At 46.1% G+C, this 72,089-nt stretch overlaps 2 protein-coding genes, 1 long non-coding RNA gene and 1 pseudogene across 9 annotated transcripts in view; all 4 read left to right on the top strand.

Moving 5' to 3' along the window:
* The first annotated feature begins 28,388 nt into the window (after positions 1-28,388).
* On the top strand, positions 28,389-29,530 carry LOC310781341. The gene is made up of 3 exons (XR_014552966.1): positions 28,389-28,623; positions 29,116-29,165; positions 29,400-29,530. It is a non-coding gene; the product is annotated as an uncharacterized lncRNA (long non-coding RNA).
* Positions 29,531-30,327: 797 nt separating this feature from the next.
* Positions 30,328-61,474, top strand: sec31a (SEC31 homolog A, COPII coat complex component). Of its 4 annotated transcripts, none has more exons than XM_083641935.1 (28): positions 30,328-30,471; positions 31,355-31,434; positions 31,878-32,001; positions 32,167-32,365; positions 32,449-32,544; positions 33,465-33,605; positions 33,750-33,892; positions 34,007-34,106; positions 34,215-34,376; positions 35,852-36,007; positions 36,114-36,341; positions 36,591-36,665; positions 36,795-36,836; positions 39,460-40,047; positions 41,661-41,934; positions 43,130-43,308; positions 43,774-43,900; positions 44,457-44,602; positions 44,730-44,903; positions 45,405-45,722; positions 46,301-46,402; positions 47,535-47,637; positions 48,554-49,054; positions 51,216-51,271; positions 57,157-57,402; positions 57,547-57,666; positions 59,377-59,448; positions 59,626-61,474. In XM_083641935.1, exons 2-28 carry the CDS (start codon positions 31,356-31,358, stop codon positions 59,803-59,805), a joined length of 4,731 nt encoding a protein of 1,576 aa, XP_083498061.1. In that variant the 5' UTR covers positions 30,328-30,471; position 31,355; the 3' UTR covers positions 59,806-61,474. The 4 variants fall into 4 exon arrangements, with proteins under 4 accessions (XP_083498061.1, XP_083498060.1, XP_083498062.1 ...); XM_083641934.1 differs by having other exon boundaries at positions 57,154-57,402; XM_083641936.1 differs by lacking the exon at positions 46,301-46,402 and having other exon boundaries at positions 57,154-57,402.
* A 2,206-nt stretch (positions 61,475-63,680) lies between these two features.
* LOC310780576 (ATP-dependent 6-phosphofructokinase, platelet type pseudogene) lies at positions 63,681-66,047 on the top strand (annotated as a pseudogene). Its single transcript has one exon. The product of its transcript is annotated as an ATP-dependent 6-phosphofructokinase, platelet type pseudogene (transcript).
* A 2,640-nt stretch (positions 66,048-68,687) lies between these two features.
* mzt2b (mitotic spindle organizing protein 2B) overlaps positions 68,688-72,089 on the top strand; it is a 10,632-nt gene continuing 7,230 nt past the window's right edge. For 2 of the 3 annotated variants that reach the window (XM_083641950.1, XM_083641948.1), the window contains exons 1-3: positions 68,688-68,799; positions 69,061-69,263; positions 71,947-72,089. The exon at positions 71,947-72,089 is cut by the window's right edge and continues 15 nt beyond it. In XM_083641950.1, the coding sequence (XP_083498076.1) occupies positions 69,079-69,263; positions 71,947-72,089 (328 nt within the window). In that variant the 5' untranslated portion in view covers positions 68,688-68,799; positions 69,061-69,078. The remainder of the gene's footprint in view (positions 68,800-69,060; positions 69,264-71,946) is intronic. The other variant, XM_083641949.1, reaches the window with a different exon arrangement.

Here is a 72,089-nt window from a genome sequence, read left to right as displayed (position 1 = left end):
TGTGTTGGGTCACTACCTGTACTGGAGCTGTAGTGTCCAGAGTTGGTGAAGACGTTCTTGTAGATCAGCGTTGTGTCTTCGCTGTAGGGTCCCGTTGTTAATGGTCCACGCAGAGAGGCAGAGAACGCCACCTGCTGTCTGGTTCTCTATATAATATAATGTATCATATCGTTAATTTCAAGCTCAATTCTTACCCAGAGAAAAGGTACAGCACTGAAAATGTAACAAGCAATAGTTTTTTAAACATCTTGATTTTAAAAGATGAAAAACCCCAGGTGCTTTAGTCCCAAGCTTCAATGCTCCTGGCCAATCCCGGCGCCACAGGGCGTGGTTTGCTTATCCTATGTGGGGTTAGAAATCACGCCCCACATAGAATAAGCAATAAAGCAATAACGCCTCAGAGGGAAAACCAAAACCGCCTCATAGCCTATTAGCTATTTGACTGATGATACCATGTCACTATCAACGCTGTTGTGATCGACACATTATGGACTGTACTGTATCATGAGAAATATGAATGAACATATTATGATTTAACATGTTGTCCCCTCTAGCTAAGAAACCTCTATTCAGAGGAGACAAATGGCTTTTGTGGTTACCCCCAGGACGTTTAACACCTCTCAGAGCCTCAAAGGATTCCGGCCATTGTTTTATCTCTGAGGGCAATCAAGCCATAAAACCCCCTTTTCCCTTGCCTCACGTTACAGAATGGGCACAGTCCAGCTCACAGAGCGCTATCATTGGCCAGAGCCTTCACCAAAAGACACATGACAAGCCAATGAGAACCCTTTGTGACTTCCCCATACAGTGAGACAAAACTGTTGGGAAAGCAGTTTTAACTGGCAGTCTACAGTATGAGTCTCAACTAAGCTTTCGTGCGCAGCGGAAGGGTCTGGAGGAGCCAGGAAGCCAGCTCCCCTCCCCCGCTCGCTGCACCCCCTGCGCTGCAACAAAGGCCTGACCAGGGCCTCAGAAGGAACCAGGCCTCACTCAGAAAACGCCTACCAAAGGCCAGCCGTAAGTCCCACGAGACATAGCATGCTTACACTGAGATAGTTATACTTAATCTCAGTTTAATTTAAGTCGGTTTAGCGTTATAAGTCGCAGGGAAAAACCTCCTTACGCTTCCAGACTTGCCACAGCCTGGCACAACGCCAGCTGTAGATCAAGCTTCCAGACGTGCCACAGCCTGGCATAACGCCAGCTGTTGACCAAGCTTCCAGGCAAGAACGCCTGACTGACGACCCTCCCCGCGCACCGCACGTGCAGGAGAAGAAGAAGAACGCCACACCGCAGCAGGGCAAACCAACGGCTGCAGAAAGACACACCGTGGCCCCAGTCGCAGAACCCACAGCCGACGAAGGACGCAGAAGACCCACCGTGGTGCCAGCCACAGAGAGCAGCCACCCACTCCTTCGACTCAACGAGCAGAGAGACTGCACGTTAACCCCCAGGCACGTCAACCCCCAGGCACGTCAACCCCCATCAGACGTCCGCTGCACGCTTCCCCAGGCCAGGGTGAACCGCGCTGCAGGCCATCGCCATCCGCTCCACGGCAACCCCAGAGGCGCAGAGCAACTCTCCCTACTCGCTCTCCCTCTCGGAGCGAGACCCACGTGAGAGTTTATGGTTTAATGGTTCTGGGCAGAGTTAGGGGTTAAAATGCATTATCATGTGTGTTGATTACAGTATCCTGTATGTGACTGTGAGCGATCTGTGAGAATTGAGGCCACCAGCGTGTTCTCTCTCTCCCCTGCTCTCCCTCTCTCTCTCTCCCTGTCGATTCCCCTCTCTCTCCTTCCACAACTTTGACAAAACCGCCATTTTGAAAAGGAGGCGGTCTTCACACGACCAGACCGCCCCTCAGCCAATCCTGGGGTGACATAAGACACTCCACCTTCTCCGCCCTCCTTCCCTCTCACACATACACACACACACACACACACAAATGCTAAGTAACACCCACATACGCACACACACATTCAAGCCTGCTTCCGCCAGGCAGACTTAAATCACTGCACACACACACACACACAGGCACACACACACTCAATTGATATAATGCTTATTCATATTAGTTATTAGCTATAGATGTGGTAGACTATTAGTTGTAAAGTAAATGTGATGAACTGATATTTTAATCATTGTGTTAATGTCAATTGATATTGTGATTTATTAAATCTTTTTATTACATAATGCTATGAATCTTGGTTATTATTCATGAGGTATTTTATCTGTGGAAATCTGTGACAGAAGCTTACGAACTTTGACCCTTCAATCAACTGTACAATGTACATTATATCACTATGAGACTGATATGACAATTTGGTTTGGTGTCTAATCTAGTCATAACTGACTTTTAGACAGGTCTGTAGCCTTAACTACAGTGGTGCCCCGAATCTTACAGAGAATACAATATTTTCTGTCAAATCTAATAAATTTATGAATATTAATAATTCATAATTATTAATAATCATATTTCATAACCAAACCAGCTCCTGCGAGCACAACATAAATGGTGCCCCGTGTGAGGCTTCTAATATCAGTATTTCCACAGATATGATATGCATGAATAATAAAAATTCATAAATTTTTGAAAAATCGAAAATTTTCAAATTTTTCCAAAATCAGGTTTTCTATAGCGCTTTGCCAAGCAAATCACATGCGTCAGAAGACACTAAAGGAACTCTAATCATAAAATATGGAATCTTCCCATAATCTTAACACAAGTTAGGATTTGTATTGAAAATTTCTAAGCAAAACCGTCCCAAAGACAACAGCTCAGTTTAAAATCCTTGATTCCATTTTTTATGTTAGAAACCACAGTTAACAAACTGTTTTCCACTGTGCCTTCAACCTAAAATTATGAGAGATAGCAATGTTCCATCTATCAGAGAGTGATCTTTAACAGAAACAAACAGTGCTGCGCATTTTAAAGTGGAACCTTTGATGCTAATTTGAAAGCCACACCGGCAAAGGGGGGAGGAAGTCAGGCTGCCCCCCCTCACATTAGCATTCAAAAACATTCACCCTGGCTCTCAACAGCCAGAGACAAAGTGTAAACAAAGCCCTGTGACCACCAGTCACAGTGAATTTGCATGCGAAAGACAGGCAGACACCTGCACCTGATGACACTGACAGCAGACACCAGCCGAGTGACAGCTGACAGATGTCAAACTAACTGCATGCAATTGGCAGCTAACTCACAGAGAGACTGTCACATTTGGGCCATTCTTTAATTAGGATTAGTAACTGTGGGCATTGACGGCATTTGATGCCATAGCAACAAAGTGAGTGCACACACCTTTTGCTTAAAATTGACAGCAGTAAAACAGCTGCTTGACTCATCGCAATGAGTCTGCGCTGCCACAAGATGGTCAGCGCTGAAACTTTCTTTAAGATGGCCGCCACCGACTTGCAAGCGGTAGCCGCCTCTCTCATCTGCCCGCCCACAGGAGGAGCAGATGAATTTAGCATTGTAATGCTAACACTAGCGGTCCTAATAATTCCATTGGGAATTATTTTCTTTCTGCAAAATCGCAGATTCCAGGTGCAGGACGCTGCGCATCAGCGGCAGACCACTGTCTACCAGACGCAGATAGGCAGACTGCGCAACAGCTGTCAAGCTACGCTGCAGGCCAACCTGGGCCTGCATCGACAAGCCCAGGTCTGCCAAACAGAATTAGCCCGACTGCGAACAGAAGTTTCCCGGCTGCAACAGAGCCAAAGAGGCATGCAGACCGGACCCCCGGCTTCAACCCCAGAACCGGGAGGCCAGGAAACACTGGCAGATCAGGTGGGTCCAACGACCTACATCCCTCTTGAGCCACCCATGGTGTCGGCGACCACCCGAGCAGTAATAGCACGGCAAACAGCCAAGGCTTCCAAGCAGCGAGAGCACCAGAAGGCCGTAGCCCCGCCAGAACCGGAGGCTGACACGCCCCCTAGGGCTAGACCAACCCCCGACTCGAATCAGACCCCCGCACACCACTTAGCGCCCGCGCTGGCAAGCAGCCGCGCTGCTAGACATCGCGACACCACACCGCGAAAGGGGGGAGACCGCTCTCACAACGAGCAAACTGATTCAGGCTATTCAGCCCAACAGTCGTCGTCCGATTCAGAGCTCGACTTTCATGCTTATGACATACCAGTCAGTCATTCATCCGAGCAACCCACGTGTAGAATCAGACGTTATTCACGCTTTCATCCAGCTCTGACTTCCACCTCAGAGCACAAACTGCTGACAGTCAAACGACTTGACAGCGCCACTTCCGGTTATGACAAAACGATCCACACTGCAACCCCCTGCAGGGAGGAACGTGTGTCTTACCGGCTTTCCATTTATCACGCCCGGGGCGAGTCGATCGACTACCGCCCTGTGCGTTATAAACCGTCATTTGCTCAGGCCACCAGCGGGTGCGCTGATGAGTCAGATCCAGTCACTAAGTTCCGGCAGATCCACTCCGCTTCCCAAACAGAGAGCGTGACTATGATGAGCAGGGGAAACAAACAGCATTCACAGCTGGACACAGACCAACTGCCCAGTTATGCTAACCTGTCATTCAGAGAGGATCCTGCTAGGTCTTTCTCACAAGAGGCTATCCAGCCTCACTCATTTTCTAGCTCCTGTCCACCAAGGAAACAGGAAGTCAGCTCTTCCACCCCTCCCCCCGAAAGGGGGGACCCCGGGCATGATGACATTAGTCGCTCTTTGGTGCCCAATCGGGCAAACGGCCACTCCTTCTTGCAGCCTCTACTGCCAAAACAGAGTGATTCAGGACTCTCTCTCCGAGAAGCAGAGTCACGCTGTCACTTACTGAAGTCAATCGCAAACGACAGTGACTTGTTCGATCCCGCCAGTCACGAGGTACACTTGACAGATTATCTCAACGAAGTCGAACGTGGTTCGCAGGCTCTGCCACACGCCTCGCCGCGAGAGAAAGCTCAACTGATATGGAGAACGAGCTCAAAGCACGTGCGTGCGTTTATCCAAACGCAACCTTCCCATATCAGAGATGACTTTGACAAGCTTCGCGAAGCCTTGGGCGAAGAGTACATCCTTACCCAGTCGCCAGCGGCAGGGAGGAACGCGGCCTTACACGTCAAACAGAATTACCAGGAACATCCTAGGGATTACTTTAGACGCTTGAAGAAGATATATAGTCAAGGTAGAAATGGCCCGGATCAATCAGACGTGCCACGTCTCAAGGAACTCTTCCTAGACGGTCTGCATGACTCGGTGCGCCCATCCGTAGCCCTAGACGCACGTTGGTATGACCGAAGCATGCGCACGGTCCTCAAAACCGCCTCAATAGCGTGGGAGGTGGAAACCGAAGCAAAAAGCAGAAATGGCCAGTTTCAACCCACCAACCGCGTGTGTGTGGACCCAGAGACGGTACCACACACACGCTCACCACGCAGGCCAGACCACCTGGTTCTGCCGGACAGAGCCAAGGGGGGTAGCTGCTGCCCAAAGAGACATCACAGTCACGCCACAGGGCGCGAACGGCGTGAGTCTCCTCAGCACACTAGGCCCTCCACCCAATTAGACATCCGAACGGGAGCCAGACGCCTGACGGGCAGGGTGGGCATTCAAGCCACCAGAGGCCCTCCCAGGAGATGACATCAAACTCGGTGAAGGGCGGGTGACTGGACGCAGCCACCCTGTCACCCCTGACAGTCACCTGTCACTCGGCTCTCACCCTTATCTCTATGCAGGCTAGATGCATTGTCAACGCGGTGCTGTGAAACATAACACCTTTACGGCAGGCAGACCACATCAAAATAGGACAAAGCTTGGCACATAGCTACACATAGACACATAGCACAACACTGCTGGAATGCAGCACACATTCAAAATCACACCCTGTCACCCTCTCTCTCCTTCTCTCCTCCTGCCCTTCCCTGTTTACCATGTTGATTTTGAAATGATGTTGTGTATGTGACCTTAAGGTTGTATTATCTACATGGTAATGAGTCTAGGTATGGTTAGGAGTCTGCCCAGAACCAAGCCTGAACCGATGATGAACTATGAACTGCCTAGACAGAATATGACACTTTGATCCCACAGAACAGATGACATGGTGACCAAAAGTTACCACAAAACTGACTGTACAGCCCTTCATCCTCGCCCGCGGACCGCAGGTCGACCGCAGTCCACAGACGAGGAGGGGGGATGTTGTGATCGACACATTATGGACTGTACTGTATCATGAGAAATATGAATGAACATATTATGATTTAACATGTTGTCCCCTCTAGCTAAGAAACCTCTATTCAGAGGAGACAAATGGCTTTTGTGGTTACCCCCAGGACGTTTAACACCTCTCAGAGCCTCAAAGGATTCCGGCCATTGTTTTATCTCTGAGGGCAATCAAGCCATAAAACCCCCTTTTCCCTTGCCTCACGTTACAGAATGGGCACAGTCCAGCTCACAGAGCGCTATCATTGGCCAGAGCCTTCACCAAAAGACACATGACAAGCCAATGAGAACCCTTTGTGACTTCCCCATACAGTGAGACAAAACTGTTGGGAAAGCAGTTTTAACTGGCAGTCTACAGTATGAGTCTCAACTAAGCTTTCGTGCGCAGCGGAAGGGTCTGGAGGAGCCAGGAAGCCAGCTCCCCTCCCCCGCTCGCTGCACCCCCTGCGCTGCAACAAAGGCCTGACCAGGGCCTCAGAAGGAACCAGGCCTCACTCAGAAAACGCCTACCAAAGGCCAGCCGTAAGTCCCACGAGACATAGCATGCTTACACTGAGATAGTTATACTTAATCTCAGTTTAATTTAAGTCGGTTTAGCGTTATAAGTCGCAGGGAAAAACCTCCTTACGCTTCCAGACTTGCCACAGCCTGGCACAACGCCAGCTGTAGATCAAGCTTCCAGACGTGCCACAGCCTGGCATAACGCCAGCTGTTGACCAAGCTTCCAGGCAAGAACGCCTGACTGACGACCCTCCCCGCGCACCGCACGTGCAGGAGAAGAAGAAGAACGCCACACCGCAGCAGGGCAAACCAACGGCTGCAGAAAGACACACCGTGGCCCCAGTCGCAGAACCCACAGCCGACGAAGGACGCAGAAGACCCACCGTGGTGCCAGCCACAGAGAGCAGCCACCCACTCCTTCGACTCAACGAGCAGAGAGACTGCACGTTAACCCCCAGGCACGTCAACCCCCAGGCACGTCAACCCCCATCAGACGTCCGCTGCACGCTTCCCCAGGCCAGGGTGAACCGCGCTGCAGGCCATCGCCATCCGCTCCACGGCAACCCCAGAGGCGCAGAGCAACTCTCCCTACTCGCTCTCCCTCTCGGAGCGAGACCCACGTGAGAGTTTATGGTTTAATGGTTCTGGGCAGAGTTAGGGGTTAAAATGCATTATCATGTGTGTTGATTACAGTATCCTGTATGTGACTGTGAGCGATCTGTGAGAATTGAGGCCACCAGCGTGTTCTCTCTCTCCCCTGCTCTCCCTCTCTCTCTCTCCCTGTCGATTCCCCTCTCTCTCCTTCCACAACTTTGACAAAACCGCCATTTTGAAAAGGAGGCGGTCTTCACACGACCAGACCGCCCCTCAGCCAATCCTGGGGTGACATAAGACACTCCACCTTCTCCGCCCTCCTTCCCTCTCACACATACACACACACACACACACACAAATGCTAAGTAACACCCACATACGCACACACACATTCAAGCCTGCTTCCGCCAGGCAGACTTAAATCACTGCACACACACACACACACAGGCACACACACACTCAATTGATATAATGCTTATTCATATTAGTTATTAGCTATAGATGTGGTAGACTATTAGTTGTAAAGTAAATGTGATGAACTGATATTTTAATCATTGTGTTAATGTCAATTGATATTGTGATTTATTAAATCTTTTTATTACATAATGCTATGAATCTTGGTTATTATTCATGAGGTATTTTATCTGTGGAAATCTGTGACAGAAGCTTACGAACTTTGACCCTTCAATCAACTGTACAATGTACATTATATCACTATGAGACTGATATGACAATTTGGTTTGGTGTCTAATCTAGTCATAACTGACTTTTAGACAGGTCTGTAGCCTTAACTACAGTGGTGCCCCGAATCTTACAGAGAATACAATATTTTCTGTCAAATCTAATAAATTTATGAATATTAATAATTCATAATTATTAATAATCATATTTCATAACCAAACCAGCTCCTGCGAGCACAACAACGCTGAAAAAAAGAAAAGTTGATGCCGAAAATCGTCAGTTTAACAAAGAATGGACCGATAAATATGTGTACATTGAAACTGCTGAGGGCAAGCCAATGTGTTTGGTCTGCAATGAGTGCAATGCTGTCGCAAAGGAATACAACCTGCGGAGGCACTTCAAAACAACACACCCAAACTTTGATGCAACTTATCCGCCAGGTTCAGATTTTCGCCAGCAAAAGATCAAAACTCTCGCAGCCATCTACGAGCGTACACGCGTTGCCTTCAGTCGATCTTGTTCTATCCAGGAGAAGGCAACGGCAGCGTCTCTCCGGGTGGCATGGATCCTTGGTAAAAAGGAAAGGCCATTTACTGACGCCGAGACGATAAAAGCATGCATACTTGCCGTTGTCGATGAGGTGGTAGCAGACGATAAGGTGAGAGAGCAAGTGATTTCGTCTATCAAGTCAATACCCATGTCGGATACAACAACTGCAAGAAGGATGGATCTTTTAGCCACAGACGTCTTTGAAACTCTTTTGGATCATTTGAGGAAAGCTGATGTTATGTCACTGGCTGTGGACGAATCCACAGATAACTCTGACACAGCTCAACTGTGTTTATTTGTGCGTTTTTTCGATGGTGACTGTTTCAGAGAGGACATCCTGGGCCTAATACCACTGGAGGGACATACAACTGGTGAAATTATTTTCCAGAAGATTGTTGGTTTTTTCAATGCCAACAGGCTTAATTTGGAGCATGTTAACATGCTAGTTACAGATGGTGCTCTATGGCAGGGAGAGTTAAATGCCTGTCTGCGCGACTGTCTGCCATCGCACCGAGGATGAAATCACTCCACTGCCTGATCCACCAGAGCGTGCTGTGCGCTCGACTCAGTGGTGAGTTGAAAAATACTATGGACTCAGTTATGTCTATCATTAACTTTATCAGATCAACATCCAGTCTTCAACACCGACTGTTTCGTCAACTACTTGACGATATGTCAGCTGATCATTGTGACCTAATTTTACATAATGATGTCCGGTGGCTAAGCAAGGGCAAAGCCCTGAAGAGAGTGTGTGACCTGAGGGAGGAAATTGTAACTTTTCTCCGTGATAGCAAGCACAAGAAAGCCCACACGTTTCTGTTGCAAATGCTGGACGATGGATTTGTGTCACAGATGTGCTTTTTAAGTGACATCTTTCATCATTTGAATGGGCTTAATCTGCAACTACAAGGGAAAAATAAAACAGTGGTTGATGTTGTTGAAAAACTGACTGCGTTTCAAAAGAAAATAGTTATTTTCTCATCTGATCTCACTGACAGAATGCTCCACTTTCCCACACTTCGTGACTTTATCCAGTCATCAGCAAGTGCCCCAGTCACTCAATTAATGTCAGATTTTTTGGATAAATTGAGGCAGAACTGTGCAGCAAGATTTGATGACTTTGACATGCCCGAAGAATTGCTGCATTTTGTGAGAGACCCATTCGCCAACGCATCCGATATTTCCCCCAAAGGGCAAGAGTTCCTCACGTCACATGACATTGATGAAGGTTCCCTGCAACTGGAAATAATTGACATGCAAGCATCATCTGCTCTGAAGGATGCACTTGAGAAAGAGGGATTCACACAGTTTTGGGTGAAGTGTATAAATGTGGAGAAATTCCCAAACAAAAAAAGACTGGCCATATCTGTGTTAACAATGTTCGCATCAACATATACCTGCGAGTCCAGCTTCTCTCACATGAACGCCATAAAAATGAGCGACCGTGTCTCCTTGACAAAGGAACGTTTGCATCACTGTTTGCGGGTAGCCCTCACTTCATATGAACCCTCCTTCTCTGCCATAGAGAGCCGCAGTAACGAGTCCGGAAATCATCAATGCTAACAGCCCTGGTTCAACACAGTTTTCGCCTATGGGAGTTTTGAATGGGTTTTTGGCGCGATGCTTCTAATAATCTCTCTGGGCAACGCTGGCTTAATCAAACGCGAACCAGATGGTAGTAACATCATCTTCACACATGAAGACCACTTTTATGAGTTTTGAAGCTTTTATGTGCCGTTAAAAGGGTGGCTAGCTAGCAAACGGCTAAATGAGACTACACTTTTGAGTCGATGGGGATATATACGTCAATAACGTCACCACTTCAAAGGGCGAACACGGAAATTCTCTTTCCCTCACCTGGTTCAGTCCCGTTCAGCCCGGGGTAATCAGTGCACACATCAACAACAGTCCAGGTTGAGTGCTGACGTGACGTGGCTCGAGCATTTTACTTCTAGGGCTCGCATTTACGCTACAAAACTCATGAAAGTGGTCCTCATGTGTGAAGATTATCCGACGGAACTCTGGTTCGCGTTTGATTAATCTTGCGTTGCCCAGAGACCTTATTTGAAGCATCACGGCAAAAACCCATTCAAAAATCCCATAGACAGAAACAGTGTTGAACCAGGAAGTTCGGGACTTCCGCATTCAGCCTACAAAAATACGTCATCCCTGCGGCTCTCTATTGCCCAGTCAAAGAAGTGCAATCTCTCTCATTAGTAGTAGCCTAGGCTAGGCTTATCTGTTTTTTCCCCTGATTTGTGAAAGAAAGAGTTAGCTATGTTCTAAACAAGAAATGTGGTTAAAATGTTTACAGTAGTTTTACCTTCTTATATTTCAAATGGCTGACATGTTGTTGAATACTTAGATTTGTTTCAAGTATGTGTTTTGGGACTTTAATAGCTTTTGTTGGACAGCAATTAAGCACTTTTAAATGACAATTAAGCTACTTTCGCAAAATAAAAGTTTTGAAAATGTGGTGGCGTGTTGTGTCAACTAGTGTACATATAATGGGATTAATAGCTCGGGGAACGGTCAGGTCCTCGGCCCATTAGGTTTCTGCCAATGCGGCCCTCCGAACAATTTAGTTGAATAGCCCTGCAGTAGGCTATCCTCTCTCTCTCTCTCTCTCATCCTCCTCTCATACAGTAGGCTATCCTCTCTCTCTCTCTCTCTCTCTCATCCTCCTCTCATACAGTAGGCTATCCTCTCTCTCTCTCTCTCTCTCTCATCCTCCTCTCATACAGTAGGCTGTCCTCTCTCTCTCTCTCTCATCCTCCTCTCATACAGTAGGCTATCCTCTCTCTCTCTCTCTCTCTCTCTCATCCTCCTCTCATACAGTAGGCTGTCCTCTCTCTCTCTCTCTCTCTCTCATCCTCCTCTCATACAGTAGGCTGTCCTCTCTCTCTCTCTCTCTCTCATCCTCCTCTCATACAGTAGGCTATCCTCTCGCTCTCTCTCTCTCTCATCCTCCTCTCATACAGTAGGCTGTCCTCTCTCTCTCTCTCTCATCCTCCTCTCATACAGTAGGCTATCCTCTCTCTCTCTCTCTCTCTCATCCTCCTCTCATACAGTAGGCTGTCCTCTTTCTCGCTCTCTCATCCTCCTCTCATACAGTAGGCTATCCTTAGGGGTGGGCTATATGACGATCTTAGATCGTTAACGATTAGAATGGGTCCACAATATGTCTTTCCAGACAGATCATTAGAATCGCGCTACATGCAGTGCACATTCTATCAGTTACATTTCTATGTCTGAAAGACGCTTCCAAAGTTGTCGTACCCTCCCCCTTTTCACTTCACAAAGTGCAGCAGCAGAGCAGCATGGAGGACAACAACACTGAGGGGGGATTAGTTTGACACACACATACACACTTAACCAGGGCTCGACAGGACCTCCCGTCATCCCGGGGGCGTTAAAAATAGCGTCAGGGACGATGGAAATTAATTTGGGGACGGAGCCGGGACGATAGTTGAAAAAATAAAAATAGCCTAAACACACTAGTTAAAATGAACAGCGATGAAAATGACCCGAACGCAAATGCAACCTCTTTACAACACACACACACACTAAACAAACATGTGGGTAGAGAGACAGGCAGATAGAGTGGAACTCGTGGCGCAAATTATTTTAAATGTGAGGAGGCATTGCTCTTAATCTGCTGTCATCCTGCCTCGTATTCACAGATGAGCTCCGTTTCCCCCTCTCTCACTTATAGTCCAGGGCAGCATTTTACGCAAATATGTGGGTCAACCTCACACTAATTGCAACAAAACCAAACTCAACTGATTTTGTATCCTCAATATGTCCTCAATGAAGGAAAAAAAGTGTTAAGGAAATGTATGAAGGGAAAGTTTTGAAATTTTAATGTGCCATAAATCTCATCACTTATATCCTGTATGTGTTTTTTGCTTCAAGGAGGGAAAAAAAAAAAAAAAAAAAAAAAAAAAAAAAAAAAATGTTAAAAAATAAATAAAAAAACGTTTTTGGTAGCATCATATAGGTCATTTTCAAAAATTTCCCTTCATACATTTCCTTAACACTTTTTTTCCTTCATTGAGGACATATTGAGGATACAAAATCAGTTGAGTTTGGTTTTGTTGCAATTAGTGTGAGGTCAAGTGACATTTTTACTGGACTATTAACGCTGTGGTGTGTGTGTGTGTGTGTGTGTGTGTGTGTGTATGCCGAGCCGCATGCAGACAGAGCTGAGAGCTCTCTCTCTCCGTCTGTCTGTTTCTCTCTCTCACTAGCTAATTAAAATGACAACAATCACGTGAAAGATCACCCAACAAAAGCAACAGAAGGTGCACTCAAATCGCAGATAGCCCATATATATTCATTCCATCGACCAACCCTACTGTAGCCGAAATAATAGTGAACCAATACATATAGACAGGGCTGGTCACTTAGCATTTTCAGAAGGAGCACGTGTGCCCCTAAGTTGAAACTTGAACGACCGCAACGCGGACTTATGCCTCCGCCATTAGTTAATTATTGAGTCCAAATCACCATTTGAGGCAAATTGGAAGAAATTCCGTCAAGGTGCTCCTCAGATGTTGCGTTACAGAGCTTGGAAATTGGGTGTGTGAGGTCACATGACCTTGAACTTTGACCACCAAAATGTAATCAGTTCATCCTTGAGTCCAAGTGGACGTTTGAGCCAAATCAGAAGAAATTCTATCAAGCCGTTCTTGAGATATTGCGTTAACCAACTTGGGAATGGCGTTCGTGAGGTCACAGTGACCTTGAGGTTTGACCACCAAAATGTAATCAGTTCATCCTTGAGGCCAAGTTAATGTTTGAGGCAAATTTGATGAAATTCCGTCAAGGCATTCCTGAGATATGGCGTTAACAATCTTGAAAATGGCGTTGGAGAGGTCACAGTGACCTTGACCTTTGATCACCAAAATGTAATCTTTTCATCCTTGCGCCCAAGTCGACGTTTGAGCCAAATTGGCAGAAATTCCATCAAGCCGTTCTTGAGATATCGCTTTAACGAACTTGGGAATGGCATTCGTGAGGTCACAGTGACCTTGACCTTTGACCAGGAAAATCGAATCAGTTCATCCTTGAGTCCAAGTCGATGTTTGAGGCAAATTTGATGAAACGCCGTCAAGGCATTTCTGAGATGTTGCGCTAACAAGCTTGAAAATGGCGATCGAGAGGTCACAGTGACCTTGACCTTTGACCTTTGACCACCAAAATCAAATCAGTTCATCCTTGAGTCCAAGTCGATGTTTGAGGCAAATTTGATGAAATTCCGTCAAGGCGTTCCTCAGATATCGCGTTAACAAACATCGTACGGACGGCCATACGGACGGACGGACGGACGGACAACCCGGATCCATAATGCCTCCGGCCTGGCTATCAGCGGTGGAGGCATAAAAACTAGGAGCAGACAAAGAATTTTAGGGGCATGATAAAAAATGTATTAAATAATGCGTTTCTCCTAAAGGGAAATTACGAGACATTTTTAAACAAAATAACATGTATTTGAATATGAAACCTACACTACGTTTTAAAGTGAATTAATGTGCAACTGAGGTATATTTTCAAAACGGCAAGTTACATTCCTCAAATTAAATTCACAAACCTGTAGAACAAGAGTGCAGAGAGAATACAAATAAAATAAATCAAATGAAATAATCAATCCTAGACGTGTGCGGGCTGCAGAGAGAGTGCAGAGAGCGTAATCTAGAGCAGTGGTTCTCAAATGGGGGTCCGGGGACCGCCAGGGGTCCGTGGCACTTTGCCAGGGGGTCCACGAAAACTTTTCAGGAAAATACAAATAAAACTCCCCCAAACACCCCCCCCCCCCCCCCCCCCAAAGCGTCATAGTTCAATGAAAATATTTTATGCTTTAAATCTAAAATGGTTCATGGATTACATTCTTCTAATCTAACAAACCTATCAATTAAAAAGTCAAGCACGTAAAAAAAAAAAAGTCCCACACTTTGGACGTATGAGGACGGCTAGAATCTTTTTCTGTGGAGCACTGGGAGCAAGCTGCAAGCTGCTTGTTTTTCTGCTGACGAGAGATCAGACGAGAGATGCTTTTTTTCACCAGTCACCATTGGTTCAAGGCAACGCTGTGTTGCCTTCAAGTGAACTGGGACACAGGCTCTCAACTTTAATGCCTTTCTGATTTTTTAACGCTCTGAAAAAATAAATATATATATTGAAGGTCGAATTCTGTACTCGCACACGTGCCCCAAAAGGCATTTTACAATTCTCACGGTTCTATTTTTAGTCGCATATGCGAGTAAAACGGGCGCAGTGACCAGCCCTGCATATAGAGATAGAGAGATAGAGCGATAGAGCGATAGATAACGCTAGATAGATAGATAGAGCATGTGCATGCTTGTGAACATTATTTCTTAGCATATGAATTATTGTAAACTCAGGGTAAATGAACAACATGAAAATCTTTATGAAACAAATTGTATTTTAAATTTCCAGGTTTCTCATGACCATACGAACCCTGAAATTAGTTTGTACTTGTACTGTTCAGTAACTTGCAAAATAGTCTTAAAAACCAATATGAAAAAGAATCGTGATAAGATCGTGGATCGTGATCCTGCCTGAAAAAATCGTGATATGATATTTTTGCCATATCGCCTTAGCTAGGGGTGGGCGATATGGCAAAAATAGAGAGAGAGAGGATAGCTAGGCTAGCTATCCTCTCTCCTAGGATAGGAGAGAGGATAATTTGATCCAGACCGAGACTACTCCTTTTCCTCGGACCAATGTTCGGCTGTTTAGTCTGGACTGTGGTCCGAGGGAGGTTTCACACCTGTTGTTTTGGTTCGGGTCAAACTGGAAAGTCCGGACCAAACAAGGTAGGTGTGAAAGTGCCCTCAGTGTGAAGGGCTGTGTGAAGTGTCTGTGTGCCTTTTATTGTGAAGGGTTGTGTGAAGTGTCTGTTGGATTTTTATTGTGAAGGGCTGTTTGTGAAGTGTCTGTTGGATTTTTATTCAGAATAATACAATGATTACCATGGTGCAAAACCGTGTTCTGATTGGTCAAATTGCACAAAATTTGGGCACTGCACCACGTCAGGTCCTGAGCAGCACCGAGGTATATTAGCAGTATATTCTAGGCTAGGCCAGACTATACCTGACCCGAGTATAGTTTGGTGGGGGGTTAATCCTGGTACACCTGTATTATAGGACGAATCAGTGTGACGTCACTTGCCACCCAGAAATGCGGAACCCCGCGGGGGAGTTAACTAGTATGAGTTGTGCCAAACAAACGTTAATATCTCAAAAACTATACATCGCTTATATTTTGACATTCTGAGTAAGAGCTAGCTCAAGAGTTTGATGTATAATATACATGTCGTGTTAAAGTTGTGTGAACTGTTGCAGTTTTTAAAATGTTAATAGAGTCAGCCAGCTAGTCAGACACTCAAACCTCCCAAAGCTCACGCTCCATAGGGTTCCATTGCCGTTGCCACCCAGTGACGCGATTTGTTTACTAAAATGCTGCTCAGCTGATCCCTCGTATAGAGAGATGGCCACTGAAATTGCGCTAACAGAACTAAAGTAAACTTCACTGAACTTTACTGATCTGAATGAAAAAACAAAAAAACAAAGTGAAACAGAACTAAGTTGAAACTGCCTGGCCAATATGAAATCTGTTCAGTGAAACGGTAAAGAGTCAATCAGACCTGGTTCTGCAGCGTGGCCACCGTGCTCTCCAGCATCTCCACCTTGCTCTTCAGGTTGGAAACTGGGACAGAGACAAATTGCAAAAGAGTCAAGTTCTCAGTTAAATTTTATAAACTAGTATAAATATGAATTTTAACACTATATCGGTACAAGATATAGAATATTAATGTATTAATTTGAGTCTTGTTTCCCTACTCTGAATTATTGGAACCAAATAATTCGGGATGAGCGAGTACACCATTATCTGTATCTGTTTAATCAACTAAATTAACTGTATTCGTATCTGTACTCCGAGGGGGCTTGGTTAACCCAAAAGTGGGCGTGATTTAAAATGGAAGTGGGTGTGGCTTAAGTTTTGTTTGGTTGTGGTTCTTGATCTCCACTTCTTCTGGGATCGTGATGAATCTCATCCAAACTCGCCATGGCACCAGCTCTCAAGCTCTGACACAGTTCAGCTCGGTCCATTTCAACACTGCTTGTATATTAGCTTTATACTTTTTTCCAATATTTTATTTGACAATTTTTCAGAACATAAAAAACAAAAACAGGCTCACCTTCCTTCAGCGTTCTCTGCAGTTCTGCAACGCCCTCTGAATAGACCTGAAGCATAGCTGAAGGCATACAAAAAATTGATATTGAGCCATGGATTTTGAAAAAGAGAGGTTTAGGTTTAGGTTAAGTTTATATGATATGAACATCACAGAGCATTGGAGATGTAACATACATGTATGCACAGTAACCAGATACACGGTATTACGTGTATATAGCGGAACGCTAATTTTCAACACCTGCCCACAGGCGATTCCTACACCAAAACACAACCCAAAAGGACACGACATGAATTTGGTGCCAATAGTCCTGATGGTGGCGCTACAGCAACTGTCTAAAGTTTAAAACTTTGAAAATTCATAACAAATCAGCCCTACGTGCTATGGCTTTGCAACTTTGACCGAAATGTGGGCCCAAGTGAGGGGAAACCTTTGTACACTGCAACCTTTGGGCAATTATGACGTCTAAAGACTGCAAAACTGCAAAAACTGTCAAAGTAATTAAACCCTACTCCTCCTAAATTCAGACAGATTTTTGATTGATCCAAAATTGAGCCCACAGTGCAGCATCAACATGTTTTACTGTCAACGGTACTGTAAACGGCTACTGCAAATTCGCTAAATAAAGCTCAAAACTTCACGGAAAAAAATAACGGTTTTCACCAGAGCGCAACCCCACAGCACTTCCTTTTTCTCAGCATTCGGCAAACTGCAGAAATATTCACTCGACATCGTTACTTTTGTTTTCGCTGCTCAGCTGTATAGACGGTTTTCACGGAATGGTCAGTCCTGCACTTGAATGTTTTTTTTTCTTTTATGTCCATAGCAAACACTGCAACAGGAAGTGAGCGGGGGTTCACTTTAGAATGTTTTTGTTGTCAAGTTAAAACCGTCTATAGCCTAGAGCACAGATGCCTTCACCATCCTGAGAAAATACACAGACTTAGGGCCTGTGTCCACCTAGCTTCTTTTTCCGACGTTAAAAGCTGGGAGTGCGCTGGGGAGCGCTGATCCCAGCGCACAATATACAAGGAAGCAGTCTGCAAGTAACGTTAGTTCAGCTTGATAGCTGACAGCTAGCAAGCTAACAACACAGGTAGGCTACGCTATTAAAAGCAGTAAGCACAACACTCACCAGAAATATTAAGTGTCTAGCCGATCTGCTCCCACAATTGAGCCGTTCTGTCTCTGTTGCGATAGTTTTTCCATATGATTAGTTACCAGAAAAGGAGCAGCCGACACCAGCGTCTTTCTGAAAAGTTAAAATATTTTCAGCTGGAAGCGCTGGGAGTCGGCGCACAAAAACGCCGAAAAAAGACGCTGGGCGCTCTGCACTTTCTCTACACGTCCGTGTGCGCTCGCATACGCTCTCCTCCCATTGGAAACAATTGAAAATAGACGCTGGACCTGAGGAAAAGACGCCAGGTGGACACAGGCCCTTATGATGATGTCATGGCTGATGTCATCAGTGATGTCACTTGAGCAATTGTGCATTGTGACATCACTGATGACATCATCAGTGTTGTGACATCACTGATGATGTCATCAGTGATGTCATCAGTGTTGTCACACATGATGCTGTATGCTAATAGATAGATAAATAGTAGGCCTACATGCTTTGAATCCCATAGTTTTAGCTATGCAGTGTTCTAAGCAGACTGGATGGCATGCAGCATAGAATGCTCATTCATGAGACTTGAGACTTGACTTGGACTTGTGACCAAAGACGTGAGACTTGACTTGGACTATAGCTAACAGACTTGAGACTTGACTTGGACTCTAGCTCAAAGACTTGAGACTTGCCCGGCCACGACCCATTGCTGCGCAGCAGCTATAATTTCCCCTTGATTTTATTAATGACAGACTTGACACATGAATAATTATGTCCTCTAGGGTTGGCCCGATGGACGATGGCATCGAACATCGTGATTGGCCGACCCCCCCATCGACCTCTGAGCCGTCTACGTCGGATCATCGGAACCAATTAGGGGTCCAGGCGCTAGTCCGACCTCCCGCTGGTTCGACCTCTCTCTATTCCGACCTCTCTCTATTCCGACCTCTCACTAGTCCGACCTACGCTGCCATAAATTCGGCTCTGTCAACCAAGCTTTAATCACATGTAAATCAATGCCATGGGAAGCGCACACAAACAGCCGCAATAGGCGCTGTTTCGCACAACACCCACAGCATGCACACACCTGTGTACACACACACACACACACGCGCACACACGCACGCGCGCGCGCGCACACACACACACAACTCAGCCCAACTCAACTCAGCCAGCTGACATGTACCTTTTGAGTGAACTCTGTCCCGAAAAATAAAAAACAATAAAAGAAAGCCACCCCCATGTTCTATTATTATTATTATTATTATTATTATTATTATTATTATTATTATTATTATTATTATTATTATATTTATATTGTTATTATGATTCTTATTATTGTTTATTATGTCGCGGGTCCACGTGTGTGTGTGTGTGTGTGTGTGTGTGTGTGTGTGTGTGTGTGTGTGTGTGTGTGTGTGTGGTTAATAACAATCTGTATGTACATTGCTCGCCATGACCGTGACATTGTGTTGGATGCAATAGCCTACAACAGATTTGACCATCTAGTGGAGCAATATATAATCATCCAAGAATGTTAGAATGGTCCAATTATACTTGCAATGCCTTTGCCTGCATCCCGAAACCCGATGTTGTTTGTTGACAACCGTCACTAGACAGCACCCTGCGAACTCATACACAGCGCAAGTGTGTATGCACCTCTCCATGGCACGGAGATCTTATTACGCACACGTTCGGTTTACATCAATCATGGCAGCAAATCCAGACAAGAAGAAAATAAAAGCATTGTAAAAGGAAGATGAATGAATAGACAATACATAACACTGCAGGCTATAAAGTTTGACTGACTGCACGTCTCATCTCTGGCTTGTTGCAGGTAGGCAACTTCTTCATTTAGATTATCTTTCAAGTTATTTAATTTCACGTTCTTGGAGGCAAAGAGACATTTAATGTAGGCCCGCCAGTGTCTTTCTTTAGGCATTAAACGGGAATATATGACAAACTCAGTTCTCAAAGTTTGTGGGGAGTTCATTCACTATAATAAAATATGTTTGTTGGACGATAATAGCTTTTGTTTTTTGTGTTTTATTGTTTAATCTTAATGGGTCTGCAAACCCGAACTGAATTAATTAATTAAAGAAGGAGCAGTGTGCCTGCAGCTCGCTCCCTTTAGACCGCAGTGAATAGTTAGAAAATTATTTGGAAATCAAAAAATGATTTAAAATTAAAATTTTGTTTGCTAAAAAATTATACAATAATATGTTATGTATTTAAGAAATGATTAATCTATCTTTTTTCAATAGGCTACATTTTGACTGGGCCGATAAATATTCTATAAAGCCAGAATTCTGGAATGTCGCCAGCTCAATTGGCCGGCCAGAAAAAATGCTAGCGGAATCCCTGCTCGGGGGTATGTGTGCAGGATGAGGCAGTCTTTCAGTCCTGTACATAGTTCTCTCTCTAGCTCTTCTACATTTACCGTGAATTCTCAACGAACCTGTTCATGTCACCATTAGCGGCTATCGGTGCTTGGATGCACGCAGCCGAAAATGATTGATCTACATTTCAGCACTCCTGCTGATGGACAGCGACAGCTGGGAAAGGATGTTCTCGAGTGGAGGAGAGATGCGGCCTGTCTGTGGAACATTGGGTGGTCGAGGGTATAGGTCGGAATAGAGAGAGGTCGGAATAGAGAGAGGTCGAACCAGCGGGAGGTCGGAACAGCGACATGGAACCGAAGTGAGTGCCACTGTGAGAGCCACTGCTTCATTCAGTCACCTGGCTCTGTGCTGTTAGCACAGAGGCTAATAGTAGTCTATCGAAGCCCGCTGGTCTCCGTGAAGAGCTCAGCTGTCCAGTTGTAATGAACGCAGTGCAATGAATGGCATTACCATTCATTGCTCAGGGCTCCATTCATACCATTCAGGGCTCCCAGCTGAAAATATTTTAACTTTTCAGAAAGACGCTGGTGTCGGCTGCTCCTTTTCTGGTAACTAATCATATGGAAAAACTATCGCAACAGAGACAGAACGGCTCAATTGTGGGAGCAGATCGGCTAGACACTTAATATTTCTGGTGAGTGTTGTGCTTACTGCTTTTAATAGCGTAGCCTACCTGTGTTGTTAGCTTGCTAGCTGTCAGCTATCAAGCTGAACTAACGTTACTTGCAGACTGCTTCCTTGTATATTGTGCGCTGGGATCAGCATTCCCCAGCGCATTCCCAGCGTTTAACGTCGGAAAAAAACGCTAGGTGGACACAGGCCCTAGGGCCTAAGGCCTAACGGCGTTTTTTTTTCTCAGCGGTGCTCTTTCAAACGGCCTTACCCTATAACAACAATAATCCACATACACTCTCTCAGGCAACTCTCCATCAAAGGTCAAACACACAGACAAACTCTCCTCCCTTTCCCCCTCATGATATCGTGTCAATCTCTTTGCCTCCAGCACACCCTCCACACATTCAAACAACTCACCCCCCATTGTCAGTCAGCTATCTTCTTGTGAATGAGTCTTCTTCTTCTTCTGTTGAGACAACTGCTCCAGTGATGATGTCAAAAATGTGAATAATGATGTCGCAAGGGCTCTTATATACCACCACCACCGCTTAGGTGATTGGCTCAGCAGATCAGGAGAGACAGATGTCCTTAGCTGATTGGATATTGGGAAATGGAGAAGGGGCAGTTGTGATGTCACTAGTGATGTCACTCGAGCAATTGTGATGTCACCAGTGATGTCACTCGAGCAATTGTGATGTCATCAGTGATGTCACTCAAGCATTTGTGATGTCATCAGTGATGTCACTAAGGAGTTACACACCCTGAATGTACGCATGGGGTGCTCTCTAAACTATGCTGTAGAGGTTAGTCTTCCCTGATTGAAATTCAGTCAAAGACCACACTTCAATCATGAGAGACTTGTAGGAAGTTTTAACAAGCTTTATTGAACAAATAACCAGTTTAAGTGTGGCGTATGGCTCCATGATATGACGACGCTCCTCTTGAGATGAGAGAGGGGGGGCATCAGTGACGTATAAGATAGATAATCCCCCCGAGAGACTGGTGAGTCACCGGGTCACCGAGATATGACATCATCACACACACACACACACACACACCCCCCAGAAACACTATAAATATTATTAAGGATGACTTGACTTGTAGATAAACCATGCAAAAAATTTGATTTTTTTGTGTCAACATTTGTCAATGAGAGGAAAGTTGCAGGGTTAGGTGAATTTAAAATCGTCACAGGTGTTATTGCTCGGTGCAGCGTTTCTAGACTTTACAGTAGGCCTGTAGTTCATTGTAAATAATCACATGTGATGCTACTCAGCCAATCAGGGCCGCTGCTTAGGTGCTGGCTAAACAGTAATGGCGTCCCGAAAATGCAATGAGGGGTAATAATGCTGACGACGTTAGTAGAGTAAACTGCAGTTCTTGCAAAAATATACTCAATAACAACAAAGGTTAAAGGTCCCATTCTGTGCAAAAGCTGTTGTGTTTTTACTTGTAAATGCATATATACTGCTGTCATCCCTCCCTGTATTGAGTGGTCACAAGCTCAGAACTGCCAGAGTTGGATTTGTCCCTATCCAGCTTCCCCCTGCAGTCTCCTTCAAGCCACGCCCCTTACACTCTGTTCCCCCAGACGGGTTAATGTGATGTCACTCGGGTCCTCAAGCATACTGCGCGCGGTCTCTCTCACACAAGCTACCTGCACCATTTTGTCTATAGCCACAAAATTAACACTTCTAGCTGGAGCGACACCAACTGTACATGATCCAGCAACTGCGGAGGTGCATTCGGTAAATCTAGGCATTTTGAGATGTCCTCTTTAGCGTAGCAACCATTAAGTTAGCGATAGCTCGTTGCTAACGTTAGTTGTGGACACAACCTAGCGTGCTGGTCCACGGACGCTAATCTGATTGGCCGCTGGGAGCCTGGGGCGGGCTCTCCCTCAGCGGCCAATGGGAACTGTTAGTTCTGAATATATTATAGAAACAGACCATTCTTGGGAAGCGACGAGATGAGGAAGTGACAACTCCGTCAGAACGAACGGGGTTGCTATATTTTCGACAAATTAATCCAGAATCATGTTTTATGGACCAGAGACACACGTTTTTAAGAGGTTACAGCTGCACGAATTGGGACCTTTAAACATGAACAAGATGCACCAGCGGAGTTTCTCGGTGGAAAATATGTTTTCATTGTTCTCCTGAGATGGATGGACTGCATGTGGCGACATGTTGGCTGAAGGAGTTGTCTGTCTCCGAGTATCAGTGTGGGCAGGAGTCTAAGCAATTTTGAAATTGGCAACCCCCCCCCCCCCCCCCCCACACACACACACACACACACACACCCACACACGTTACCGGAAGTAACGTGACTATAAGTAGGTGGCGGTAATGCAACATATGGATGGGGCCTAGGCCTGGAGGAAGATGGCGTCATATTCAGCCGACAAGGAAGAGGAAATGGATTCGGAGGATGAAGCGGGAGATAGTGGAGATTTAAATGGAAAGAAAATAAAACAATGGATGTTAAGTTCAGATAATGAGTACCCAGCAAGCACGGACGGACCTGGACGAATCGAGAGAGCCCAATCGGGGCCAGCTCAAGTCATATCATGACGAGTCAGATCTGGCCCAGATTATCACTGTATCACTATCCAACTCATTTAACTCACCAGTCACCACTGAAATATTCATGAGGATAACTAAATAGTTGCAATCAATCACGTATTTCTCAGCCTGGGCTATTTATTTATCCAAAATCCATGTGATCAGCATGTGGACAATCTGCGCTGATTAACAAACTGTTTATTCGTGGAGGTGGGACTGAGATGAATTGCGGGGAATCCTGCAATTATCTGCAATGTGTTTCGGGGTTTTTCTTACACAGATTGTAGATGGTTACACTGTGATGTCCGATCCAAGACTTGACGCCAACGTTTTTGAGGGAATTCCTCAATGATTCTTCGAGATTAAGGTTTGAATTAAATTAGCTTTAATTTTTATTAAAACTGTCCCGACTCCATGGATGTATACATCGATGTATACCAGTATAAAAAGAACAAGGGATCCATGTTTTGAAACGGTAGGCTATATTACTCCAACATATAGCAGATAATTTCAGCGAGCAGTTAGTGTAGTGGTAGAATAGTGGTTCCACACGGGGTGGTATTATATATTTTTTAAATGTAGCATAAATTGTTAATCTGGACATAATTATAGCTTTATGTATAAAATTGCTGAATATACACTGTGTACATAGCAGAATAACTGAACATGCCCATTCATGGTAACGGTCATATTTCGACGTCAGCTTGACGTTCCCGCGTAGACGTCTAAATCATCCCCAAATCACCATGTGATCTGGCCTAGTCCTGAACGTCACTGAAACACGTCATCACAACGTTATCATGACGCAATTTTGCTTGCTGGGTACAGTCGAGCAGTGAGGAAGAAGCAGGAGTTTATAGTAGGGATGAGGGCGGTATCGCAAGTAGATGGTCTATTTAGTGATCAACATAAAGTAGGGAAGTTTGTGGAGAAGGTACTTGGGCAGGTAAGGTCAGTTAGAATAGCAAGAAGTGGACTAGTTATAATCGAGTGTGTGTCAAAAGAGCAGAGAGACAAAGCTGTAGAGGGAATAAAGTGGCGTAGAAGTAGTGAAGGTGATCGATCGTGCTAGTGTAACATGTTTTGTACTTGGATCTGAGGCAAGGAAGAAGGGTGTGGTGAGTGGTGTGCCTCTGTCAGTAGAGGCTGAGTTGTTTGAATGTGTGGAGGGTGTGCTGGATGCGATATTGTGAGGGGGAAAGGGAGGAGAGTTTGTCTGTGTGTTTGACCTTTGATGGAGAGTTGCCTGAGAGACTGTATGTTGATTATTGTTGTTATAGGGTAAGGCCGTTTGAAAGAGCACCGCTGAGATGTTATTGCTGTCAAGAGTATGGTCATGTTGCTGCTGTGTGTAGAGGGGTCAGGAGATGTGGGAGATGTGGGGGAAAGGAGTGTGAGAGAGACACGTGTTTAGAGGAAGACAAGGCAAAGTGCCTACACTGTGATGGTGATCATCATGCGGGTTCAAAGCAGTGCCCAAGGAGAGTAAATGAGGTGAAAGTGAATCGGATTAGGGTAAAAGAGAAGGGTATGTCATATGCTGAAGCTGTTAAAAGAGTGGAGAATGAGAGCGATACAATGGAAGAAATTGAAAAGGAACCAGAGAAGAAACAGAAGGGAGTTGAACAAAACATTTGTGTGGACAAAAAAGGATTTTTGACATTTATGGCCATGGTGATTAATTGTACAGAGCAGATCAAGGGAAAAAAGGAAAAGATTAAGATGATGATGGATGCAGCTAGAAGGTTCTTGAATGTTGTTGACATTTCTGGAGAGGAGATCGAGAAGGCGCTGAGGGAGGGGTCCACGCGTTAGTACGACACCCCATAGGTCAGACTACACATAACTCCGACCACCCGCTAATCCGACCATTGATGTCTACTCTACGGCGAGTTTTATCATTGTAGTCTCATAATGTCGACCCTCCATTAATCCGACCATTTTAACGCCATTATTCCGACTGTCGGATTTCATACCCAGTAGTTCGACCTCGCGTAAATCCACCTATATACAGCACTTCCAACAGAAGCAGTCTGTGCATTTCTCTGTGCGCTCTGACTCGGTTAGGGTTAGCAACTTTGGTCGGTGCTTTTTGGCTGGTGTGAAACCGAACCAAACAAGTTGGAATTTCTGGAAAACAAAACAAACTATAATTTTTGTGTCTGGTCTTACGAGGCCTCTCTCTCTCTCTCTCTCTGGAGTCCCACGCAACTGTCTAATTTACTGCGGTCGGATTTTTGGGAGGTCGGATTTATGAGATTAAAATAATAGGGCGGATCTTTGGGTAGTCTAACTCATGAGTGGTCAAACTATTGAGAGGTCGGACGGAAGACTATGACCCGCTGAGGGATGAGTTCCCGCCGACTGAGTCGTAGAATGGACATATATATCGTGAATGGGAGCACTATGGGTGGATACATGATGAACACTGTAAATAGATTCCACTATAAAGAAGACATCAAACTCCAGTAGGTGGCGGTAATGCACAAAAAGTTGTTTGCCAACCGCCATAAAACAATAGTAGAAGAAGAAGAACATATGGATGGCAACATCCATAAAACCCCAAAGAAGAGAGGCAGAAATATTAAACACACAACTGAGAGAATGCAGGAAGCACTGAATAAAATAGTTGATTGGGGAAGCAGGTGGGGATTTAAGATATCAGTGGAAAAAACAAAGTATGTTGTATTTGGTAATAAGAAAACTGAGTGTCAGGGTTTGTTTATGTATGGGCAGGCAATTGAGAGGGTAAAAGAATTCTAATTTTTGTGGGTGCACCTTGATGAAAGGTTAACATGGAAAAAGCATATAGAAAGCATAGTCACAAAGTGTGAAAAGGTAGTCTATGTAATGCGGTCCCTCTCAGGAAGTACATGGGGTGCAGGTCAGGACACAATTAATGATTTACAGAGCAATGATAAGATCAAGAATAGACTATGGATGTTTATGTTATGGAACAGCAGCCAAATCATCTCTCAAGAAGTTGGAGGTAGTGCAGGCAAAGGCACTGAGAGTTTGCTGTGGGGCCTTCCGTACCTCTCCAATTCCAGCTTTACTTGTAGAAATGGAGGAAACTCCATTGGGAATACGAAGAACAAAACTAGCAATGCAATATATAAGTAAACTAAGGGGACACCAAGGGGAAAACCCAGTAAAATTAGTTTTGGAAGATGCATGGGAATGGGGCAGAGTAGGAGCGAAGGAGTGTTTCATATTCAAAGTTAATAAAGAGATGGAAGAGCTGGAGTTGGGACAGGTAGGGGTGGCCCCTATAATTCACTGGCCAGTTGTACCACCATGGCTTTTGCCTACACCAGAAATAGATTTCACTGTGTTAGAAACAATAAGAGAACATGAGAATACGGATTATAGTAAAGTAGTGGGGGGAAGGCTAAAAAACAACTGGGAACATCATCTCCAAATTTATACAGATGGGGCCCAAGATCCCAAAACTGGAAAATCTGGATTTGCATTTTACGTTCCAGATTTGGAAATTGTGAAATCTAGACGACTGTCTGAGGGGGTTTCAGTGTATACAACAGAACTAATTGCTATAATATGGGCATTGCAGTGGGTGGAGGAGGTGAGGCCGAGCCAGGCAGTCATATGCTCGGATTCGGCCTCAGTTCTGATGACTTTGAGGGGAGGAAGCCTGGGAGCCCGCTCAGATCCTTGTAGTGGAGCTGTTGGTTCTGTTGTATAGGATTGAGCATGCTGGAGGTTCAGTGGGGTTTCTGTGGGTGCCAGCCCATGTGGGAGTGGAAGGGAATGAGGTAGCTGACATGGCAGCTAAAAAGTCCCTGAAGAGAGCTGTCAATCTGAGAGTGCCCATTGGGACGTATGAGTGTAGATCCATTATCAAAAGAAGAATAACAGCTGTGTGGCAGAAAGAGTGGGAAAATGAAAAGAAGGGGCGGCACTACTTCGATATACAAAATAGTGTAAGAAAAGAGCAGTGTTATTTAGGGAGTGAGAGAAGACACACAGTTGTGATGACTAGATTGAGACTGGGGCACTGTGGACTGGCATGGGACTTGGCAAAGATGGGAAAACATGAAGATGGATTGTGTGCGACATGTAAAAAACAACAAACTGTGAAACATGTACTCATGGAATGTAACTGTTACACACAAGAAAGAGAAAGGATGTATGCTGCTGTATTAAGCCTGGGCACAAAGACTGTATCAATGAAGAGCCTGCTGAATCCCACTGAGAATCAGGCAAGGACTGTGAAAGCAGTCCTTGAATTCATCGCCGCCACAGGAGTACTCCTGTGGAATTAGAAACACCATAAACAGTAATATTTCTGACCAGTGAGAGGCATCTAGTCTGCCGGAAAGCTATCAGAAGAAGAAGAAGAAGAAACCCCCAAAGAAGAAGAAGGAACAAGCAAAGAGCGTGGAAGGAAAGAGACGACACTCCGGCCATTTTTGGAAACAGAATGCGCCTCGCAGTGGTCAGCTGCGGTAGCACTGGCCCCTAGTAACTCAACGGGAGTTGAACCTCGGGTCCTTTTCATTAGCTATTTATCTTGAAAAAACTAAACAAAGAAAACGAAAAATGTTGCTTAGTTTCCACAATATGGTTGTTGTTTTACATCCCTGCACTACACCACTTCAATCAAGATTTGCAGTACGCCCGGAAAAGATGTGAATCCCCAAAGTTTAGAGTGTTCTCCCGTTGAGTTACTGTTTAGATAGGCTGATTATAGGGGCCAGCGCTACCGCAGCTGACCACTGCGAGCCTGTGCGAGGTTCTTTTGGCGCTGTCACGCTTCCAAAAAAAAAATATGGCGGAGGCTGCTGGGCGCTGATGTTGCAATGGGGCAATATGGAGCTGTCATTTCTTTCCATAAAAGTTCTTTGCTATAAAAGTGATCAGTTCCGGGTGCCCATGCTTGCGTTGTGGACATGGATCATGACGGGTTGTGGATCGTTGCGGATGCGGAGGAGTTTGTTCGGCGTGAGTGGCAGCAGAGTAGTTGACAGCTTCTGGAAATTAATACGAATTTGTTAACTTTTAACCAAAAAGCATGAAGCAAACGCATTGTTTTGCGCAGTGACGAACTAACCTCGCATCACCAGGCAGGCTATGGAGGATGCAAAAGGAAGTTCACGTTAGCTCGCAGGCTCAACTTCTCTTGTTTTCCACGTGGCTGCCAGAAGGAGGCTGCTCTGCACAACAAGGTGGGCTGTGAATGAAATCAACCTGAACGGTCCCGAATATGTTTCTGGTGGTTATGTGCAGTAGACTGCATGATATGATACATACTCCCTGTGCAGCATCTAAAGTTAGCCTACCTCAACGACGGTAACTAAACTTGCACGTGGATAGCAGGCAGCAGTAGCCCCGATACAAGCTGCTGCACGCTAAACTCCATTGAAATATGTGGCTCTGTCTGACCTCGCCTATCGACACAATTCGCACCGTGATAATGGGCGGAAGTATGTCGTAAATATAAATGGCCATTTGTGTGACGTCCCAATGATTCATAATTGATTAATTTAAGCTATTCCAATTATACAAACTTGGTATAATTGGAATAGCTTCAATTAATCAATTATGAATAGCAAAACCCTGTTAAAAAATAGAAAACTGTTTTCTGATTAATAGCATAACAGGAACTCTTCCAATGTTTCTATATTTAGCTTCTCTAACCTTAATACTCTTTTTGACAGATCATTTGAAGACGAGGGCTGAAGGGGCACGTACCTGGCTGTGTGGACAGGCATGTACCCATTTCGGTTGTCTATTTACTAAAGTGGATGACTGGTCCCAATGATTATAAATCACTACCCATCTGACCCACTCATGTGTTTGGGGGAGATTATAAGACTGAAATTCTCTGAGGGTGCTGTCATTCATATTCCCACTTCAGTTTGCTACTGTCAAGTGTAAATCAGATGTGATGTATTTTAAAGTCTATTGACTTGATTTAAATATCTTCTTTATCCTCCTACAGGGTCCAACAGGTGAAGTACAGACTCAACTCAGAGAATGTCTAACATTGATCTGCTATATTGCCCTTGACTTGTATGTTTTGGTTTCATTTTAATGTTGCATGCATTAATGCATTTGTAAATAAAATCTGTGGAATATAAAGCTGACTGTTGGTCCCCTTTTTTTAATCAGAAAATAGTTTTATCAAGTAATTATCTTCTCAGTCACCTGAAATCCTACTTTAAGACAGGTATATTTATTTGTGTACATGCCCAGTTTTCTTTTTTACATGTGTAACTGTTGATACATGTTTATAATGTCATTCAAACTCAATAAAAACTTAAGTGGAAAAAGAGGTAGATTACAATTTTAGTAACAGTCGAAAGATGCATGTAGCTCTTAATTTATAGTGGGGTTACTTGACTCTTTTACTCCCTGGAAGGTGTCAGAATGACTAAGTGCAAGAATAACCTCTGGCCAGATTTTCACATGTTATCGCTCCTACATGATCTATTTCTGTGTTCTATTGGAAACAAGGAATCTGGTGGGGAAATCCTAATCTTAACTCACTAAATGTGAGTCTGTTGTACAGATGTGAGCTTCTTTTTATGTATTTGAAAGCAGTCACATTATTATAGCACTGTGGGTTTTAACCTGGATCGTGAGATGTTTATGGAATAGAAAAAACAAAATTACCCCCCCCCCCCCACTCTGAAGTTTTCATCCTAGTCTTTAAGCATCATGTGAGGGATTGATGCTAGAATGGATGGCCCCAACCAATCAACACGCCCCATGCATAAACTCAGCCAATCATGATTTCCATGTCCCTCCTGACGATCCACTGTAGCATCAGCCCAGCAACCAACGTCCACCGGAAGACGTTCTTCGGGGGAGGAGCAGGAGACTCTTGCTCAGTGCCACGTTGATGGAGACCAGTGGGGACGTGGAGATTTCACCCTGTAGCCGGGACCAGTAGTCTTTTTACCAAACCGTGAGCCGACACGAAAAGCGGAACTTGCACGAGTGGAAAGTTATTTTCTGTTTACAACCTATTTTATGTGTGCGTTTATGTGAGAAGGATCAAAGCGGGGAAGGTAAGCAGCTTTAGTAGTAATCAGATCTGTGTGTTTGTGTTGTTAGTGACACCCCCTGTCATATTTTGCCTGCACAGTGAGCTAGCAGGCTATCTTACCTTCTAGCATTATCAACACGGCTATCATGTCTTGCACCATGTCCAAGCATCAAGCAAACCGTGAAAAGGGCGACAGTATGCAGTTTGTTCTCTACTCCTGCTCTTTACACTAGACATTTATTTTCCATGCAACTAACGTTAGCTAAAGCTCCTTGCCATTTGTGTGGCTACAGTCAGCTGTTGTTAGCTTGCTCCCAGGCAGCCATTCTACTGTCCTTTTGTTTGCTGTTCATTTCCATGTGAATGGGAAAGTAATGCCTTTGGAGAGCGAATACATTGTGATTTGTTTAACACAGCGTTGTCCTCTGTTATGGACCAATGCAATGTCACAGCCGGGGCCTTTGTCTTGTGACTTCATTTATTGATAGCACTAGCTGGTTTATTGGACATGTTTGTAACCACTGGGCAGAATGGAAAAAAACGAAGTAACACGTATACCCAAGTGTGAGCTCAAAAGCGTGCTTCTGGGCTGTCGTGCAAACAACACGATCTTGCCAGACTACTGTGCAAGTTACGTTACCTACTGTAATGTATTAACCTGGGACACAGCGCGGAGCGCAACGATACGTTTAATGTAGCTAATCTGGTACACAGCGCAACGATATAGTGTGTTGTACCATGCCACCCCAGAAAGGAGCTGTAGGACATGAAGAGGAAAACATCAATGGAAAAATCAATTTACTGTGAATAATTGTTATAATTAGCTTTCTCTATGTGTGGAGGTGGAGGTTCCTTTAGAAATGTACACAATGTTCTCCCCCCCGTTTTTTTAAACTCTCTATCAGGATGAAACTTAAAGAGATCAACCGCACAGCCATCCAGAGCTGGAGCCCTGCACAGCAGCACCCGATCTACCTGGCGACAGGTATGAGCAGCACACGTTGCATGAGATCTGTGAGCAGCAGAGGCCTTCTGGCCCTTTATGGTTTGGGGTACAATTTGAATTCTAAACAATAATATTTATTGTCACGTTAGTATTCACACACACCCAAAAAACCTTCAAGGCAGGTGCCTTACGTTGAATGTAAGAGTAACTAAAGGAAGCTACAGTGTGCGGACCTGCTTCTTTCTTGTATGCAATCAGCCGTACATAGTCCCTCTCAAACTAAACTGAATCACAGGGGCCTGTACCTTACTTATACCTTACCTAAACCTTATTAGCTTCTCGGAAAGGGACAGCAACACACACACACACAAAAAGTCTCTATCCCCTTTACAGCATCCAAATCTCCAACCGCACCTAAATGCCTCCCATCACACATCATGTAGTCATAGCGCATCACACTTTCCTCTGGGGTCTTTCTCCAGGAACGTCGGCCCAGCAGCTGGATGCCTCCTTCAGCACCAATGCCTCGTTGGAGATCTTCGAGCTGGACCTCTCGGAGCCGTCTCTGGACATGAAGTCCTGCGGCACCTTCTCCTCCTCTCACAGGTGACTAAATAACCATTTAAGCGGACTACATGGACATGGAAAGAGTTTATAGGTTCAGAGGGTGGCACTTTGAATGAACTTATTAGTGAAACTAGTGAAAGGATTGATAAATGACCACGGTGTTCCTTCATGGAGAACATGCTTTGCTGCCTTTTCTCCCTCCAGATACCATAAACTGGTGTGGGGTCCCCATGGGATGGATGCCCAGGGGCTCCCGTCTGGGGTCCTGATCGCCGGAGGAGAGAACGGTGACGTCATCCTGTACGACCCGGGCAAGATCATGGCGGGAGAGAGGGACGTGATCATCGCCCAGAGCAACAAGCACACGGGGCCAGTGAGAGCGCTCGACGTCAACCCCTTCCAGGTGCACTCCATTTCTCTGACCGGGAGCTTCACATTGTGTGTGTGTGCTTCCTGTTTGACCCAACTTTGTCCTATTCCTTGTAGGCAAACCTGTTCGCATCAGGTGGGAATGAGTCTGAAATCTATATATGGGATATGAATAACTTTGGCTCTCCGATGACACCAGGACCTAAATCTCAGGTGATTTTTCTCTTAAATCTGTCAATGACATTTGTATTTATGCTTTATTATGGTTTGTTTAGTCTCGATGATGCAGCAATCAAAGGTATTTATTTACTGTACTGAACACAAGTTGTGTGATGCATTCAAGTCTGCTGTCAAAATGTGAGATCCTCACTCAAGGGACATTGATTCTGCAAATTATCTATTGAGCAACTTACATTTACCTTGACTTTTTTTAGTATCCCCTGACACCCTAATTAAGTGGTAATCACTATTTTCAAACATGGAGCAGTCAAGTGCGTCGTTACGTGTTCACATGTTGATCAAGCTGCGCTCTTGTCCATTCTGGTGTCCTCGGATGATGTATCGGACGTAACATGCAACAACCGAGGTACGAAAAGAAAGAAATACAAAACAAGGATGCAGAGGACAGGAAGTTGATAGAAATTGCCCAGATGTTAGAAACAAGACATGACAACAATAGATGGATAAGTCCAGCATTGAGCTCCTTGCTAACATAAAATAAATAGATTAGACAAACCTTGATGAACCCCATGCGGATATTTGGTGGTCACAATGAGAAAGAATTGGATACAGAAAAAAGTGCATTTCTAGGAGAACATAATAGTGAAATGTGTGTGCTGACATGCAAATATGCAACGTAAGCTATTCACATTATCATATTTACAGCCATGGGGCTATGTACAGAAGAAAGTGCAGAAGTGTGTTCTTGGCTGTCACCTTGTAAAATCGGCAGATGGGAGGAGTATCAACGTGGACTTTCTGGCATTAATAAATCAGATAATCCCTTTTTGGCACAACAAACTCAACTGCTTCTGTACAGTATACCGTATATATACTTTGTACACGTTTCTATCTCCGTCTTAAGCCCTGCTGTGCTGTTTGCTCTGTGTAATTGTCATGTTTTCTTCATGCAGCCTGTGGAGGACATCAGTTGCGTGGCGTGGAACAGGCAGGTCCAGCACATCCTGGCCTCTGCCAACCCCAGCGGCCGGGCCTCTGTCTGGGACCTCCGCAAGAATGACCTCATCATTAAAGTTAGCGACCACAGCAACAGAGTACGTTGTTTCGGCCGCCCACTGCGCTTAGATGAAGACATAGACAGGCTACTTAACAACTTGTTTTCTGCTGATGTCCAGTGTGTCCTATACTGCAACAGTCTCAAATGTCTTACACGATCCTTGGCCGTGTCTTCATCTTAGATGCATTGCTCTGGGCTGGCCTGGAACCCAGAGGTGGCGACCCAGCTGGTCTTGGCTTCGGAGGACGACCGGTTGCCCGTCATCCAGATGTGGGACTTGCGTTTCGCCACTTCCCCACTCAAGATATTAGAGAATCACACACGGTAAACCGCCGCATTGAGTTTTGCCACAAAATCGGCATGAAGGCGACAGTTCTCCTCTGTGGTTGAAAAGATCAGCAGATTGTTCCACATGTAACTGTTGACTTCATCTTTCAGGGGGGTCCTGGCTATCGCCTGGAGCTTGGCCGATCCCGAGCTGCTTCTGAGCTGTGGCAAGGACAGCCGGATCCTGTGCTGGAATCCAAACACGGCGGAGGTAAATGCTGGAATCAAAGTCGACCATACCGATGAAGACTTCAGACAAACAAAATGCCCTCTGTCTTACTGTTTTCCCCCTGACTTCATCTTCTGATCGCATCTCCAGGTTGTGTATGAGTTGCCCACCAGCACGCAGTGGTGCTTTGACGTCCAGTGGTGCCCCAGGAACCCGGCGGTGCTGTCGGCCGCGTCCTTCGATGGACACATTGACATCTATTCCATCATGGGCGGCAGCAGCCAGGCCCAGAGCCAGAGGCGCGCCGACCAGGTAAGGCAGAGTCCTCCGCAACAGCACATTTGCAACTGCGCCTTTGTTTTTGTCCGCGCCTCTTCAGATACTGTGTGATCGCGTGATGCTGCCTGCCAGGCATTTGGCGAGCATTCCGACACACTCAATCCACACTTCTACTGTTGAACTGCCCTTCCACTCATAGCTAGGCCTGGGTAGCGGTACTGTTAAGGTGTCAACCGGAATAGTCTCTCAAAACAGACGCGTTGGCTCCCGCAATTTACAAATGCTCTCGCCTACCCGTCTGTGCTTCGCAGCTCTCAAAGTTGGTCAAAAAATAAGCCAGGATGTCCGGTCAAAATAAGGCAGGATGTTCTGTCAAAATAAGGCAGGATGTTCTGTCAAAATAAGGCTGGATATCCGCTGATTTCCCCCAATCAGCTAGCCTGGTAAAGCAGCCGGTCACGTGAACTCACATTTCATTTGGTTCTGCGGGACCGTCTGGCCTCAACTCTGGGAGGACTGTCTGCAGAAACTACAAAGCAGGCGAGCCAATCAGTGACCCGCCTCGTAGTTGACATCGTAACCGGCCAATCAGAACGTCGCTAGAAAAACCGTAACAACAGCGGAGTTTTGGGCGGAAAATATGTTTGTGAAGTTCTCCCGAGTGCATTTGGGTTTGACTGGATCCAACGCTGATTGGCCGAAGGAGTTGTCTGTCAAGGCAAGTACACCTGCCCAACTGTCTTCCGCCCACTGCAGAGAAGTTGTGAAGGCTTCAGGCCAGACAGGAACAAAGAACCAAATGAAATGTGAGTTCACGTGATCGGCTGGTTTACCAGGCTACCAATCACCTGCCTCTGTTCTGTTCGCGAGATTCGTGATTGGTCGAATATCATCAAACTTCTTTCCGGTCTGAAGAGTCTTTTCTTTTCTTTAGAAGATGACAACTACCTATGTCCAAATTTTAATGGGCTGAAGTACAGACTGTCTCTGTGTGGAGAGATAGACTGGCTTGAGAGACTGCGACCAAAATAACCCAGTACCAAGTAGTATCAAAACCTCTCCAGTCAAACGATACCTGCATTCGATCCTTTTTGTACACAGAATCACAGATCTAGAAAAAGAAAAAGCGTAGTTGCAGCCAATCACCGCAAGCGTTCTTCGATTTAATGCGACATGTGATCGGCCCAGTACCACAGAGCAGCTACAACCCATTCGGTCTGTGCTGGTGAAGTCTAGCGCAGTGTATGTGACGGGGTTGCCAGCTCAGCGTGCCGAAATGCCACCAAAACATTCAAAAGTATGGCAAAAAAGGGTATGGTATCTGTATCACCTTAAGGGTACTGGTATTGGTACTGGGTCTGGCATCGTCATTTTTTAAACACAGTGAATCACACGTCCTTCTTTATCAGAACCACACATGATGAGCTCTATATTTCATTTTGTGGCATCTCTAAATCGTTGAAGGTATATCGGTTTGACTCCAGCTGGGCTCTGGGTGTCTGTTACAGATCAGCAACTCGTTTGGCAACATGGATCCTTTTGGGACAGGACAAGTGCTGCCCCCTCTGCAGTTGCCCCAGACCACCACCGCCCCTCCAACGTCACTCAACCCCCTGAAGAAGCCGCCCAAGTGGATCCGCAGACCTGTAGGGGCCTCGTTTGCTGTGAGTCCCGTTTCTTTACCTTTCATGAGACGTGTGTTTCGTTTGAGTGGACACGTTTTAACATCCGAAGTGCTTCCGTTCATTTGGCTTTTCCCCCCACTCGTAGTTCGGTGGGAAGCTGGTGTCTCTGGAGAACATCAAGCCCAACCCCCAGCAGCCTCAGCCCACTACACACATCGTACACGTCAGCCAGGTTGTGACGGAAACGACCTTGTTGAAGCGCTCCGATCAGCTGCAGACGACGCTGCGTGCGGGCAACTTTGTGGATTTCTGCCAGGCCAAGATAGACGCAGCTGAAAATGAGTTTGAAAAGACTGTTTGGTCTTTCCTCAAGGTATGAAATTCACTATAGACGGTTTCAACTTGACAACAAAAACATTCTAAACTGAACCCCAGCTCACTTCCTGTTGCAGTGTTTGCTATGGACAGAAAATAAGAGACATTAAAGTGGAGGAGTGACCATTCCGTGAAAACTCTCTATAGCTGTGGAAAAGAAAATGAGAATAAACGGAGAAAATGTATTTAGTTAAGTAATCTGAACTAATCTTATATATTTTGGAAACCAAATGTTTTGTGTTTTCAGGTTAACTTTGATGATAATGTCCGGGGCAAGTTCCTGGAGCTTCTGGGGTACAAGAAAGAGGAACTGGCATTAAAGGCGAGGTTTATTTTGTTAGATTACTGTATGCTTCATATGATCTTATGTACATTTGAACAAAATACATTCTACACACGTTCAAATATTTTCTTACGCTCTGTTGTAAATGTGTTTTGTTTTTGTGTGCAGATTTCAGCAGCACTAGAGGAAAAGGCTGTGGATCCTGTGGAGGTGAGGGCTTTCCTGTCTGCTACATCATCTACTCACTTGTAGTGCATTTGAATTTAGTTGCAGTTTTTCCTATGTACCCAATGAAAGTCATGTGGTCAAATAGTTACATTTTTAATTTTAATTATTAGTTTTCCCATAGGTGCTGCTCACACTAAACACCAAAAAGTATAGTTGCATGAGATTTTACAGATGTATTTTACCAATTAGACTTGCAACAATGTTATCACTGTTGTGGTTGTCTACTTTAGTGTCAGTGATTATGCTTGTGATTTAGAATGCACAATCATAGTATTTCACTACTATAATAAGGCGTCCGGGGGCAGTTTTAACACATTGACTGCCAGCCGTTTTTTTTTTGCTGTAGCTAGCTTTTGCCAAGCCGTTTTTTGAGGATTCTGGCTCATTTTACAAGAGCCGAGGATTCTTTTCTGCTTGGAGTTTGTCAACACAAAGTTCACAAAAGTACTAATAGAATGTGTGCTTTCTCTGTCTAAAAGAGTTAGTTTGTAGAGTTAGTAGTTATGTAGATATTAGCCGTTGAGTACAGCATGGTTTTAGCGTCTGAGAGTGAAAGCTGAGATAATCGCAGTTTTGTGAAATTCAATCAAACAGGCAGAACAGTCACTTTAACCATTTATTTTTGGCATCAGTGAGAGATCAGACATCCAAACAATATAGTTCCGAACGCCCTCTCCTTCAACTCCTCCCTCCGTGGGCGTGTCTAGTGGCTTTCAGCCTGCGTTTGTCACAAGCGAGTGCTCTGCTGCTGCGAGTTTGAGCAGCCTCCCTCCCTGGCAGCGAGTTTGAGCAGCCTCCCTCCCTGGCAGCGAGTGTGGATAGGTCTCACTCGTCTCTTGGGTTTGAGAGCCCCGATGAAGCCCCGTGCGACTCTAGGCTTTATGCTGCCCACCCAGTCCATTTCTGGAACCCCCCACCGCAGCAGCGCGAAAGCGCCCCCGCCTACAGTATGAGAATGAGGCTCGTTCGTTTCTGACTGTAAAATCGCCAAGCCATTTCCTTGAGAATGGAGGAAGCAGCCGCGGGAGGCGGCTGCTTTTGGTTGACTTTCTCTCTGTCGGGAGAGGACCGTCGCCACCTAGCTGGTCGGTAAAATAGATTATACACATTCAATACTTCCAATATCTCCATAGGAGACGCGGGGGGCATTGATCCACGTAGCACCGTCAAAAAAAAAAAATCGATTGGCAGTCAACCGTTGGATTATTTTTGACGTATTAATACGTCGATGGCAGTGAACGTGTTAACTGGCAGTTGCTCAACTGCCAGTTAAATGGGCGTATTCGGCCTGTGCTAACAAATTCAAATTAAATGGAGATGGTCCCAAAGACACTTAGCGAACCAAGGGAGACTTTTTAACAAAACCAGCCAGTAAGTTTATCGTTATGATAAATGGATTTAGTTAACTCATTGCAACAAGTCATTGTTGCCATTTGGGGCTGCCAACATGCAAAATAGACTTCAGGTTCAGGTTCAGGTTGAGATCTTGGCTACGTTCCAGAGTTCACTTGTAAATGAGACTGAAACTGAGGCTCTTCACCAACCAGGAGGCAGTGATCTGGTGCACCGCCTGTCGTCATTGGAGCATTCTCTCCTCCGCAGACAATTTGAACCACAAGCTTAAATACCTCAGGCAGGGTTTACGTCAGCTGCACAAAACAAGGCAGGTGTGAAAGCAAACGTGGACGTATGCCTTTTGGTTGGGTACGGTGGCGCAGTCGGTAGCGCTGTCGCCTCACAGTCAGAAGGTCCTGAGTTCGATTCTCGCCTGGGACACTGTGGGCGCTGTGGTTATGTTCCCCCCCATATCTTCAGTGCCTACTGCCCAGGTGGGGTATCTCGTCGAAAGGGCCTTTCTCTCTGTGTGGAGTTTGCATGTTCTCCCCGTGCTCCCCCAGGGGGTTCCTCCGTATATAACCCCCCCACTAAAAACATACAGAAGATCAGATCGTCATCGTCATCCGACCAGTGACGACAACATCCGAAGTTGGTCCCCGGGCGCTGTACGAGAAAGCGACCACTGCTCCTGGCCTGCCCCCCGGAGGAAAGGACATGCCTGGATGGGTTAAATGCAGAGGACACTTTTCACCGGCCACCGTCAGCATGAGTGTGTTGTGGCCGCATGCATGTATTGTGGTGTTCGTGTGACAATAAAAGACGGGCTTGTCCGTTACGAGAGAGTTGAAAACTGGAATGTAAATATGATTAAACCTGCAATAAGCGATATCAGATGACTTTATAAGCAATCCTGAAACTAACGTTGTGTGCTATGTGGAGATTTCACTTGTGTTGCTCTTTCCAGCTCTTTTTAAAGCTTGTTAAGTTCCTCTCCAGAACGAAGCTCCTCCCGCTCCATTTAGTAGCTTTTTTCCCCTTCTAACTATAGTAGATTGTCTCCTCCCTCGGTGTAGCGTTGACCCCCTCCCATCCATCCCTGAGAAAGAAAGAAAAAAAACGCAATGGCGGACTCGATAAAGCGAGCGAGTAAACTAATTTCAGCCTGTTTGGTGCCCGACCTCCTCATCCTGTTCCTGAGTTTGGCGCTCGAAAATTCTAATCCGTTACCTGATTTTTGACCCCATATCTTCACTCAATTCCTTCCCAGCCAGTGGCCGAGGTGGAGCAGCCTGCTCCAGTCAGCCTGCAGCCTTTAGTGGATCCTGGTCTTTTCTCCTCCGCTGAAACCCCGGAGGCGCTGTTTGACATGATCGGTGCAGCAAACCTCCAGCCGGCAGACAAGCTGGCGCTGGAAGCCACTGCTGATCCAGAGACTGAGGAACCGACAGCACTGGCTCCAGAGGCGGAGGACACGAGCGCAGGCGAGGCCCTGACCAGCCAACCAGAAGAACCAGAAGGGGACCACGTTCTCCCAGAGGAGGGCATCCCATTGGAGGAGGAGGACATCCCATTGGAGGAGGAGGGCATCCCATTGAAGGAGAAGGACATTCCATTGGAGGAGAAGGACATCCCATTGGAGGAGGAGGGCATCCCATTGAAGGAGAAGGACATTCCATTGGAGCAAGAGGATATTCCATTGGAGGAGAAGGACATCCCATTGGAGGAGAAGGACATCCCATTGGAGGAGGAGGACATCCCATTGGAGGAGGAGGACATCCCATTGGAGGAGGAGGACATCCCATTGGAGCAGGAGGACATCCCATTGGAGCAGGAGGACATCCCATTGGAGGAGGAGGTACGTCTCTTTCCCATATCCGCCCTCTGCCCTACTGTCCACTCCCAGACAGTTTGTCTGGTTTTGTATTCATTCAGCACAATAGCAGTTTTTAGGTTAGTCCTTTTCTGATAATAGTTGCTGTTTAAATGCGTCCATCAAAACCTTTTTTGCCTGCTTACTTTATCACTAGACTAGACCTCCCCGGCGACTTTATTTCTCAAAAGTGACTAGCGGAAAATCGGTCGACTTTTTCTGACCATGGGAAGCAATGTTAATGTTTTGAATTCCAAAGTGTTTGCCAATAAATTGATATGAGTGATGCTGGTTTTCGTTACTTGCTTGTCTGATCCGGAGAGGTCACAGTGCTGCCCACACACAGCATCCCCGCTGAGAGCAGGGACTGTGATAAGCTTCCACATCATACTTTTTTTGTACAATTACAAGTAAAAACAAACAAAAGTACAGACTAAAGAATACGATCTACTCAAACAGGAGAACAATCAAAGCAAATTAAAATCTAAAACGTGCCAAAACATCAGTGCGGAAAGTACTAAAAGACACAACTGAAAGTAACAAACTGCATCATGGCAGGAGCAGCTAGTGGTGAGTATTTCAGATTTTTTTTGTTTAAAACTCGATAAAGAGATGAGATAGGCCAATTTAAGACGGGCGTGAGGTCGTTCCACGACCAGGGGCCAAAATAGAAGAAACTTCTTCCAGCAGCCTCGGCCCTAGCAGCACGTGACACTTTAAAACACGACCAGGGGCCAAAATAGAAGAAACTTCTTCCAGCAGCCTCGGCCCTAGCAGCACGTGACACTTTAAAACACGACCAGGGGCCAAAATAGAAGAAACTTCTTCCAGCAGCCTCGGCCCTAGCAGCACGTGACACTTTAAAACACGACCAGGGGCCAAAATAGAAGAAACTTCTTCCAGCAGCCTCGGTCCTAGCAGCACGTGACACTTTAAAACACGACCAGGGGCCAAAATAGAAGAAACTTCTTCCAGCAGCCTCGGCCCTAGCAGCACGTGACACTTTAAAACACGACCAGGGGCCAAAATAGAAGAAACTTCTTCCAGCAGCCTCGGTCCTAGCAGCACGTGACACTTTAAAACAGACCCAGGCACTGGATCTGAGATTGTGAGTGTCACTAAGTGACACAAACTTAGAACAAATGTACATAGGCAGCTTAACCTAAAATGGCCTTATACATTAAAATATACCAATGATGCATCGTTGGTATATTTTATACCAATATTATATATTATACCAATGAGCTTTATACATTAACTGTAAAGGTAACTTTGAATGATGTTAATTAAATTATATTGTAGAAAAACAAAGATTTTAAATTTGGGACGGCCCACATCATTTCGGGACGGCTTAGATAGTATTTCGGGGTGGTTCCGGTAAGGATGGTGAAAAAAGTGAATTAAGAGCCCTGCCTGTCCTGCAGTTTGGAGAAAATCATGCCCCTACTTTTCAAACTATTGGAAATGCTGGAAAACTATGCGAAATAATGTGTCCACAATCCACATCATATCACAATTGATGTCACAGTGGCAAATATTCAACAAAAAGATGCAGCAAAAGACCACACGATGGATGAGATATTACTCTGGTGTTTCAGGATGTGACTGCACCAGTGGAGGAGGTACCCAGTCCTGCCGAAGAGACCGCGGCTCCGGGTGAAGACCTTCCTGAAGAAGATCATGCTGTGGTCCCATCTGAGGTCCCAGCTCTGGTCCCACCCGAAGTCCCACTTGTGGTCCCTGCTGTGGTCCCAGCTGAAGTCCCCGCTCAGATCCCAGTTGAGGTCCCAGCTCCGATCCCAGTTGAGGTCCCCCCTCAGGTCGCAGTTCCAGACCCCGACAAAGGAGGCGTTAGTCTTAGGATTAGTCAAGGTAACAACTTTGGTCTTAGTTTGATGTAGACATGTTTGCAGATTATCATTCAAACCAATCACTACAGCAGTTGTGTTTCTCCTTCAGACCAGAAATGTGGGCTTTTCTTTTCGTCATGCATCTCTGGATAGTTGCTTTGTACAAAGCACATACTGTAGCTTACTGTAAGCGGGCATGAGGCCGTGTGTCACAAACTGCGGTAAAAACCCCAATGAGTCACATATTCAGAATGTGCTGTATAGACCTTATTCGCTAACCCCTGACAGCGCCATATTGTTGACATACCGTCCTGCAGCTGACAACTATAGTAACGGCCTTATTGTCGTTTCTGTTCCATTACAAAATAGCGATAGTGATGACGGCAATAAAAAACCCAGAGTTGTTGTTTGTATGCTGCCGTTAATGCCTGTAATAATAAACAAAAGAAAAAATGAGGTGAACAGACTTTGCTGTGAGGAGCTGTCAGAAAGTTTCACCTGTCTCTCTCCCAACTATCCACACATCTCCTGTGCTGCTGACGTATCCTCCGTCTCGCTCCCTTCACGTCTGTGGACGGTAGAGATAGAAACAAACCACGGGGACTTTATTGCTGTCATTACTACAGCCATGCCTAACGCAGGTCACCATCCGAACACAATTGGAACGATACAGGTAACGCTAACGGCGGCTAGCTTCCTATAAACGCTGCTCTCACATAGGTTGTCACTTAAAGCTGCAGCGCTATGTCAACAATATGGCGGCGGTGGGCGTGCCCGTACGTGAGTGACGTCAATCGAATAAGGTCTATACATACAAAGAATCTTCCTAAAACCTGAATAATATCTGCATATCCCACGTCTTAATCGGATAATGCTACATTTTGAAAAAGGCCTAATTTGGAAAATCCTACCGTAATATGTTGTTTACATGACCCATATCAAATGTGGAATATTGTCATTTTAGGAATAATAGTGAGACATTAGCGTGCATGTGAACGTACTCGCTGATTATCAAGTTCAACCAGAAAGGAGGAACTAATCAGTGAAATCACTTACTGTAGTGTTTGGTTGGAATGAAAACCTGGAGAGTCTCAGGTCGTGATGGGGCATGGTTGAGAACCGCTGCCCAAGTCCACATGCAATAGCTACAGTAATACGTTTAGTATTTCTCCTTTATTTAGTTGATTTATGTAATTTATTGCCACTTTGTGTGCCAGATGTGGATGGGCTGATCACTCAGGCTCTGCTGACTGGAGACTTTGAGGCAGCTGTGGCGCTCTGTCTCCACGACAACCGCATGGCAGACAGCATCATCCTGGCCATCGCCGGAGGGGCCGACCTCCTGGAGAAAACCCAGAAGAAGTATTTCACAAAAACCCACAGCAAGATAACCAAGGTAAAACGTTCACGTGTGTGTCCCTACAGCTGATCAGTGCAGTGGTGATGGTATAACTGTGATGTGTGTCCCTACAGCTGATCAGTGCAGTGGTGATGGTATAACTGTGATGTGTGTCCCTACAGCTGATCAGTGCAGTGGTGATGGTATAACTGTGATGTGTGTCCCTACAGCTGATCAGTGCAGTGGTGATGGTATAACTGTGATGTGTGTCCCTACAGCTGATCAGTGCAGTGGTGATGGTATAACTGTGATGTGTGTCCCTACAGCTGATCAGTGCAGTGGTGATGGTATAACTGTGATGTGTGTCCCTACAGCTGATCAGTGCAGTGGTGATGGTATAACTGTGATGTGTGTCCCTACAGCTGATCAGTGCAGTGGTGATGGTATAACTGTGATGTGTGTCCCTACAGCTGATCAGTGCAGTGGTGATGGTATAACTGTGATGTGTGTGTGTCCCTACAGCTGATCAGTGCAGTGGTGATGAAGGACTGGCACGACATCATGCAGACATGTGCCCTGCAGAACTGGAAGGAGGCGCTGGCTGCTGTCATGACCTACGCTCAACCTGACGAGTTCTCCTCCCTCTGTGGTTAGTGGACTTTTGTGCCTGTACACTTTGATGGCCCATAGGCCTAAATCAAGCCCCGAATGGCCACTTGAGGCCGGCTGCAAAAGCGAGTCATACCCATTCACCCCCATATTAAAATGTCTGACTTTACTGCAGAAATAAACGTGTTTACAGCCTTGTAAAAAAAACATTTTTTTTTTTTTTTTTTTAGTTTCTAATTTCACCATTCGTGACAAGTGTACAAGGGGGCGGAATTTGATCTAACTCGCCCGTTCATACAGTCTGTGGCTGCAAAAAGAAGTCCGATTGTATAGAAATCAATGGGAAAATGACCCTACTTCTCACTGAATTTATTACCTCAGCTATAAAACTTGAAAGAAGAGCCGATGCACACCCTCACAGTCTTAAGGATAGGTGCGTCGGAGGATAGGGTCCACAAGCAGAAGATAAAGAATTCCCGCACACCATCCAGTAATTGGCAAACTTTAATTTAACAACGTTTCGGTCGATCAGACCTTCATCAGGTTACCTCAGCTATGAATTGCTGCTCTCACACTGCTCCTTTGTGTTGTGGTAGACCTCCTTGGCGGCAGGCTGGAGGCAGCAGAGGAGAGCCAGCTGCAAGCCCAGGCCTGTCTGTGTTACATCTGTGCCGGCAACGTGGACAAACTAGTGTCCTGCTGGACCAGAGTGCAGGATGGACACTCTCCACTCTCTCTCCAGGTGTGTGTGTGTCACTCACTCCATGCTCTTCAGTCTACTTCACACTCCCAACGTTCTAGGTGTGTATTTTGTGTGTTTGTTTTCATTTGGTTCATGCTAACGGGCTGTGTGTGTATGCATCACTCAGGACTTGGTGGAGAAGGTGGTGGTGCTGCGCCGTGCCGTAGAGCAGACGCAGCACTCCGGTCCCGCTGCCATGGGCGTAGTGCTGGCTGAGAAGATGGCGCAGTACGCCAACTTGCTGGCCTCCCAGGGCAGCCTGTCCACTGCCATCACCTACCTGCCCGACAACACAGACCAGGTATGTAACACGTCTGGTCCACAGGTTAATGATGATGATGACAACCGCCATTACTAAGTAACCTTGTATCCAGTTGGTTGTCGCCGATTAGTCTTCTTTCTTATGTACTTGTATTTATTGGTTTCAGTCACGTAATGCTTTTTGCGTGGCCGCCATCTCGAGGACTGGCCGCAGCACTCAACTTTTTACTACCTGTTTAAGTCTATGGGACAACTGTGCAAACCATGCCCTCTTTCAACTCTTAACTACTCTTTCATACATTGTACTACAAACTCTGTTCAAACTTCAAACGCTCACCACTTTTAGTACTTTATTACTCTTATTCAGCCTTGATATCGTTTGTACTTTTTGATAAGTGGCAGACAGTTTAAGTTTGTGCAGCCGATTTGTCCTCAAAATGGCGCCGCGACAGACGTGTGATGTCGACAGAAATCGGTGAATTGCGTTGTTGCATTCACTGTCCACCGTCCTAATTGCAGTTATCTTGTCTCCTCCGTCCAGGTCGCTGTGCAGCAGCTTCGTGAGCGTCTCAGCCGGGCTCTGGGGCACCAGGCAGCAGCAGCTCCGGTCCAGACCCAGGCAGTTCCGGTCCAGGCCCAGGCAGCAGCAGCTCCGGTCCAGACCCAGGCAGCAGTAGCTCCGGTCCAGACCCAGAGAGCTCAGGCTCAGCGTCCGGCCCCTCAGGCCCAGGAGACGGCAGCCGTGCCCAGGCCCCCGTTCACCCCGAGCCAGCCTGCCATGGTGCCTCAGCCCACTGCAGCACCAGTGCCCATGTGCACACCTGCCTCTGCCCCAGCACTGCCTCAGTATTACCAGCCAGTAGGTTCCACTGTCCTCCCATAGCAGCACTTAACAAGGGCTTAAACAAGAGCCCAGGATGTTACTGTCCTTCTCCCTCAGCACACTGCTGACTTTGAGACATTATTATTCTTAAACTTGAGGGAGACTGCTCTCTTTCCTCTTAACCTTTCTGTGTGAGGTAAAAAAAAAAGGAAAAACCACAGTTCTCATACTAACTAATCACCTTGTGTATCGCTCGTATCTATTTTCTGTTGTGTTGTAGCCATTACATTGGTTGGATTTATGGTTTCTGTTTTGGCCAGGGTTTAAATCACATGCTGATTCCCAAAATTACTCTTGAAATATGAATGATAAATATGAATGACAGCAGGGTCTGTATGCTACTAATGCTCGGGGCGCCCCTTTCCTATGGGAACAATATACTTTTCAGTGGTGCCAAATTCTCCCCTGTCATTTGAACCCTGGTTCTTATGTATTGTTGCCCTACCTCGTGTCCACTGGTCCAATGCTTGTCGTGCATTGTGGCGATGTTGTCCGGTGGCTCCCCCATGCCGTAGCCATCATTGGTATGTGCCGTGTGTCTCTGTGTACTTCAGGCGAGGGCTACCTCCACTGTCACCTCCTGGAGTAACCAAACTCCCACAGCCCTTCCCAATGCCCCTCCTCCTCTTCAGCTAGGCCCCGCCTCAGACCAGCAGGTATACTGCCCAGCCATCCCACCCCGATACACACCTTCACACAGCTCCTGTCCTTCTGATGCCTCTGCACCTCAAACAGGCAGCACAGTCATGCCTGCACGCACACATCCTACGCATGCTCTTGTGCTGACATAACTCCTGTTCCTGCAATTTAGTAGAGAAATTACAACTCAGTCTTTGCATATAAAACATCTCTGCACTTACAGCGCAGACACACTGGAAACGGATCTGATGGCGGTTTCATTTCGGCGTCCTTGTTAACGGACGAGACCGATCACACCGGCCGCGACGCGGCCTGTAGCGAGGGGGTTCCGCGTCTGGTCTCTTTTCGACGCGAGCGGCCGCGCGCAGCCAGGCATGGAGTCAGTACAAGTTGTGACCGGCGCGGGGCAAAACGGAGCGCTTCTGCTGCGAATGGCCACCGGCCTGCCCCCTGCTGGTCGCTTCCGTGACGCGCTGCGTCGCTCCCGTTTCCAGTGTGTCTGCGCCGTTAGTCTTCACGAACTTGACTGAGCCAGTAAATATCAGTGTGTGGTGAAGTAATGACTGATGTAGACATTATGGTTAAATGAATAAGACCAATAGCTTCCCCCTACTGCTACTGTGGTACATCTGTGGCAATGACGTCGAAGCATGTATTCACAGTCGCAGCGCCTGCCCTTCTCCATAGCTAACTCCTCCCCTTCCCCTGGCTGGCGCCTCCAGTTCCCTCGGGTTGTGATGCATGCACTGACTCCGCTCAATTCTCCTTTTTCTGCATGTGATTGAAGGCATGACTCTTCATAACATCCCTCCTCTGGCTCTAACCGTTAACATCTGTGTGCTTGCCTAAACGTACCGCACCACTCCTGACATATACAATGCATGTTGTTTCTCTAGACTTAGAAGTATTATGGCGTGATTCTTGCATTTTCCCACCCACGGAAGAACGGCAGAGACGAGAACATTCTGCCCTCTGTCTGGCAGCACCAAACCTCTGTTGCCATATTCCTGCTCTAGTAAAATAGCAGTGTTCTGTCTTCCTGTTGCACAGTGTCGAGAGCAGTGGTCTGCTCTCTGTAACGGACTGCAGTGCACTGGTGCTGGCCTTGCTTTTGAAATGTGGTGTGAGCTTCAATTTGTGTTTGTGCAGGTGGAGCCCCCAAAGCCCATGTATGGGATGGCAGCCTCCGGAGCACCTGCCGCCCCGCCGACCTCGTCCACTCCTGCGTTCATGTACTCTCATCAGTACCAGCGTGAGTGTTTGACAAACCATAATAAGCAGTGTGGAGAAAAGCAGATGGTGTGTCTTCAGTGTACGCCACACTGCCCTCCAGAGGAGGCCCATGTGCACTGCACTAGGTTGCATATTAGTCAAATGATTTGAAAATGTAGCTGGGACCAATCCTCTCGCCTCTCTTTCGTAACGTAAAACTGACGAGCATTTCCTTTTGGCAATGTTTGCCTCCACAGTATCTGATCTTCTTCTGCGCTGATCTACTTCCTGTATTTGTGGTTAGAATCAGAATGCTACCATTCTAACCATGAGATATGACTGTCACTAACATGAGATGAGAATGGCCGTTAACGAGTAGAGCTGCAACCATTAATCGATTAGTTGTCAACTACTAGATTAATCGCCAACTATTTTGGTAATCGGTTTGAGTATTTTTCTCTTTTTCTCTTAAAAAATGTAAAAGATAAATCTGATTCCGGCTCCTTAAATGTGAATATTTCCGGGTTTCCTTACTCCTCTATGACAGTATAGTGAATATCTTTGGGTTGTGACCAAAACAAGACATTTGAGGACGCCATCTTGGGCGTTTGGGAAACGTTGCTCGACATTTTTCACCATTTTCTATCATTTTATAGACCAAACAACTAATCGATTAATCGAGAAAATAATCGACCGATTATTACAGACGATGAAAATCATCGTTAGTTGCAGCCCTGGTTTACGAATAGCTTTTCAGTATGTTCATCTCATTGCCTGTCGAGACCTTTTGTGACCTGAATAACTAAATCTGACTTTTCATAGAAGCGTTTTAGCATGCACTGTACTGTTATCTAGCTGTACCTGTTTGTTACTCGACCTCTGCCCTGTTCAGCATGCTGCATGATGTAGCGACTCTTCTCACTAACAGCATCTGTTGTATCTTGTGTGAACCCCAGCCTACCCCCAGGTCAGCCAGTACCCGTCTGGAGCCGGGGATGCGCCTTTCTATCAGCCTCTGCAGTCCTCCTGCTCTGCCGCTCCCCCCTCCTCTGCTCCTCTCTATCAGCCTCTGCAGTCCTCCTGCTCTGCCGCTCCCCCCTCCTCTGCTCCTCTCTATCAGCCTCTGCAGTCCTCCTGCTCTGCCGCTCCCCCCTCCTCTGCTCCTCAGCCCCCGGGCTTTCTGTCTCAGTATGTGCAGCCCGTTCCCCTACAGCAAGTCCCTCCCCTCTATCCCGGGCCGCCCGTACCCTCCCAGCAGGCCCCTCCCCTCTATCCCGGACCGCCTCCCGTCAGCCAGTGTCTGTCGTCTTCTCCTCCTTCCCATCCTCCCTTCTTTCCCACTGCGTCCTCCTCCTCCTTCTCTCCCTCTCCGTCCTCTGGGGCGACCTTCCAACATGGCGGGCCAGGATCTCCGGTCTCTTACATGCCGCCTCCTCCTCCACACACCGGACTCTCAGGTACACAGCCTGACCCCGCCCACACCCCCCCTCCCCCGCCTCTCTCAGGTACACAGCCTGACCCCGCCCACACCCCCCCCGCCTCTCTCAGGTACTCTCAGGTACACAGCCTGACCCCGCCCACACACCCCCTCCCCCGCCTCTCTCAGGTACTCTCAGGTACACAGCCTGACCCCGCCCACACCCCCCCCGCCTCTCTCAGGTACTCTCAGGTACACAGCCTGACCCCGCCCACACCCCCCCTCCCCCGCCTCTCTCAGGTACACAGCCTGACCCCGCCCACACCCCCCCCGCCTCTCTCAGGTACTCTCAGGTACACAGCCTGACCCCGCCCACACACACCCTCCCCCGCCTCTCTCAGGTACTCTCAGGTACACAGCCTGACCCCGCCCACACCCCCCCCGCCTCTCTCAGGTACTCTCAGGTACACAGCCTGACCCCGCCCACACCCCCCCTCCCCCGCCTCTCTCAGGTACACAGCCTGACCCCCCCCCGCCTCTCTCAGGTACTCTCAGGTACACAGCCTGACCCCGCCCTAAAAATAAAATAAAATGGCTGGCTGCTCCAATATCATCTAACTCTGAATTAACTAATAATTTAGCCAATTGTATGTAACATACCAAATAAAAGCAAACGGCAATGTCTAAGAATGCCACGCCATGTAACTGGCTCGTTAAGTCTCACATTCCAGGGAATTACGTTAACGTCTGCGGGTCTTATTGACGTAAGTGGCTCGAGCGCTCGGAGGAGAGAAAACCATCTGAAGCTTTCTTTGTTGGAGTCCAGGTATGTTTGACAAGAAAGTGCTCGTCATTGTCGACGATAACGTTATCTGACCTGACTAACAGTGGATACTCGCTTGCTTGCTGTGTACCGAGCTCAAAGTAGTAGGCTACGTTCTTTATTTTACCCCCTCCACTGTCCGCTACAAAAACAACTCTCTTATTTTGCGCCGTGACCGCCGGAAGTGTTAACAGGACCCGGAAGAATCTGGCCCACTGTAAGGTCTGAACATAAGGTGAATAATAAAGCTCCAGCCATTTCATTATTACACCAGCATCTTTAGCATATTGCCTATTGCTTTACATATTTTTTTTTGTGATCAATTTTTTATTGACATCAGTAGTTAAGCATAGTTACACGACATTATGACAGGCATTAGTCAGGATGCATGAGCCCTCATCGCACCTGCCCACTCATATCACCCCCCCCCCAATACCCATCAGAACATGTGCAGAGTGACATCAATTTTGTATTTACCACAAAACCAAAAGAAATAAAAAATGAAATAAAATATAGGAGAGCACCCTCTCCACCCCAAACCCCCCACCCCCCCGCGGTCTCTTGTTTAAAGTAACTGTCTCACACTTCGCTATTGGAGCACTGGTTCCTGAGGCACTGAGGTCATTAAGTCAGAGATCTGAGATGCTACACCTCTCCAAAGTTCAAGAGTTGAGGACTTCGCTCTATTGACCCTCGCAGTGGAGAGTTCAAGCATTACTATATCACCAAAGTATGCCAGCCATTTGTGAATGTTAAGTGAGTGAGGGGGAAGCCATCTTTGGGCTATCATTTTCTTGACTGGGGTTAGGCCAGCCAGCCAAATCTTCCTCTGCTTCCCCGATAAATTAAGCTTAGAGTCATCATTAATTTGCTTTACATATTTTGATGATTTTTTAAATAAACTGAGAAGTCAAACCTGTTTTCCCAACAAGGACAGTGTTCTTGGAAAAGTATGTAAGAGTGTATTTTCTGCTTCTACGGGCATAAGAACTTGACATGAGCAGTATGCAAGTCCTAAAGTGTCTGTCATTTCAATGGAACAACTCAGCATTTGACATCTTGATGGAGTCTTTATTCTTTAGTTTCTAGCTTCAGAAGAAACTTATTTTAGAGATATATTGCTTTTATTGATCACAGGTTTTTACAGTATGCTTTTTAATCAAAATCAGCTATCCAAAAACTATTAACCATATCATATGTACACATACTACAGTCTCAATCTCATCGGACTGAGGCAGGCTTTAATTGTCAGCCATGTTTTTAAATCAAGGATAACACTTCAAGGACATTTCTAATTCAGAAATAAGCATCATGAAATCGACGCTGTAGGTGGGACTGGATGAATCAAATGAATTGGATTGATCTGCTCTTTCCACAGGGCCTCAGAATGGCTGGAATGACCCTCCGGCTCTGAGCAGAGCACCAAAGAAGAAGGTGAGTCTGCCTGTCTTAGGCCATGTGACCACACTCTGTCTTAGGCCATGTAACCACACTCTGTCTTAGACCATGTGACCACACTCTGTCTTAGACCATGTAACCACACTCTGTCTTAGACCATGTAACCACACTGTGTCTTAGGCCATGTAACCACACTCTGTCTTAGACCATGTGACCACACTCTGTCTTAGACCATGTGACCACACTCTGACTTAGACCATGTAACCACACTCTGTCTTAGGCCATGTAACCACACTGTGTCTTAGGCCATGTAACCACACTCTGTCTTAGACCATGTAACCACACTCTGTCTTAGGCCATGTGACCACACTCTGTCTTAGACCATGTGACCACACTCTGTCTTAGACCATGTAACCACACTGTGTCTTAGGCCATGTAACCACACTCTGTCTTAGACCATGTAACCACACTCTGTCTTAGACCATGTGACCACACTCTGTCTTAGACCATGTAACCACACTGTGTCTTAGGCCATGTAACCACACTCTGTCTTAGACCATGTAACCACACTCTGTCTTAGGCCATGTGACCACACTCTGTCTTAGACCATGTGACCACACTCTGTCTTAGACCATGTAACCACACTGTGTCTTAGGCCATGTAACCACACTCTGTCTTAGACCATGTAACCACACTCTGTCTTAGGCCATGTGACCACACTCTGTCTTAGACCATGTAACCACACTCTGTCTTAGGCCATGTAACCACACTCTGTCTTAGACCATGTGACCACACTCTGTCTTAGGCCATGTAACCACACTCTGTCTTAGGCCATGTAACCACACTCTGTCTTAGGCCATGTGACCACACTCTGTCTTAGACCATGTGACCACACTCTGTCTTAGACCATGTAACCACACTGTGTCTTAGGCCATGTGACCACACTGTGTCTTAGGCCATGTGACCACACTCTGTCTTAGGCCATGTAACCACACTCTGTCTTAGGCCATGTAACCACACTCTGTCTTAGGCCATGTAACCACACTCTGTCTTAGGCCATGTAACCACACTGTGTCTTAGGCCATGTAACCACACTGTGTCTTAGGCCATGTGACCACACTCTGTCTTAGGCCATGTAACCACACTCTGTCTTAGGCCATGTAACCACACTCTGTCTTAGGCCATGTAACCACACTCTGTCTTAGGCCATGTAACCACACTCTGTCTTAGACCATGTGACCACACTCTGTCTTAGGCCATGTGACCACACTCTGTCTTAGACCATGTAACCACACTCTGTCTTAGGCCATGTAACCACACTCTGTCTTAGACCATGTAACCACACTCTGTCTTAGGCCATGTAACCACACTCTGTCTTAGGCCATGTAACCACACTCTGTCTTAGACCATGTGACCACACTCTGTCTTAGACCATGTGACCACACTCTGTCTTAGACCATGTAACCACACTCTGTCTTAGGCCATGTAACCACACTCTGTCTTAGACCATGTGACCACACTGTGTCTTAGACCATGTAACCACACTCTGTCTTAGACCATGTGACCACACTGTGTCTTAGACCATGTGACCACACTCTGTCTTAGACCATGTGACCACACTCTGTCTTAGGCCATGTAACCACACTCTGTCTTAGACCATGTGACCACACTCTGTCTTAGACTATGTAACCACACTCTGTCTTAGGCCATGTAACCACACTCTGTCTTAGGCCATGTAACCACACTCTGTCTTAGACCATGTGACCACACTCTGTCTTAGACCATGTGACCACACTCTGTCTTAGACCATGTAACCACACTCTGTCTTAGGCCATGTAACCACACTCTGTCTTAGGCCATGTAACCACACTCTGTCTTAGGCCATGTAACCACACTCTGTCTTAGGCCATGTAACCACACTCGGTCTTAGACCATGTGACCACACTCTGTCTTAGGCCATGTGACCACACTCTGTCTTAGGCCATGTGACCACACTCTGTCTTAGGCCATGTAACCACACTCTGTCTTAGGCCATGTAACCACACTCTGTCTTAGGCCATGTAACCACACTGTGTCTTAGGCCATGTAACCACACTCTGTCTTAGGCCATGTGACCACACTGTGTCTTAGGCCATGTAACCACACTCTGTCTTAGGCCATGTAACCACACTCTGTCTTAGGCCATGTAACCACACTCTGTCTTAGGCCATGTAACCACACTGTGTCTTAGGCCATGTGACCACACTCTGTCTTAGGCCATGTAACCACACTCTGTCTTAGGCCATGTGACCACACTCTGTCTTAGGCCATGTAACCACACTCTGTCTTAGGCCATGTAACCACACTCTGTCTTAGGCCATGTAACCACACTCTGTCTTAGACCATGTGACCACACTCTGTCTTAGGCCATGTGACCACACTCTGTCTTAGACCATGTGACCACACTCTGTCTTAGGCCATGTAACCACACTCTGTCTTAGGCCATGTAACCACACTGTGTCTTAGGCCATGTGACCACACTCTGTCTTAGGCCATGTAACCACACTGTGTCTTAGGCCATGTGACCACACTCTGTCTTAGGCCATGTAACCACACTCTCTTAGGCCATGTAACCACACTCTGTCTTAGGCCATGTAACCACACTCTGTCTTAGGCCATGTAACCACACTCTGTCTTAGGCCATGTAACCACACTCTGTCTTAGGCCATGTAACCACACTCTGTCTTAGACCATGTAACCACACTCTGTCTTAGACCATGTGACCACACTCTGTCTTAGGCCATGTAACCACACTCTGTCTTAGACCATGTAACCACACTCTGTCTTAGACCATGTAACCACACTCTGTCTTAGACCATGTAACCACACTCTGTCTTAGGCCATGTAACCACACTCTGTCTTAGACCATGTGACCACACTCTGTCTTAGGCCATGTAACCACACTCTGTCTTAGGCCATGTAACCACACTCTGTCTTAGGCCATGTAACCACACTCTGTCTTAGGCCATGTAACCACACTCTGTCTTAGGCCATGTAACCACACTCTGTCTTAGGCCATGTGACCACACTCTGTCTTAGGCCATGTGACCACACTCTGTCTTAGACCATGTGACCACACTGTGTCTTAGACCATGTGACCACACTCTGTCTTAGGCCATGTAACCACACTCGGTCTTAGACCATGTGACCACACTCTGTCTTAGGCCATGTAACCACACTCTGTCTTAGGCCATGTGACCACACTCTGTCTTAGACCATGTGACCACACTCTGTCTTAGGCCATGTGACCACACTCTGTCTTAGGCCATGTAACCACACTCTGTCTTAGACCATGTGACCACACTCTGTCTTAGGCCATGTAACCACACTCTGTCTTAGGCCATGTGACCACACTCTGTCTTAGACCATGTGACCACACTCTGTCTTAGGCCATGTGACCACACTCTGTCTTAGGCCATGTAACCACACTCTGTCTTAGACCATGTGACCACACTCTGTCTTAGACCATGTGACCACACTCTGTCTTAGGCCATGTAACCACACTCTGTCTTAGACCATGTAACCACACTCTGTCTTAGGCCATGTAACCACACTCTGTCTTAGGCCATGTAACCACACTCTGTCTTAGGCCATGTAACCACACTCTGTCTTAGGCCATGTAACCACACTCTGTCTTAGACCATGTAACCACACTCTGTCTTAGACCATGTGACCACACTCTGTCTTAGGCCATGTAACCACACTCTGTCTTAGGCCATGTAACCACACTCTGTCTTAGGCCATGTAACCACACTCTGTCTTAGGCCATGTAACCACACTCTGTCTTAGGCCATGTGACCACACTCTGTCTTATGCCTGGTTCAGACTACACGAATTCAGCCCGATATTAGACCGATTTGGTCGTGCGCGACAGATTTTCAGCGTCGGGCCCGAATATGACCGTCAGGGACGACGATCGGCCGTCTTCACCTCTTGTAGTGTGACATAATCAAAGACCAGCGTCGGGACCATTCGGGACGTCTAGGACGCCTCACGACGCCCCGACGAAAAGACTGGCATGTCAGTCTTTTGGACATGGTTTCGCCTAGTGTGACACCCCGGAAGACAGGTATCAGGTCCTGGGGAGACCGCTCCCCGCTCGATACAGATTTCACCCGCTCGCACTCACCGCTCCGCTCCGCTCAAAAGAATAAAAGAGATAAAAAGGCCAGGGTGTTTTAATTTGCGTTTAAACGCCTGGGCAATGGGCCTTGCTCACTACAAATAACATGAGCTCAGCAGAGTCGGCTGCATGTTCGTTTCTCTTCCTTCTCGTCTCGCAGCAGCTGGCAAGAAGATAGTGGGCGTGCACATGAAGTAGGTTGGAGGCTGGAGCGGACATCACAGTGCATCACAGTAGAGCCTGTCACTCAACCAAATAACGTTAATTATGCAAGGGATATATATAGCACCTGGATTACATACATGTTTCACATAGGGTTGTGTTTGGATTTCAATGTTTTATTTTGCCCAATATTGAAATGTTTTACAATTGCATGTTGTGCTAACATAAACATTATTTCTATCTACCACTTTAGCCTATTTAGGCTGATTTGGTTGCTATTTCTTGTCAATGTAGTGGCCTCAATGCATGCTGGGAGATTTCGTTCACAGGTCCGCCTCCCCGACGACCTGTGAACTCGCTGACGACAGCAGACGACGTGATGACGGTGGCATACGATGCTCTGTCGGTGTTAAGCGAGAATACACTTGTAGTGTGGCCAGTCTCCCGACCAAGACATGTCACGAATTTATGGCAGTATGATGGCCTCGTCTGACATGGTGACATCGTGAACGACAAAAAATATCGTGTAGTCTGATCCTGGCATTAGGCCATGTAACCACACTCTGTCTTAGGCCATGTGACCACACTCTGTCTTAGGCCATGTGACCACACTCTGTCTTAGGCCATGTAACCACACTCTGTCTTAGGCCATGTAACCACACTCTGTCTTAGACTATGTGACCACACTGTGTCTTAGGCCATGTAACCACACTCTGTCTTAGACCATGTGACCACACTCTGTCTTAGACCATGTGACCACACTCTGTCTTAGGCCATGTAACCACACTCTGTCTTAGACTATGTAACCACACTCTGTCTTAGGCCATGTAACCACACTGTGTCTTAGGCCATGTGACCACACTCTGTCTTAGACCATGTGACCACACTCTGTCTTAGACCATGTGACCACACTCTGTCTTAGACCATGTGACCACACTCTGTCTTAGGCCATGTAACCACACTCTGTCTTAGGCCATGTAACCACACTGTGTCTTAGGCCATGTGACCACACTCTGTCTTAGACCATGTGACCACACTCTGTCTTAGACCATGTGACCACACTCTGTCTTAGGCCATGTAACCACACTCTGTCTTAGGCCATGTGACCACACTCTGTCTTAGACCATGTGACCACACTCTGTCTTAGACCATGTGACCACACTCTGTCTTAGACCATGTGACCACACTCTGTCTTAGGCCATGTAACCACACTGTGTCTTAGGCCATGTAACCACACTCTGTCTTAGACTATGTGACCACACTGTGTCTTAGGCCATGTGACCACACTGTGTCTTAGGCCATGTAACCACACTGTGTCTTAGGCCATGTAACCACACTGTGTCTTAGGCCATGTAACCACACTGTGTCTTAGGCCATGTAACCACACTCTGTCTTAGGCCATGTGACCACACTCTGTCTTAGGCCATGTGACCACACTGTGTCTTAGGCCATGTAACCACACTCTGTCTTAGGCCATGTAACCACACTGTGTCTTAGGCCATGTAACCACACTCTGGCTCAAGGCAAACCCACAGGGAAGACGCTAGGCATCACGGAAGGGACATAAAACAGAATATTTGTCATTGCATCACAGCAGCTTCCAGAAAACTACACTCCTCCTGCCCCCATCACCGCTCCCATCATGGCGCCACTGGGCGGCGATCCTCAGGGCCAGCCCATATGCCCCGCAGCCCCCCAAGCCATGGTCCAGGGCCCCCCCGGGGGCCAGGCGCCCTACTCGGGCATGCAGCAGCAGCAGCTCTCCCCTCCACCCATGAACCCAGCCATGCCTAAGAGCAGTGTGGAGGGGGCGCCGGGAGCGCCTACTGGGGATGTCATACAGGTAGAGTGGCTCGGGTCGTTTTCATTCATTGTTGTTGTTCAAATGTGGGAATGCGAAGCCCTTTTGAGACTATAACTGAGATTTAATGGCGATAAAAACTGATTTGACTGGACTCTTCTTCTTACCCCATATAACACCATTCAGCCCATGCGGTCCATCCCTGCCGAGAAGATCATGAAGAAGGCCATCCCCGAGGAGCACCTGGTCCTGAAGACCACATTCGAGGGCCTCATCCAGAAGTGCTTGGCTGTAGCCGCGGACCCTGTGAGTTTAATGTGCCTCTTCAGAACAACACGATCATTCAGTCAGCTTTTATTGACAGAATCAGAGTCTGGACTTCGCGGAAGCAACCGGTTCACGCCTCCGTCGTGCATTAACCCTTACTTATAAACACACAAACACAATAATACATCGCAAAAAATGCAAAGCAAAACCTTACTAATTGTCATAAAAGGTAATTATACTAATGTTTCCACTCTGCATATGGGAATGTATCGCACAGCACTAAAACTAGCATTTTCACAGCAGCATGATAATGGCATTCTGAGAATCAATCAATTGGCAAATCAATTTGTAAATCAGATTTCTCAAAAGCGCCTTTTTTTTTTTTTTTTTCCCGAATTCTTTTTATCCCATTTTATCCCCATTAGTGCTCACTTTGATTTCTCAATCCTGGTTGCTACTCCATCCTCTGCCGATCTGGGGAGAGCCGAGACTGGCTCCATGCTTCCTCCGAGACATGGGCAGTCAGCCAGCCGCTTCTTTTCACCTGACAGAGGAAGCTTCACCGGTAGGACATAGCACGTGGGAGGTTCACGCTATTCCAACCAGTTCCCCTCCCTCTGAACAGGCGCCCTTTAACGACCAGAGGAGGAACCACATTAGCAACCAGGATATTGCATGTTTTTGTGAAGGGGGTTTCTATATGAAGGAAACGCCCGGGAGGCACGGGGAGAACATGCAAACTCCACACAGAAAGGCCCTTTTGCCGACCCCACCCGGGCGGTGGGCACTCGAGGACATGCGGACGGGCACGCATTCCTTCAGCGTTCACCTCGTCCCAGGTGGGAATCGAACCCACGACCTTCGAGCTGTGAGGCGATAGTGCTTACCACTGCACCACCGTACCTCCCTTCAAAAGCGCTGTTGTTGAAAAATGTTGAGTCCTGCCGTGCAAACCAAGTCACTCGCACTACTCCACCTGTTCATACTCCACCATATCCGCATACAGTCATAAGCAACCGGAATCTTGCGGATGCTCGTCTTTTTAAACTTCGCCCACATGGGGGCGGCATAAAGAGGAGTACAATAAGCTCTAAAGAGATTAATCTGAACATAAATATAATTTCCTTACCGACATGTTAGCTTGTGCATATAATATACGGCGCTGCCTGTACATGTCATCATCAGGTCAGTGTCCTGGGTATTTTGTTTGGTTAAAGATGGATAGCACCTGCCCTGATATATACTCTTTAAAGATGGATAGCACCTGCCCTGACATATACTCTTTAAAGATTTTAAACTCTTTAGCATTGTATTTCACATCAAATTTGACAGCATAATCAGAACATATATTCAGCAGCTGTTGAAACCCGGCACTGCCAGGAGAAAAAAGGCCAGATTGTCAGCATACATGAGATGGATTACTAGGATGTTACCAGTCAACAAATGATATTACAATTACAAATTAAAGAGGGCTGGTGAGAGTAAGGCCCCCTGTCGTACTCCATTACCAACGCCAAAGTGACCCTATTGCCCCATTTCACCTGCCTGCTCTGGTTGGCGTGCCAGTGTGCCAGGTTTCCTACTTTGCTTTCAGACAGGCACACACCCCTTTGACTCAATTTTGAGAAACAGCTTTTGCTATGTGGTGGCGATAGGCTTAATCAGCATTGTGGGAACTTGTTTGGCAATGGCTTTATATGTCAAAAGTGACGCACTCCAGCTATAAGCGTGTGCTTTGCTCTCCCGCAGCAAACCAAGAGGAAGCTCGAAGAAGCCAACAAACGTCTGGAAGCCCTCTACGACAAACTCCGTGAGCAGACGGTGAGTATCACAACTCTGTCTGGAGTTGTCGCGGCTTCATTTCTCACGTCGCGATTGAGCTCGACTCGGCCTTGAGACAGATCGATATCTACTGACGGAAAATCCTGCAAGAAAATGCAATGTTTTACGAAGACTTCGTTCTCACCGCTGCTTCCTGTTCTATTCCTCTCTCTCCAGCTCCCACCAGCCATTGTAGGAGGACTGCATAACATGGCCAGAAGCATAGAGTCTCGGTCCTACGCGGAGAGCCTCAACATCCACACCCACATAGTCAGCAACAGCAACTTCAGCGAGACGTCCGCCTTCATGCCCGTGCTCAAGGTGGTGTTGACACAAGCCAACAAGCTGGGCGTCTGAGTAGGCCGTGAGAACGATCGGTCAGAGGCCGCGTTGAATCTCAGCGGTGCGCGTTCAGACTGTTGGTAACTTGTCTCACAGGGAGTCCCGTTTGACTCGTGACGCAAAATGTACTCGACGAGGAATTAGTTAGGAGATGTAGGGAAATAATGTTCAGTTCTCCCTGGTGCCATTCTGTTAACCTACGCAACTCAAACACAAGCCATGCTGTCGGTATCACTCAGTGGTGAAAGTAAGTTCCAAGCCCAACCCCCTTCCCCCCTCACCCAAACATACAACCACCAATAACAACAACAACTGAAGGGCTACAGATAATCTACCATATTCTATCAACAAGTTAAGTCACACTAAAGCTTTTTTTTTTCTTAACTCGCACTTTGATTCCTATGAATATATTTAACTTCAGTGAATATAACTTATTTCCATTTTTAAATAAAAAACGTAATCTCCAAACTGAACAAGTGTAAGTTAACATTGCATAGAGCCCTAGTCCAGTAAAACATGAGGAAGGCGAAGTTGTATCGTTTGCCACCAAAAATGCAAAATTAGATTTATGCACTACACTGGATGCAATGATTAGTAATATGATGAATGAAAAAATATCGGAAGAAGAAATACGGTAGTTTATTTTCAAGTCTAGATTGTGTCAGCAGCAAATGTGCTGCTGTCTACTTGTGTTGAGATGATCAATCTAATGATAAATCTAGTCCATTTAATGTTCATGAATGAGGCTACCAGGACACCGCTGATACAGTGGTGCCGCATGCCTTTGGCCCACAGTTGCACGAGTGTGCAAACTGCAATCATTTAAGAAGTATGAGCTTAATCATTTTTGTTTTAAATGTTGTTTGTGCGTTACACAACAATATTAGAATACCTTGTAATTCATAAACGCAGCTTTTTCTTTTGGAAGGACATAGAGAAGGGTTGGCAAAATCATGTCTTATTTGCATATATATGCATCAGTGCATGCATGCTTTTTGTGATGGACTGTGAGGGAATCACATTGTCAATTACACTTTTAAACCAATAATCCCTCTCAACCACGCAAAGATACATTTTGTGACAAGTTCTGGTCTGAGAAACGTGCGTGCGTTGATGTTCTGAACACATTGGTGCTGCCCGCCTGCTGTGTGTCTGATGCTTGGAGTGCCAATGTGCGAAGGCATCCAGTACTAACAGGACTCCATACCTTCACTTCCTGCTGACTTTCACCACTGGTGTCACGACAGAACATACAGTACATTGGACCAAGATATTGCCAGTCTGGGAGACGTCAATGCAAAGCATTGCATTCCCATTTCTTAAGGATGTTTAATGTTTTTTTTTTGTTTTTTTTTGTTTTTTTTGTTTTTCTATTCATTTGTTTTCAGTATAATCATAATACTCAGCCTAGTGCAATGGGTTTCCCCCCTTTTAAAAGAGACTGTACTTTTATGACATTTTAAAGGTATGCATGCTTAACACAGACGCTTGCAATCATCCTTAATGGCAATGAGGTTATTATCAGCTGAATCCCACTGAGAGGAACTGAGAAGGAGGCCGGATTGGATTGGTTATCATTCCAACTGCGATGTGGGCTGTAGTCTGTGCCCCACCTGTCTCAATTTATGTTGTTAATAAAATAAAACAATTCTTTGTTTTAGATTGACTACATGCAATATTTTAAATAAATAGTATTTATTTAAAACACGACTGTTGTTTTCTTTTAGGTGCTCTATATACATTTACTGTAAGTTATGTTCACTGTTGTGCTCACATTTATCAGCTGTATATTCACCTATTTTTTTCAAGTTTTGTCAGTCATGTCATACTCAGCAGGCTGCAAGAACAAAAAAATAACGGGGGAAATTTCCCCCCGTTATTTTTTGCTTCAACCAAATGTTTTATGCTCATGATTCAGTAGGTCATGGGTTCGCTTGGTTCGAGCCTTAAAACTCGTTATATAAGGATGTATCGAAATGTCTATGGAGAAAAGGAATGTGGAACTTACTTAAGGGGCAAATTACGTTAGTACTGTTGAGCTCTGAGGTCGGACTTCCTGGATAGTAAAGGAGTAGTGGATTTTGGAGCTTTGGGATACATTCCCGCATAATTTCTTTCTATACGTCACATGTTTACGTTTGGCGTAAGGACTCGACTCAGAGGAGTTACAGGTTTAATTGCTTTAGACTTGAGTTGATGCATGAAGAGAAGACGTGAGACTTGACTTGGGCCTTGACCTTGACTTGACTTGACTGGAAAAGGTTCCTAAAGTCTTGACTTGAGATCTTCTCTTTGCGTAAATGACTTGGATTGAAAGTGATGGGACTTGTTCAAGCAGACGACTGAATTTAAATTCTGTTTTCTGAATTTGTATGGAATGAATGGATTGCTTGAATTTATTGAAGTTGAAACTGATTCCAAAAATCAAACTCATGATGCTCTTATCAGGTTTTTATCCTATTAAAACCACATTGCATTGAAAAGCCTAGAAATGTAGTTTTCTTAATAAGAGATTCAATTGATGTTGGACTCTTGATTTGTTCTGACTTGACTTGCTGTTCTACATTTAGACTTGAGACTTGACATTAATGACATGGACTTGACTTAATTTGACTTGAGACTGTGCCTCAAGATTTAACCCAGTCACCTGTGCATTTCCTCCCAACACCATCGCAGCCTCCTGATTTTGACATTAACCATACATGTCCCACCTATGGCCTGTAGGGGGAGCGCAAGACTGAAAGATGCAATGAGTCTCCTGGAGAGCAAGAACAATCCTAACCTGGCAAGAAAGCTGGATTACAAACAATGCCGCCCCCATCTGGCAATGTCAGGTTAGAACAATCCCACCACTGACCAGTTCTATCATCATTATGTAAGGTCCACTCCCATATTCAGGGTCTTGTCTAGCATCCCACATTTCACAGCTTGTCCCTCCCCTTGTGGCTTTTGCTTAAGATGATGACTAGAAAATCCCATTGGAAGTGTTCTGATGTTTACCTCACTATCAGGAGTAGAAGACGTGCCAAGTGAGTTCACTTGATTCCTTCTCGTTCCGGAGACGATGTGCCCCCATGGGCGCAACATGTGGGATTTATGGCATCACTGATATCACGATTTGCGTCACAAACATTGTTTTTGTCCCACTGATGATATCACAATGATGTCAAAATGATCATTGTGATGTCATCAGTGAGTGATGTCATCATGATGTAAAGTTTGGCAATTGTGCGCAGACATACATACGTACAGACAGACCATGACCAAATGGCCAAACGGTGACCTGGTCCAGGTCTTCCGCCCTCTTGTGGTCTGGAAGTGGCTCAAGCGATGTTGCTACCGCATTTTCAGGCTTGATTGGCTGGGCTGTGAGCAGAGTCTTCCAATTTATTATTACGTTCTTCTTCTTCTTCTGTGGTGTTTTATGGTAGTTAACGTCCTTTATGTTGCATTACCATCCCCTTCTGGATTTATCCATCCACTGTTTCCCTACATTCTGTACGATCCTTCCTCTCCTCTTCCTGCACCCTTCTCCCTACTTCTTCACATCCCCTCCTCTTCTACTTTGACCTCTGCCTCATCTTTCTGCTTTTACGCTTCAGCCTACGCATACGCTTCTTCTTCCACTTGGCTCTCATCTTCGGGAATTGGGTCTCCCAATTTATGACCTCATCAGCAGGGAAGGATTTGTGACATTACGGATGTGTCACTATGTCTCTTCTGTGGTGTTTTATTTTGTGTTTGTGTTTTATTATTTTACATTCTGTCCTTCTCCCTACGTCCATCACTGATGATGTCACAATGTCTATGACATCATCAGTGTCTGTCATAAATCACTGATGACATCGCAATTGCTATAATATTGCCTATTTTTATTGAGTTCAGTGAAAATGGCGCAGAAACTCAGCAAGAAGATCTACTTTGAGAACCTGTCGGGAGCAGGGAAAGCCATCGCAGTGCTGACAAGCGGTGGGGATGCTCAAGGGATGAATGCTGCTGTTCGTGCCGTGGTTCGAATGGGAATGTATGTGGGAGCAAAAGTTTACTTCATTCGTGAGGGATATCAGGGTATGGTGGACGGTGGGGAGGACAACATAAAGGAAGCCACGTGGGGAAGTGTCTCCAGCATGCTACAAGCGGGCGGCACTGTCATCGGCAGCGCCCGCTGCCAAGAGTTCCGCTCCCACGAGGGGCGCCTGAAGGCCGCACTCAACCTGCTGCAGCACGGCATCACCAACCTGTGCGTGATCGGCGGAGACGGCAGCCTGACTGGAGCCAACATCTTCAAGGAGGAATGGAATGACCTGCTGACGGAGCTGCTGCAGCAAGGTTTGATCGACGCCACTGCCGCTCAGACACACTCGGTCCTTCACATCGTCGGCATAGTGGGCTCCATCGACAACGACTTCTACGGAACTGACATGACCATCGGCACCGACTCGGCCTTGCACAGAATCATCGAGGTGGTGGACGCAATCATGACTACTGCACAGAGTCACCAGAGAACATTTGTGTTGGAGGTCATGGGTAGACACTGTGGCTACCTGGCCTTGATGAGTGCGCTGGCCTGCTCAGCAGACTGGGTGCTGATCCCTGAAATGCCCCCCAAGGAAGGCTGGGGAGATCGGATGTGTCAGAAACTGTCTGCGAGCCGCTCCCGGGGCACAAGGATGAACATAATCATAGTCGCTGAGGGAGCCATTGACAGACATGGTAAGCCGATAACCTCTAGTATAGTACAGGATCTGGTTGTCACATGCTTGGGTTTCGACACTCGTGTGACAATCCTGGGTCACGTCCAGAGAGGAGGGACCCCATCTGCTTTTGACCGCATTCTGGCCAGTCGTATGGGTATGGAGGCCGTCCTTGCCCTTCTGGAGACCACGGACAACACCGAAGCCTGTGTGGTGTCACTGAGTGGTAACCAATATTTGCGTCTGCCTCTGATGGAGTGTGTACAGAGGACTCAGGAGGTCCAGCAGGACATGGACGAGAAGAGGTTTGAGGATGCGGTGAAGCTTCGGGGCGAGAGTTTTGAAAACAACCTGAAGATATACAAACAGCTGTCTCATCGTAAACCGGGATCAGTGCCAAGCAGCAACTTCAATGTGGCAGTGATGAACATAGGTGCCCCTGCAGCGGGCATGAATGCTGCCGTCCATGCAGCCGTCAGGATGGGCATCTCCAGTGGACACAAGATGTTTGCCGTCTTTGACGGCTTTGAGGGCTTCTCCAAAGGACAGATCCAGGAGATTAAATGGGCTGATGTTCGAGGTTGGACGGGTCGGGGTGGATCTCTGCTGGGAACCAAAAGAACGCTCCCCTCAAAGCACTTTGACAAAATTGCTGAGAAGATACGAGAGCATCACATAAATGCACTGTTAGTTATTGGGGGATTTGAGGCGTTTGAGTGTCTGGTGGAGCTGTATGATGCTCGGCCTAGCCATGTGGAATTTTGCATCCCGATGTGTATGCTGCCTGCCACCATAAGCAACAATGTGCCGGGCACCGATCTTAGTATTGGAGCAGACACGGCCCTCAATAGCATCATGGAGACTTGTGACCGCATCAAGCAGTCAGCCAGTGGTACCAAGAGACGTGTGTTCATCATTGAGACCATGGGGGGCTACTGTGGCTACCTGGCAAGTCTTGCAGCACTGGCCGGCGGGGCCGACGTTGCCTACATCTACGAAGAGCCATTTAACATCAGGGACCTGCAGGCCAATGTTGAACATTTGACACAGAAGATGAAGTCCAGTGTACAAAGAGGACTTGTCATCAGGAATGAGAACTGTAATAGGAACTACACGACAGACTTCATCTACAATCTCTACTCTGAGGAAGGGAAGGGCGTGTTTGACTGCAGGAAGAACATACTGGGACACGTGCAACAGGGAGGAGATCCGTCTCCATTTGACCGTAACTTTGGGACCAAGATTGCCGCCAAGGCAATGCAGTGGGTCTCTCAGAAGCTGGTGGAGACGTCCAAGGAAGGCCACGTGTTTGCTAACAGTGAGGACTCGTGCTGTCTGCTGGGCATGCGCCAGAGGACTCAGGCCTTCCAGTCGATAGTACAGCTCAAGGCCGAGACTGACTTTGTCCACAGGATCCCCAAGGAGCAGTGGTGGCTGAAGCTGCGCCCTCTGATGAAGATCCTGGCCAAGTACAAGACCAGCTACGACGTCTCCGATTCCGGGCAGCTGGAACACATCCTCCAAAACCGGCCCAAAGCGCCGGACGCCTCCGCGGCCACGTGAAGAACGCACGTCGAAGGCAACTACGGTGGCCCGCGTAGCCTGGTCCCTGTGTATGAGCACCAGTAACCACATGAAAATACTTGTTTGGCCATGTACTGTGTTCACTGTATAGCTACTAAGGACTGTAACCAAGCATCCTGATGTCAGATGCACAAATAGCTTTCCTGTGCTAGGACAACCTCTCATCTGTGTGTCTTCGTCGGATTCGTTGTCACTTGTTTAAATTTGCACTTTCTCCGATCCCTGAAGCACACAGGCTAGTAGTGTCCAAGAGCCACGTGAAAACAGGACACACACACCATTATCTACTGTGTGTGTGTGTGTGTGTGCGTGCCCGCCCGCCCGCCCGGAACCAGTGAGGTTCAGCGTATTTATGCAAGACTAATGCAATACAGCTCGACTATACTGTCAAGTCATGAACACTGCTTGCTGTGCTTTATATCGGAAATCATATTTTACTTTTTAACAATGTTCATTGTTGCTTGAAAACATGGATATAGGCCTAGATGGCACTCGGCAGAGTGCATACCTCCACAACGACATGGCCCACGCACCCTTTTTGGTCAGTGGGTGTGGAAAGTTAATCAGTTGGTCCTTTGCACATGACCAACCTTTCTACAAAGTTCCATGGTGTTACGTGAATCTGTGTGGAAGTTAGACACCTTTATGTGATTGGACGCGTGCCACACCCTCTTTTAGCTAGTGGGTGTGGAAACTTCATCAGTTCTAAGATGGCCCATGACCTACTGCAAAACCATTGCCACGCCCCCTTTTGGCTAGTGGGCGTGGAAAATTAATCAGTTCGTCCTTTGCCCATGACCAACCTTTCTGCAAATTTTCGTGGTGTTATGTGAATCTGTATGGAAGTTAAGCGCATTTTTCTGATTGGCCAGGCCCATTACCACGCCCCCTGTTGGTCAGTGGGCGTGGAAAGTTAATCACTTCTAAGTTGGCCCATGAGCAACCTTTCTGCCAAGTTTTGTGCAAATCCGTTCATAACTTTTTGAGATATAGCCATGAGGTCATATGCTTCTATTATATTGCACCAACATGAAAATCTGACAGAAAAATGCCATAAAAAATAAAATAAAAAAGACGATGACAATGACGTCATTGCTCTGGTCACTACTCGACGATTAGGCCTATGTGGCAGGACATCATCAGTGGGTATGACATCATCAGTCTCTGTCATAAATTCACTGATGACATCACAATTGCTCGAGTGAAATCACTGATGACATAGTCCATGATATCACAGATGATATTGCAATGTCAATCAGTGTTTCCCCTAGAGAATTGTCAGGCCTGGAGGGATTTCGAAACGCACTCCGACGTTGACACGTTTTGGAACAGCCCCGCACGCTGGCACGATGCTCCTAAAAGCAAAATGCTTATTGTTTTGAATGATTTGGCATCTTCTAGTACTGTGTCAAGACCTGTTGTATTGTAATAATATGCCATAAAGGTTTATTGAAATTTTGATGGACTAAGCATCTTGCGCGGTCGATGGGGTCGCCCGCTGAGCGCCCGTCCTGCAGCTCGCTGAGCTGCCCCTGCAGCTCGCATAATGCAGCTCGGCCTCGCGTGCTCTCACTGATGATGTCATATACATTCACAATTTGCCAAGTGTAACCAACAACCACAAGTGACTCAGTGATGATGTCGTAGACATTGATGATGTCGATGATGTCTCTGATGATGTCATAGACGATGTCATCAGTGACATCACAATTGCTAGAGTGTAAAAACATGACCAAAAACGTGAGATTACGTTTTGTATTTGATGACCCATTTGATTGTGTGAGGTCAGTGGCTGCAGAGGGTGCCTGTTGCTGGTTACAGTTACAGTAGCTACACAGTGTGATCATGTTCTGATGGCTGCTGTCAGAAATGGTGAAATGTTTTATTTGCAATGCGATCACCGTCTATGGCGGCCACACATTTCGGTGGGCACCTATATAAAACCGTCATAGTAATGATGACGTAATGTTTGCATCAATGAGATCTTATTTGTTTAATTGAGAGGGCAGGCTCAGGCTGTGAAGTCAAGTTTTGCTGGGACATGCTGGAACTAAAACGGCCGATTCCATAGCAAAGGAAAGCAAAAAAAAACAAAAGGAGTAGTAGATGTAAATATATGCCTGGGAAGAGTGGAACTTTGAGAGAAAATCAAGGAGGGTGTTGAAAGAGTGCCATTGCTTATGGGAAAAGGAGATCAAAGGAAGACACATTTTCTTTGCAGCCTCAGAAAGAAAGAAGAAAAAAAGACAGTTATTCATGGAACCCAGAGAGATTCTGTTAAAATGTGCAGAATGAGGCTCGGGCATTGTGGGTTGTGGGTTGAATCAGTGCTTGTAGCTACATTGTAGGGAAAACATCCTAATGGATTCTGTTAGTGTGTTCTGAAACAAGTTTGGTCAAATCTAGAAGTTCTATCATTTTCTGTTCAATCTTTATTTACGCAGAATAAGAACCACCAGCTGATCAGAAAAGCAGATTTACAGTTCCTGCATCATGATTCAGAGTTGTATCCGAGAATATGAAGTGTGCTTGAGTTAGTTCAATCCTTGTCCTGCAGAGGGCAGTAATATACGCCTAGTAGCGTCTACACTGCCAGAAATGTGAAGAAGAAAAGGAAGAAGAAGGCGTAATGTTTGTGCGTCTGCCTTCTTGGTTCGTAGCATCACAGCCGAGCGCGGAGCCACACTTCAGCGACTGTTTCACAACACTGCGGCGACCCGCTGCATTTTAGGTAAATGTCTGTTTTGCATTTTAACAGTTTATGATACAATTAATTGGTATGTTCTCGTTTTTGGATATGCGGTTCGTCTGGTCTGGAATAAATAATGCGAGGCCTCTGTAATGTTTGGAGGGGAAGTCGATCAGGGCGGGCAGCTCACTTGGAAGCCGCACAGTCGTATTTCTATGGATAACCGTTTATTTTTTATTTTATTGTTTTGCATTTGAAATAACGTAACGCTGGTTCTTTCTCATTCCTCTTTCCAACCGCCAGGTAGACTGTCCTTTACCGATGGCTCAACAAGCACAGCAGCCCGGCGGTCCGCTGCCCACCGCGCCAGACTCCCCCGCGGTCACTGTAACCAGTAATGTGCAAAAATATGCCATGAAGAAAAAGAAGGTCCTCAATGCAGAGGAAAGCGAGCTGTTTGAACTGACTCAGGCTGCAGGCATCACTGTGGACCAGGAGGTCTTCAAGTAAGTCTGAAGATAACCGAGAGAAACATGTGACTGACAGTGGTAGGTAGAGTACTGAAAAATACTCAAATAAAAGTACAAAATTAATGCATAAAAAAAATCGAGTACATCTGAAAATTACCATTTGAGAAACCAAGTAAAATTGCGACCACATATCAGAGATGGGGACTTGGACTTGAGTCACACTTAAGTCTCACTCACAGTGACTTGAGACTTGACTTGAGACTCGTCCTCAAACACTTGAGACTTGACTTGGACTTGAGGTTTGGGACTTGTGAACACTTTATTTTTTAATTTTATTTTTTTGGTGCATTAACATTAAGGAAATATCTACTAATGTCATCAAATCAATGCTGATACTGTATTCTAATAGATAAAGGAGTGAGGATAATGCAGTACATGCTTTGAATTCCTTAGTTTTAGCTGTGCAATGTTCTAAGCAGACCGGATGTCATGCAGCAGATGATAGAACGCTCATCCATAAGAGACTTGACTTGGACTATAGCTCAAAGACTTGAGACTTGACTTGGACTTGTGACCAAAGACTTGAGACTTGACTTGGACTATAGCTCAAAGACTTGAGACTTGACTTGGACTTGTGACCAAAGACTTGAGACTTGACTTGGACTATAGCTCAAAGACTTAAGACTTGACTTGGACTATAGCTCAAAGACTTGAGACTTGACTTGGACTATAGCTCAAAGACTTGAGACTTGACTTGGACTATAGCTCAAAGACTTGAGACTTGACTTGGACTATAGCTCAAAGACTTGAGACTTGACTTGGACTATAGCTCAAAGACTTGAGACTTGACTTGGACTTGTGACCAAAGACTTGAGACTTGACTTGGACTATAGCTCAAAGACTTGAGACTTGACTTGGACTTGTGACCAAAGACTTGAGACTTGACTTGGACTATAGCTCAAAGACTTAAGACTTGACTTGGACTATAGCTCAAAGACTTGAGACTTGACTTGGACTATAGCTCAAAGACTTGAGACTTGACTTGGACTATAGCTCAAAGACTTGAGACTTGACTTGGACTTGCAAAAAATGACTTGTGAGCATCTCTGCCACATATGCACATTTTGGCAGGGGCCACCCCCCCTACCCTGCCTCTGCCGCCCTGCATTTCGAAATCCCCTCCCCACCGCCCTCTTTTAGCCAGTTGGCATGAATATAGTCTCAACGTCAGGCAGACCCATGAGAGTTCTTACGCTGATACACTATGTTACTGCATGCTGTGGATACTAGTATGCGGAGCGCAGCGATTCAACGTAATATTTGAGTCTGGGGAGAGACTAGCATGAACACAACACACACCTTCACACACTTCGACCTCCATGCTAAATGTCAGCCTCCTAGCACGAAAACTGTGCCCGCTAAAGGGGTGGCGAACTTTTTGTGCACCAACCAAACAACAGAGTGACTTATGGAGCTGCTGGTAGCAGCAAAAACAACAAGAGTACCTGGACCTGGTTAATAAATTACTCAAACTAGAAGTAAAGGCCTTGATATACTTCCGTGTCAAACCCCTCGCCGAATGTGCTGAGGGGTGCGCCGCAGCCGAGCCTGCTGGCGCAGCCGAGCCTGCTGGCGCAGCTGAGCCTGCTGGCGCGGTCTGCATGCAGCTCCTTGAAAATGCGACTTGACGCAGCTGACGTGAATGATGCGAGTATAATACTGTATAATGTAGATGGGGAGATAACAGGAGAGAGTGAAAACTATTACCAAGTATATGCACTACTACATTCTCTCCTTGGGCTGGGAAGTATATTTCAGCCTTTACATTGTGTTTTAATATTTGCTAGGGTGTGCAGGCCTGTGCAAAAATGATGTGTTGTGATCGGGGGAACAACACTTGTTGATTTTTCTGAAGCATTTAGCTACTAGGAGTTGTGCCAAACAAACGTTAATATTTCAAAAGCTATACATCACATCGCTTTTGACTTTGTGAGTGAGAGCAGAAGTAGCTCAAGGGTCTGATGTATAAGTACAGAAAGTTGTGTGACTGCAGTTTTGTGTGAATTTAGTAAAAAGTACAGCCTGCTGGAGTGAGACACACTCAAGGCTGGTCCCATTATAAAGGCTGAAAAAAGCATAAAACATAAACTGATTTCTCAAATCGTACAAAAGATAAATTAAAGCTGATTTAATTGGATAGATTCCTAAAAGTGGTCACTCGTTAAAAGTTTAAATGGAGTGTCTAGCTTAAAGTATGAAGGAGCAGTTGGAGCTCAAAGAGGGCATGGTTTCACATTGAGCTGCTGTTTAATTAAAGACGAACTGTAGTTTCCCCCAGAAGATGTCGAAGCCGTTTGTTTTTCAAACAACCCGATCCCTCGTATAGGCTAATCAAACAAATAAAGATAGCCTCTACACAAGTGAGTAATGATCAATCTAACACTCGCTCCATCGCTTCCTCTCTACCCCTCTCTCCATCTCCCTATCTGTCCCAGAGTGGACAAATGTAGTGAAGTAAAGGTAGATCACTGGCTCAAAATGATACTCGAGTAAAGAGTTAGAAGTACAGTAAAAAATAAATAAATAAAATAACACAAAAAGTCCTCGTTCTTTAAAAACTTTACTCATGTGTGTTACTTGTAACTTGTTACCCCCCCCCCCCCCCCCCCCATGTACAGAGAGAAAACACATTCTCCCCCTCCTCTTCTTGCCCTCCCAGGGTCATAGTGGACCTCCTGAAGATGAACGTGGCTCCTCAAGCAGTCTTCCACAGTCTGAAGGCCATGTGTGCAGGCCAGAGGATAGCTGACTGCTGCGGAGAGACTTCAGTGACCTCTCACCCTGCAAGTACCACCACAGCAC

This window comes from Poromitra crassiceps, assembly GCF_964638095.1.
Source record: "Poromitra crassiceps genome assembly, chromosome: 8".
Classification (NCBI taxonomy): Eukaryota; Metazoa; Chordata; class Actinopteri; order Beryciformes; family Melamphaidae; genus Poromitra; species Poromitra crassiceps.
The sequence above is the reverse complement of the archived record's forward strand: the minus strand, read 5'-3'. Positions and strand labels throughout refer to the sequence as shown.

Excerpts from the sequence above, each read along its gene's own strand:
- sec31a (XM_083641934.1), top strand. The coding sequence starts at position 31,356 with ATGAAACTTAAAGAGATCAACCGCACAGCCATCCAGAGCTGGAGCCCT. Across the intron at positions 34,377-35,851 it reads GCCAGAGGCGCGCCGACCAG|ATCAGCAACTCGTTTGGCAA; the intron begins GTAAGGCAGAGT and ends TGTCTGTTACAG. Across the intron at positions 51,272-57,153 it reads GCAGAGCACCAAAGAAGAAG|CAGCTTCCAGAAAACTACAC; the intron begins GTGAGTCTGCCT and ends ATTGCATCACAG.